The sequence below is a fragment of the Equus caballus genome, chromosome 22 (assembly GCF_041296265.1).
Source record: "Equus caballus isolate H_3958 breed thoroughbred chromosome 22, TB-T2T, whole genome shotgun sequence".
NCBI lineage: Eukaryota > Metazoa > Chordata > Mammalia > Perissodactyla > Equidae > Equus > Equus caballus.
The window spans coordinates 45362448-45432755 of NC_091705.1; the positions used below are offsets into that span (position 1 = coordinate 45362448).

Sequence of the window (70308 nt, forward strand, 5' to 3'; positions counted from 1 at the left end):
GTACACTTTCATGGACGAGTCTCATTCGTTCCTTGAGATGGATTCCTGGAAACAGAATTTGCTGCATTAAAGGGCACGTGCGTTTCTAGGAATTTTGGGCACGGTGCCAGCTACCTTCCAGGAAAGCAGTGCCAGGCCAGCGTCCACCAAGTGGACGCGTGGGCACATCTCCCACTTGTCACCAACACTGCGTGCGATCAATCTTTTCCATCTTTGCTGATTGAATGCATGAACCACGGTGCGTTATTTCAAAGAGTGTAACCCTACACCTGTCTTCTCAAGTAGAAACCAGGATCCTAGGAGGTAACTAAAAAGGGCTGGGTTCCGGGGGCGCTGGCCCTGCTGAGACCCCACACAGCCTGTTTCCCTGGAGTACTGAGCGGGGTCAGCACGCTGGTGCGAGAGCCCAGGGCTGAAACCGGCCCCCCGTCCTGGGGCATCCTCTGCGCTGTCCGAGTTTATTTGGAATGGGGACTTTTGGTTCCAGCGAGCGGTAATTCAGTTCACTGTCTTCTAATGATGCCAATATTTAGCGTTTACTGAGTGCGTTTAGGGGCCCAGCATTAAAACCATGATTTCCACGTGGATTGTCTCATGGAACACGTCCAAGAGCTTTAGGAAGGTCTGGTTGTCATTGTCCCCCTTTGATGGATGAGGAAGTGGAGAGCCAGAGCGTTGAACTCTCTCAAGGTTGCTCCATAGCGAGTGATGGGGCTGAATTTTTACTCCAACTCCCACATATTTGCCCCTAGATTTAACAAAGGTTAGCTTTTGGCCAAGTTTGCTATATCTAGGTGAGTGTGAGTGTGTGTGTGTGTGTGTGAACTATTTGAAGGTAAGTTGCAGGCATCCTGACAGTTCATTCCTAAACACTTCAGCTGCATTTCCTTAGAAAAAGGTCATTTTCCACTATGTTCACCCGTCATTGCTTCACCCAAGGAAATCGACAACAAACCCTTGACACCATCCGTGGTCCAGTCCGCCGCCTAATTGCCCCTATCATCCCCCAAATACCCTTTTAGTTGTTTTGCTTCTGAGCCAGGATCTGACAACATTCTCACACTCTGTTAGTTTTCACATTTCTTGAGTCTTGAAATCTAGAGCGTTCTCCCTCCACCTTTCTTCCCCGTGACATTGACTTTGCGAAGTGAACAAACCCAGCTGTCTTGTTGACCATCGCGCACGCTGGATTTTCCTTGTTCTTCTGTCTCCTTGGTTTCCCATAAGCACACGAGGTAGAGTTCTGCCGTTCCTCCTGGTGCTGAGTGTGGCCGCTTGGAGAGGACGGCGGCCACTAACTTTTCCCCAGTGGAAAGTCCTAGTCCCCCTTTGAAATTAGTCTGTAGGGGATAGTTGGGCCCCAGGCAAAGAATCTGTTCTCCCAGCGACCTCTCCCTAGTGGTTTTAGCCTCCATCCGCGATCCTGTCTGAACCCACGATCTTGTCGGGATCCACGTGGTGAACTGGCTGGTGCTCTGCCCTCCCGCACTGATGGGCTGGCATTCTGCTCCCCAGAAGAGCATTCCCGCATCCACTGGGACAAGCCAGTCCCTCCTGGAGGGCGGGGTCCATGGGACCAGGGTTTGAACACGAGTCCCTGGACCCCAGGGTCCAGAGTCAAAGCTCACCCTCAACCGCGTCCCTCTCGCTCCCCACAAAGCATTTCAAACTTTCTTCTCTTCGAGATTCTGAAAAATCTTCCCACACAGCCCTTGCGGCCATCCTGGACTAGCAGTGGCCACGTTAGAGGTCTTTGGGAGTTCCCCTCTGGCCCCCAGCACGGAAACTGTTAGAAATACTAACACTGGGTCAGCTCCAAAGAGGTGTGTGACTCGGTCCCTCTGGGGAACAGCTCGAGTCCGGCCAGCCTAGGGCCTCTGCTGGGGGTCGCTGGGTGGGAGGCTGAGCCACACAGCAGGCCGTGAGCGGGTGCTGGGGTCTGAGGGAGTGAAGGTTCCATCCCCCCTGGACTAGCTGTGCGGCTTTGGGTGAGGGAGGCAACCTCTCTGAGTCCCAGCTTCCCCGCCCTTGTAGGGGATCATAATGGTGATGTTCACCTCGGAGGTTGGGGCGATGATCCCGTGTGATAATGCATACGAAAGGGCCCGGCACATAGTAGGCCCACATCAAATGGTGGTTCTATTAATATGAGGAGCACCAGCTTTAGGAAGTGGATTCACAGCATCTACTTCTTTGGAATCTCGTGAGGACTGGGGAGTGTTTACCGGCTCAGCACAGTGCCCTGCGCAGAAGCAGTCAAATAAGGTCACTAAGGTGTTTGGTGTTGTTGACAATAACAATAGGAAGGAGGACGGGGGGTGGGGTTAGGGGGAAGGGGCTTGGAGGAGCTTGGCTGGGCCCCTCCCTCCTCCAGCTGCTCCAGGAATGTCACAGACCTGATGGGGTGTGTAGTTCAGGCGAGATCATGTGACCCCTGAGGGCTCCACCTCTTGTCCTGTGCCCTGGGAGTCCCACTGTGAAGAAAGAAAGCAAAGAATGCTTATTGAGCCCCTGTGTGTGCCAGACACTTTCTTATTTATTATCTGTTTTTATTTTTTCCTTCACAATGACCATACCAGATGGTTCTATGGTTCTTGGTAGTATCAGGACGTTTGGTTGCAAGCAAAAGAAAACCCATCGCAACTAGCTTAAGCATAAAGGGAATTTACTTCTGTAAAATGGCTCATGTAACTGGATTAAGCTTCAGGTGTGGCTGGATCAAGGGCCTCAAATGATGTGACTACAACTCGGCCTCTCTCAATCTGCCTCTGGGCACTGCTTTTCTCTATGTTGGCCTCAGCCACAGTCCACCTTTCCCCTCCTGACGACGAGATGGTGCCAGAAGCTTCAGGATTTCCTTTCACTCACCTAGTAGTTGAAGTGAAAAGAGAGTGCCTCTATCCTTCTGGTTGCGGCAGAAGCCCCAGAGAGGTCTCTCCCTGGCCTCTTGTGGGTGATGGGTGCATCCCTGAATCAGTCACTGTGGCTGAAGGAACCCAGTGTTCTGACTGGCCAGGTCTGGGTCTGGCGCCACCCTTAGACTCAGATGTGAGGTCATTTCTGTTTCCCAGAGGAAAATTGGGGTGCTATTCGAGAGGAGAGGGGGTGGATGCTAGACAGACAAAACAAGTGCCCACTGACTTTGGGGCTGTGCACGGGCTGGGCCATGACGATCGGGTCGGGGAGCCCCAATACCTGACCAGCAGGAAGCAGAAGAACAGAATCCCCCGTGATGCTCCGGGAGAAGACCACCGACTCCTGCTGAACTCTCAGCTCAAAACGTGATTTATATTTAGCACGAGGAAAGCTGTCAAGCTCTTAAATATGCATGGGGTTGGAAGAGCCGGGAGGGAGAGAAAGTGCAGATTCTGCATGTGCCAGCAAGGAATTAATTAGAAATAAACCCTCCATGAGAAGCTGTCTGAATTCTGTTCTGCTTTTGATCTGGCTGCCAACTGACGACTAGGGAATTCTCCACCAAACAGTGAGCACCTGGGCCTCTCAGGCAGCCGCTCCGGACCCCACAGATCTGCTCCCCGCCCGGTAGGTGGGGAGGGCTGGGGGCTACCTTCCTCTGCCTCGCCCTGTTGTCGCCTCTCAGCTTGGGGGTGACTCCCTCCTGTGGGGGCGTGGGAATTAGGATGCCACAATTGTGCCTGTCCCTGGGGAGCGGGGCTTATTTATGGAGCCGGGCAGGGGGCGCAGAGAGGGTCTGGGTGCCCTGTGCACACCACCTGCTGCCCTTGTTAGTGCTGCCCCCGGGCGGCCGAGGGCGCCCACCCTCTGCCGGGGACTGTGGTGAGGCCCACGACTCTCATTCTCATCTTCGCACTGACCGTCACTGGTGTCCAATGTCACCAGTCAGATGCCATGTGGGACAGGGCCAGGCCTCTTCTGGGTCTGACAACAACTAGTCCTGGGCTGGACACACAGTAGGGGCTTTATAAATGCCAGCATTGAAGACTCTGAGCTGGAAGGGATGTGGAACCAGAATGATCTTTTGAAAGCTTAAAAACTCATCATGTCACATCCCTGCCCCAAACACTTTGGGACTCCTCACGTCCCCCAGGAGAAAGCCCCACAACCTGCCTGTGCCCTTCCCACTGCCTGACCCTCAGATGGGCAGTGTCCTCTTTCTGGAACTCTCCAGCCCCAGAGCTTCACTGGTTGGGCCCTTCTGGGATTTAGATCTCATGTCATTTGTCACCTCCTCCAGGAGGCCCTCCGTGTTGTCAGCCTTCGAAGAATCCCTGTACTTTATGTTTTAAAGCCTTTGTGTGACAGCATCCTGTGTAGTCACTCCTCTGCCTGTCTGTGCTCTGCTCCCCATTGGATTTAAGTGACGGGAGAGTGGCCCACCCCCGGCCACTCACCGTGGTCCTGCACAGCACCTGACACAGAGAGTGCTTGCTGTGGGCTGAGTGTTCATGTCCCCGCAGTTCCCGAGTTGAAGCCCCCCCACAACGTGACGGTGTCAGGAGGGAGAGACTTTGGGAGGTGACTGGGCGGATGGGGTCATGGGGGTGGAGCTCCCAGCATGGGGTCAGCATACTTATGAGAAGAGGAGGAGACTCAGGGCTCTCTCCCCGCCCTGTGAGGACACAGCAGGAAGGCGTCTGTCTGCGAGCCCGGGAGAGAGCCCTCGCTAGGCATGGGGTCTGCCGGCATCCCGCTCTCAGTCGGAGCCTCCAGAAGTAGGGGAAATAAATGTCTGCTGTTTACACCGCCCGTCTACGGACTCCTGTGACGGCAGCCCGCTCACGACCCCAGGGCTTAGTGTGCAGTTTTTGAATAAAAGAAGCTGAATAAGAGAATCTTTGGAATAAATTAGTGAATGCGTGGAAAGCATTCAAAGGTCATCAAGTCCGGAGGTCTTCATGCTACTTTTTAAACTTTTCTGTTTTTTACGGAGCTCATTGTAGAGTCAAACGCAGCTGTAGGAAACAACAGAGAGATCCTTCGTACGTTTTGCTTGGTTTCTGCCCAATGTTAGCATTTTGTAAAACGACGGTACAATCTCATGACCCAGAGGAATTGCCCGTGCGTTTCCGATTTCCGCGGCGCCCCTGCGCCTCTCGGGTTAATGCTGTCCTGTCACCTGTGCAGGTTCCTAGATCCGCCACCACAGCTAGACATCGGGCAGTTCAACACCACAGGAACCCTGAGTTGTCCTTTTACTCCCTCCCTCACACTCTTTCTTAAAGCCATACAACTTTTCCCAGTCAATTCTGCGCAAAACTCCAGGCGGGTGAGTAGCAGGTGGACACGCGGGGTGGCGGCTGCTGCGGCCACTGCACGCCTCCCTCTGCTCTTGGGTCGGACCCCACTGATGGGCATGGGATCAGGAGCTGGTGACACAAAGCAGCTGCAATCTGGGGAAACCACGGTGGAGGTGGCTGGACAGCTCCGAGAAACTGTCCAGTCCTGGAGGCCCCGGCTTGGTGCTCGCCTCTGAGAGTGAGCTGGCGGGTTTCCAGAACCCACTGCTCGAGGCAGGGTGTGAGCAGGGGTCTAGCCCAGCCCTGGCAACCTGCAGTGTGAGCAAGGGTCCCGGCCCAGCACTGGCAGCCTGTGGTGTGAGCGAGGGTCCCAGCCCAGCACTGGCAGTCACAGCGGGTCCACACCACACAGAGGGCCCCCCGAGGTTGGATCACAATTTGTCCCCCTCCCTTTTTAAGACCAAGTCTCCTCGCATCCAGGTGGTTCTGTGAGCTCCCAGGTGTCCCATCGACAGACTCCTTCTCTGCTGAGATCAGTGTCAGCGTCTGTTGCTGCCGCTCAGAGCCAGCTCCCCAACAGGCAGCCTCCAACTCTGCCTAGAACCCAGGGGGGCCCTGGCCTTGCGAGGAGGTGCCTGGGCTCAGGCTGGACACTGAGGGGCTATTCACAGGCACGACTCCATCCAGGCCTCCTTCCCCGGAAGCGTGGGGTGGGGGCAGCCCGTGCACGCCTGCCCTGGGACAGGGGTGGCTCAAAGGTTTTGCCCGTGAGCTTGAATCCCAGCTGAGGAAACTGAGGCACAGGGAAGTGAAGCGACCAGCTCGCAAGTGGCCGGCTGGGATGGAACCCGCAGCCGTCGGCTCCTGCTGCCTCACCTCTTTCCCTCCCAACTCGACTTCGGGGTGACAGAAGCCGGTGGGGGTCCTCACCTGAACCGTCTCCACCATCAGGTTTGCTTACGTCCTTCGCAGGGACCAGCTCACCCCCCACGTTCACCAGCGTGGGGTCTGATTTAATCCAGACCCAGTCCCGGGGGGCTGCTCTCGTTCAAGTTTCGAGAAACCTACTCAAGATTCTGACTTCATCCATTTTTAATTTTTTTTTCCTGTGAAGACTGGAATTCAGGGATATTTATCTTGCTGGGTGTGTGAAGGCTTAAATAAAATAAGCTTTATCTGTTGGAAGCTGTCAACTGATAAAAAAGAAAAGAATTAAGCATATTCCTCTTTAACGAACCTTCCAGACAGAGGCCGATTTCCGTCCTCCGGCTTAGCTGTTCTCTGCAGAGACAGCTCTGCGCCCAGCCTGAGTGCAGCCTGGGGACTCTGCTCTCTGACCCCCCCAAACCCGTCTAGACGCCCGAGACATCCTGTAAACAGGGACCTCACTGGGGTGGTAGCCGCGTCGAGGCGGGGCTTGTGTGCCCCTGGGAGCACGGCTGGTTGAAAATTAACGGCCACAGAGTGTTCTCCTCGGGACAAAGCACCCGTTTGCTGGGTCAGGGCCCCTGGCTCGCGCCCTCCGGGGAGGCTCCTCTTCTCTTTCCAGGATGGCCTCCTGTGGGCGCCGGGCGATGGGACTGATGGTGAGGGAGCTGCAGGCCCCCAAGATAGAGGCCCGCCCAGAAGATCCTCTCTCTGCAGTCAGGACATCAGTCAGCTCTACTCCCCAAACCCTCACGGATCATCCCACGCCAGCCCCCCTCCCCCGCCGTCACCCCCGGCCGGCCAGGCCTCCAGTCTCTGCCACAGGGACCGTGGGAAGGGCCCCCTCCCTGGTCTCCCCTCTTCGGTCCTCACCCCACATGCTCCAAACTGTAGGCCAGAGCATCTCGCACCTCTGTTCAAAACCCTGCAATGTTCTCATTTCACACACAATAAAACCCGGAGATCTCAAAATGCGCTCAGGGCCCTGCCCGATGCGTCCCCAGCACACCTGCCACCTCACCTTCTACACTCCCTCTTGCTCACTACATCCAGCCGCTTGTCTTTCTCGAAGTGCCTCCAACATGCCAGGCACATCATGCCTCAGGGCCTTTGCACTGGTTGTTCCTTCTGCCTGGAACACTCTTCCCCAGAAACTGGCATGGCTCACGTCACACCTGCTGCAAGTCTTTGCTCCGATGTCACCTTCTCAACCAGTTCTTCCCCAACCACTCTGCTCTGCAGCCTCTCCTCGCTCCGCAATACTCTTGAGCCCCATTATTTTGCTCTCCTTTTTCTTTTCTTTCCCTAGCACTGACGATCTTTTTCTTTTTTTTTTCAAATAGACTTTGTTTCTTAGAGCAGTTTTAGATTCACAGCAAAACTGAGAAGGAAAGCACAGAGATTTCCTCCATGCTCTCTGCCCCACAAATGCGCAGCCTCCCACCACTATCGACATCCTCACCAGATGGTACCTTGTGACAGCTGCCAGACTTTCACGGACACATCATATTGCCCAGAGCCCATTGTCTACACCCGGGCTGGCTCTCGTATTGGACATTCATGAGTTTGGACAAGTGCATAATGACAGGTGTCCATTACGTGTCACACAGGGCATTTTCACAGCCCTGAAGATCCTCTGGGCTCCGCCTGTTCACCCTTCCTCCTGCCCTAGCCTCTGATCCTTTTACTGTCTCCGAAGCTTTGCCTTTTCCAGAGCGTCACGTGGTTGGGATCGTATAGTGTGCGGCCTTTCAGACTGGCTTCCTCCGCTTAGCAATGCGCATTGAAGGTTCCGTCTTTTCATGGCTCGATGGCTCATTTGTTTTTAGCACTGACTAACAGCCCGTTGTCTGATGTCCCGGTTTGTCTCTCTATTCACCTACTGAAGGACGTCTTGGTTGTTTCTGAATTTTGGCAATTATGAATAAAACTGCTATAAACATCTATTTGTAGGTTTTTCTGTGGACACGAGTTTTCAACTCCTTTGGGTAAATACCGAAGAGCACGGTTGCTGGACCCTGTGGGAAGAGGGTATTTTGTTCTGTAAGAAACCGTCAAACTGTTTTCCAAAGTGGCTGCACCATTTCGCGTTCCCGTAGGTAGTGAATGAGCGCGCCCGCTGCTCCCCAGCCTCGGCAGCCCTGGGTGGTGTCAGTGTTCTGGATTGTGGCTGTTCTCATAGGTGGTAGTGGTATCTCGTGGTTGCCGTTTGAGTTTCCCTGATGACAGACGACGTGGCGCATCTTTTCACTTGCCACCTGTAGAGCCTCTTTGGAGAGGTGTCTGTAAAGGTTTTTGGCCCATTTTTTAAATTGGGTTGTTTGTCTTCTTGTTGTTGAGTTTTAAGAGCTCTTCGTATATTTTGGGTGACAGTCCTTTATCAGAGGTGCCTTTTCTCCCAGTCTGCGGCTTGACTTCTCATTCTCTTAACAGTGTCTTTCACAGAGCAGAAGTTTCTAATTTGAACAAAGTCCAGCTTCTTGATCATTTCTTTCACGGACCCCGTGTTTGGTGTTATACCTAATAACTTATTGCTAGATTTTCTCCTATGCTTCCTTCTCAAGCTATCATAGCTCTGCATTTTATGCTTAGGTCTATGATCCATTTTGAGTTAATTTTTGTGAAAGGTGTAAGGTCCGTGTTCAATGTATGTTTTGGCATACGATGAAGATGACGATGAGGAAGATACGACAATGACGATGGTGATGAAAATGACAGTGATGGTAGCGGCTGTGGTAGGTGCTGTCAGCGGCGCCTCCTGTCCTGATGGTCCACCCTGGAGGTTGGTGGCTGCTGGCGCCCTGTGCTTCCCTGCCTCACGGTTGCTCTGGCCGCGGGAGGGAGGATTCTGGGTCCGAGTTAGAGGTGGAGGGCACGAGTGCTCGGGCCTTAAGGCCTTCTCCTCTCCCCTCCCAGGAGCAGCTCTCAGCAGACGACAGACAGGACTTGGGGGGTAAAGACCCCTTGACCCTTGGTGGGACAATGCTGGGGCATGTCCTACACCATCTCTAAGTGGGTTCCTGACCACAGGGTGACCACCCTTTAACATGCCTTATGTTGATATACCTTCTCCACTGCCTCGCTTCCCCACACCCTCTCTTCCTGGATCACATCCCCCAAACCGCTTGTACCAAAATCCTTGCCTCAGGCTCTGTGTTTGGGGTACCCCAAACTAAGAAAAACAAACTGCGTGCCAGTGCCAGGTGCTGTGTCGGTGTTTTCCTCTGGAATATTTTACCGTCATATAGACCCATGAGGAAGTCATTCCTGTCCCCTCTTATAGCTGAGAAGACTGAGACTCAGGAAGGTGGACTGAGTCAGCCAGAGTCACACAGCTGGTAGGAGCTGGCCCCGGACCCAGCGCAGGCCGCCCGGCTCTGCAGTCTGGGCTTGTGCTGAATTATGAGTGCATGTGTGAGTGACAGAGAATGGCAGGTCGTCCAGCCCACGACAAACAGGGAGATGGGCCTGGGGCGGGAGGACAGACGCGGCCAATGTCACAGAGCAGATCAGAGCACAGCTCGGAGGAGAGAACTTTCTTCTCAGCAGACCCTCTGCTGCTGCTGGGACGGGGTCCAGGCGTGCGAAAGCAAGAATGTGCGATTGGTGCTAACCGAGGGTTTCATGCATCCTTCCCGTCATTTACTGGGTGCGTGAGCACATGTGAGCCTGTCTCTGTGTGTGCACGTGTATGTGTGTGAGTGTGTCCTTGTGCGAGTGTGTGCACGTGTACTTGAGTGTGTACGTTTGTCAGTGTGTATGTGCCCGCTCTCCCAGCAAGGCTGAGGGCACGCCATGGCCCTTGCCATCAAGGGGGTTTGTGCCATGGGAGATAGATGAGTGTCCAGGCAGGGACGACACAGGTGAGATGTGAAGGGGGAAGCTCAGGGTGTGGGGCTGGGACCAGGGTCCATGAGGCCTGGCTGGACTGTCAGGAAGGCCCGAAAAAGTGGGACCCTAGCAGCTCCTGCAAGGTGGGTGGCCCCAGGGAAGTGTTGGGGGAGGCCCCAGGCAGGCCTGGGCTGGCTTGTGCGGTAGAGAGAAGGCGATGCTGTGCTCTGACTTGCTTTATGACCTTGGCCACGTCCTTCCCCTCCCTTGGTCCCTAGTAGTAAAGTGTGGTGTGAGGAGGAGCAGAGGCACCTCTGACATCGGGTCCCTGGCAGGTTCCAGGCCCAGGACAGCCTTCTCTGCCCACCCTGGCCCGGGGTATGGACCCTCCTTCCAGAGGCGGGCCTTGGACATGCCGAGGTGACCCTAGGACCGGCTGAGGCTGAGCTGCGGGCAGAGGGGCTGGCGTCTGGCCTGGCCTCCTGGACCCTCTGTGGTGGGCCCACAGCTGGCGACAACCTTAGGGGAGACGCCCTGGTGCTTTGTCAGGTCACTGGCGGGCTCTTCATCGCCCTGACCCGGAAGGCGGTGATAAACACGCGTTCTCAGGGCGCCATCACAGGAGACACTGCTGTGTCTGAATTTGGGAATGAGGTCGTGAGGGCAACGTGGAGATGCAGCCTCTCTCTGCTCCTGGTCCCTGTGCAGACACAGCCTGCTGAGTTGACGATCACTCCTAGGACCTTGCAGCCTGCGCTGATGTCCGGAAGGGCGCAGGGCTGGCGCTGCAGGGGCCGGGGTTTGCCTGAAGCCGGTGAGGAAGTCGTCTGGAATCTGGGAAGTGACAAAAAGGAAACGTGCCACGTCTAAGCCCTTGATTTCTAATCCTGGCAGCAACTCCAACGGGGGAGAAAACGCTCACCTGCAGACGGCTGGCCGGCTGCCCACCCCAGTGTACCCTGTGGGTGGGGTCATTGCCCTGTGCCCCAGGGGTGGGGTCGGTGGCCTGGGGGAGGTGGGAGTAAGTCAGGGGCACGTGCAGGGGGAGAAACCTGACTGCCAGGTGTGCCAGCTCCACCCACCTCTTAACCAAAGCCTCAGCTCACCCCCGAAGGCCGCCCGCCACATTTGTTTATAGGAAGAAATCCCTGTTGTGGGGAAGGAGGGACGGCCCGTGTGTCCCATCGGCAGACCCCACCTGGAAGAAAAACTAGGAGGCCTGTGGAGCGCAGAGCACAGGGAAGTGCCTGCATTGTGCGAGCTCCTGCATCGGCCGGGGAAAGACTCTGACGCTCCCCTTTGACGTGGGCGGACCTGCCGTGAGTCCTAACCGGTTACGTGTTTCATGGTGTTTAAGCCTTCCGACCACAGGAGCTTTGCACGTCACAGAGTCAACCCCTCTCGCAGTCCCTCGTCCTTCTAGAGCGTAGTGGAATCGTACTTCTCCGTTTATGCATTTGGCGACGTGGTGAGCGTGTCCCTCGCCCGGGCTATGCCGCCTACCAGGGAGCCATCTCAGGCCACGCAGAGGCCCGCACACAGTAGGTGCTTAGTGACTATTTGTTGCAGGGTGGACAGGAGCACCAGTAAGGTGGGCTCTGTTACTATCTTTTTAAGACGGGAAACCGAGACCCACGGCTGATGTCACGCGCTCAGCTTGCAGCCTGGGAAGTGGCAGGGCCCATCCACACGCAGGACGTCGGGCGGGGCCTCTGCCCTCTGGGCCTGGGTCCTCTGACGCCAGAAGCGAAACTTAGCCTGAGGGCAACCTCGCCGGGATCTTGGGGGACGCGATGAGCTGCAGGGAGGTTGGACCATTCTCCCCGGAGCTCCAGGTGAAGGCGGGACTGGAGCCAGGACTCTCCGACTCCAGGATGACGGTTCCGCAGGTGGGCTGTCTCACTGCCCACCCCTTCTTGGGGCAGCGCCCCCCACCCGCCGCTCCCCCCGCCCCCCACTGTGGGCCACTGTGTGCCTGCTTCACTGTCACCCCCCACCTCCGGGTTCCTACCTTTCCTGGGCTGCGCCCTGCTGTCTCTTGCTGGACACAGCAGCTCTACGCGTCCCTCAGCTGTCAAGGCTTTAGGGAACCCAACGCCTTCTCGTTAGACTCCGAGAGATTTTCTCTCCACCCTCCATCCTGTCTAGATGCGAAGCTTCATTAAATTGCAAGGAGGCACCTTTGTCCTGAGAGAGGCTTGTTGGGAACCACGTTCTTGTCTTTGTTCAGCCTGATGCGTTTCACTTACAAAGTGAAATATCCAAGTCCTCATTCTAGAGAGTCATGAGGTGGGGAGCAAGTGGGCAATGAAACAGCTTTTTCAAAGGTGTCAGGAAACCCTGCAGGAGAAGGCCATGTGTTGTCGTGGGGACTCGAGAGCCAGACGGCCTGGGTGCACATCCTGATTCTGCTCCTTGTCAGCTGTGTGACTTTGGGCAAGTGGCTTAACCTCTCTGTGCTTTAGCCTCCTCATCCATGAAATGGAAATAATAAAAGTATCTGCCTTGTATGGCTGTTACGAAGACTAAACAAGTTAAGGCACATAAAGTGCTTAAGCACAGAAGAAACAGTTTGTGTTGGCTGTTATTTTTGGTAGCAGCAGCAGCAGCAGCAGAGCGTTATTAGAACTCATGACAGGCATGAGGAACATGTTCATTGCATGATCTGTCAGTCAGGAGCATTTGGTTGCTGGTAACAAACATCTGAAATAGCGGTGGCATAGGATCAAAATTTGTTTCTCTCCCTGGTTTGAAAGTACGCTGTGGCGGCAGCTCTCTGGTGTCAGCTAGGACCTAGATGTTTTCTGGGTTGTTTTTGTTCCTCCATTTTTAGCATGTGGCTTCCATTCTCAAGTTTGCCTCATGGTCTAATATGGCTGCTGGAACTCCAGACAACACCTCTGTGTTCCAGGCAGGAAGAAGGGGACTGGGAGTATAACAGCTGCCGTTGACTCACTGTTCCTGTACATGCCAAGGGTGTCCCATGGCCAGTCCCTGTGATTCTGCCAGAAGGTTTGTTCTTGGCTCATGCAGGGCGAGCTGGCAGTGCCCTGGGAGCAGCCCCCAGTGATGGATGAGAGTCGGTGGGTGAATACCCTCGCTGCCTCACTCCTGGGCAGGGTACTCTGCACCATGTGCCCAGGCTGCCGTTACCCACAGCTGTAACCTGCCCGCCCAGACGCTCTGTACTGTCTTGACTCACCCCCCACTGCACTTCCTTGAAACAGTCCATTCGCACTTGAGTCCTTGACTTAGAGTCAGCCTGTGGGGGAACTCAGTCAAAGACAGGGGACAAGGCACAAAGGGGTGCCCCCAGCCATCCGTCCACCTCTTAGGGAGCCCCTCTGCCTGCAGCTCCTAACAGCAGCTCGTCTCCTCGTGCCCAGGCTGCAAGGGCAGCTGGGAAGTGCGGGCTGTTAGCCCAATCTCCCACTCAGGAAGGAGACAGACGAGGAGCATGGCCAGGGAAGGCAGCCAGCGCTCTCTGCCGCGGAGAAACAAGGGGTCATTGTGGAAAGTTCCGGCTTTCATCTGGGGCCGGATCCGACAAGGCACAGTCGAGTCCCTTTGACTCGTGCAGCTTCCTGGGAAATTTACTCACCGTTTCACTCCACGGGTGTACTGGGCCCTACTGAGTACTCAGCTCTGGGACGCCGTCGAGAACAAGACGCGGTCTTCAACCTCACGGTGCCCTCTGGGAACTGTAAGGAGGCAGCTTGGCTGGAGGCAGAGAACGGGGGCAGCGGCAGGAGATGAGGCTGGCAGGTCCCCCTCACCCGGGGTGCCCCATCCCCAAGCTTTCCCTGGGCTAGGCGAGGGGCCCCTGTCAGGGGCGGCTGGGTTATTCTGCAACAACGACAGAGAACCCCGTTCTTGGGGGCTCAAAGCTGCACGTGCATCCGGGTGGGGAGGGGGCTCTGCTCACTGGGGTGAGGTTGGCAGGGAGCTGCCATCTTGAATGTGGCTGGTCTCTTGGCAGAGCAAAAAAGCTGAGGGCTCACCCGCCCAGCATCGACTAATGCATAGCCTGGAAGTGGCTCTGGGATACTGCTGCTCATAACCCATTGGCCAGAAGTCGTCACACAGGCCCCCCGCCTTCAAGGTGGTCTGGAAGTGGAGTCGGTCAAAGACGTTTGGAGACGGCATGGCGGCCACCACGCACTGGGGTCAGTCTGGTGCATTTCCTTCGAGGCCTCTTTCTTCGGGTTTGCACACCTAGAAAATGCGTCCTGTATCATATTAAAGATCATCCTGCACCTCTCTCTGTTTTTCCCTGAACCAGCATTTGAGAAAGTTTCCTCTGTCAGGCTGTGCAACTCTGTTTCATTCTCTTAAAGGCTGCGGTGGATGTCGCCTTTTGGAAGTTCTGCGGTTTGTTTTGCCAGCCGCGTGTGGAGGAGCTTCTGAGTGCCAATTTTTACTGTTACGAACAGTCCCACAATGGACATTCTCACTCTGCCCTTCAGTGCACAGCCTCCAGAGAGACGGAGGGGCTGGGTGCTGGGGTGCACATTTAAAATTTCCACAGATACTGAGACATCGCCCTCCCAAGGGTCGGCATCAATGCGCATGCCTAGCGGAGGTCGATGGCAGTCCCCATACATTCTCCAAGTGACATGACACGGCTTCAGTGTATTTTTAATCTGATGGGAGATGCTGTAAAAAGTTGAAACACTGGAGAAGGATGTATGGAGCACAAATCAGAAGTCCCCTCTTCACTTTTCCCCAATCCTCACTTCACACTGCATTCTGGAGGAACCACTGACAAAAATTTGAAGTTGGTCCTTCCAGATTTTTCTTTGTGCATTTACATAATATGCATTCATAAATATATGCTAATTTTTAATGCATAAATGTCATCACTGCATTATATACTGTTCTGGAGGCTGCTTCGATGCCTGCCTCTCTCACTCTAGTTTCAGTGTCTCTTATTATTCTCATTTTTATGAAAGTAAGTTTACTGGCTGCTTGGGAATTTTTCCTCCTGTTTTTCTGTCTTCTCACACATCTATAGGTGGGAGGAGGGGAAAGGCAGGGGAGGTTGATTACGGGGCTGTCTGCTTTTTCTCTTCCCTTCCCGGAGTTCCGTGGGGTGGAATGACCAGTGTCCAGACGTGTCTGTGTCTCTGGGGAGGAGGCAGGAAGAGGAGAAGGCAGACTGGCTGCAGAGTCTCCGCTGAGGGGGAGGGAGGCAGGAGGCTGGCTGAGGCAGGGGATGCAGCACAGACAGGAATCATTCCAAACTCCGGGGAAGAGAAAAAGATCTCCTGTGGCAAAATTCAGCAAAATGCTATTAAGGATAAATTTTTTATTGTTCTGTCCTGCAGGCAGCTTGGGAAAATACCGTCGTCTCAGCATAAATGAGTTCCCCTGTCTTATTTTATTTTTAAATGACGCTTTCAGCACTAGTTCTGACTCTGGAAAAATGGAGCAGAGCCTGCAGCAGCCACAGCGATGGAGGGCAGGAGCTCCAGCGGCAGCCGCGGTGCAGGGGGCAGAGGTGGGGGACCGGCCCAGAAGCAGGGCAGGGGCCACGAGGGCTGGTGAGCTCTCCCCAACCTGGTCCCTCATCGGAGGGAAACAGAGCCGTCACCTGCCTAACTCTGGCCAGAGAAAAACGAAATACACTAAATGACAAGACACAAACCGGAAACCAGGCATGCCATTTTCATGAGAAATACCTAGATTTATTTACTTATTTGCGCACTCTCATGTCATGCTTCTTCCACACTGGGCACTGTTCTTAGCGCTTGAGAAATGTGGATTTATTTTCTACAGCAACTTGGTGCAGGAGACTTGACACCTGGCCTGTCATGGAGAGGGTGGGGTGGGGACCAGAGAACTGGTACATGGTGTAGGCACCCCTGCCCAGTTTATGTGCCCCGCCAGGTTCCGCATGGTCTCACCTGCTCCCTGGGCCTCAGCGGCTTTCCCCAGAGAAGGAGCACTCTATTCCCAAGGTCGGGAACCACAGCTCAGCTCTGTAGCTGTCACATCCCTAACCCCAGGCCCCGCAACCCCTGCCCCGCACCCTGCCCCCAGTGAGGGCCTGGCTTAGGTACAGCCCACATCTTGCCCTCAGTTTTGGGGCCACAGCTACTCCGGGGCCTAGGTTTACCTGGAGAGGACTCTCAGGTGCTCTAGTTTCTCCAGTGGCCACACCAAGGGGCTGAGAACACACCCCGAAAGTATGGGGGAGCAGTCAACACCCAGCAGGGCAGAACTCCGACCCACTCAGGAGAGGTGACGGAACTGGGAGATGAGTCACCCTCCTCCGGCAGACTGGTCCAGGATGCAGGGGTCTCTAGAGGCTTTCTGGGGACATCCTGCCTGACGGAGCAGCCAGCTGTGTCTCTGTGACCAGCTGTGGCCCGCTGGGTGCTGCCCCCGTGACTGCTCCCGCCTCGCCTCCCCTCCCCCTGCCTCCCTCTAGGCGTCAGTGTGGGTCTCTGCCTCCAGCTCTGTTTTCCACAAGCAGCCGCCATTCCTACGGCCATCTCCACGGCAGGCGCTTGCTAAGAGCTCCATGTGCATTGGCTCCTTCCCTCCTCACAGCAGCACATCCTTTGTGCAGATGAAGAAACTGTGGCACCAGACGTGCCCAAGGTCACCAGCCCAGATGTGGAGGAGCCAGGCTGTGAGGCCAGGCGGTTTGAACCCAGAATTTGTGCCCTCAAGTGTCGCGTTGGCTAGGGGTCGCAGGTGGGTGTGAGGGCTTGTGGTCACCACCGGCCGTACCTGAATCCAAAGTTTCATAGACGGTGTCTCAGTGAGTCCCTGCAGAATCCCCGGGAAGACGGGGGTGGTGATCCCCGTTTATAGACGAAGAGGATTTGGCTGGGAAAGGTTTGAATAATCTTCATTCATTCGCTCAACACCTGTTTGCTGGGCGCCTCTCCTGCCCTTGCACTGTTCTAGAAGCTGAGGACCCAACAGCAAGAGCTCATGGTCTCTTGGGTCGGGGGAGAGACAGTAAACAGTCACAAACAAATAGAAAATCATGACAAATTGGGATCCGCGCCAGCAAAGCGCCAAGGGAAGCGTGCCATCCTTGGTCTCCCCAGGGGGCGCTGGCTTAGCTGACATCTGAAGGCCGCTAGGAGCCGGCCTGCGAGAGCATTCCAGGCAGAGGGAGCAGCATGTGCAAAGACCTGGAAGTGGGAAAAGGAAGACGGCCACGGCGGCAGGAGAGTGGAGGGGACCAGAGGGAGGGTACAGGGGCGGGCAAGGCTGTCCACATGGGACTGGTTGGCCTTGGGGAGGGTGCTGGGATCGCCATGGCCCTTCTGCTGTTTGAGAAGATCTCGGAGTGGGGGTCTGCAGGGAATGGGCTGCGGGGGACAGGAGTGGAAGGGAGAGACCAGCGAGGAGGGTGGAGGCCTGGAGTGGGTGGTGGCCCTCCTCTCATGTGAGCTCTGCCCTCCACCCCTCACCTCAGAAGCCTTCAGAGCAGCCCGGGCCAGGGTTCCAGCTCAGTGCAGACCGGAACAACTGGAAGGACCAGGAGCCGGAGGGGCTGCGTTCCTGGTTATCTGAGGAGGGAACCAGGAGCAGGAGGGGGAAGGTTTGGGGGCAAAGTGTGGGAGAGCCTGGGTGCTATCTTGAAGCATTCCTCAGTGTCTTCGGGATAAAATCTAGAACATTCCAGACTTCTTAGCGTGCCATGTGCAGCCCCTATGTGCTCTTTCAATGCCTCCACCTTATCTCGTGCCTCTCTGCCCCAGCACAGGTCTGCATTTCAGCCATCTGGAAGAATGCACAGGCCTCCGGAGGTCCCCTTGCCCCCGGGCCTGAGCACGTGCTCCCGGAACCACTCCTCCTCCACAGCCTTCCCCTAGACATGCCTGCCCCACCCAAGGTAACTGCCCTCATCTCCCAAGTCTTATCTCAGGAGTGTTCCCTCTGGCAAGCCTGCAGATGAGGCTGGCCCCCGCCTTGGGGTCCCCACGTCTCGGGGGTGTCACTGCCTGCTTATTCTCATATTTGCCCCATCGTCTCCCAGGTCCCGGTGCAGATCCGTTTGTTCACAGCTGCATCGCCAGCACCTTGAGCACAGCCTGGCACATTGCAGGTGCTCCCTGAATGCCAGTCGAGTGACCGAACGATGAAGGAATGAGTGACTATCCCCAGGAAGAAGGAGAAGCCTTATTCTTTGTGCCTCCAAAAGGCAGAACCAGTTTCAGTGGCTGAAAAGGACAGTGATGCTGGTCTTTACTCTGTGTAAGAAAAGCCTCTTTAGTAACTGACCTCTCTGGGGCAATGGGGAGCGTCCATCCCACTGTGGAAGCTTTTAAGTGGGTGCTGGGATGACACGCTGGGGTTCAAGCGGCCCAGACGTCCCTTGTCCACCTCCTCTCTGCCCAGGGAGCCCCCGGAAGTCAGGCGAGGCCTCTCTCCCTTCCTGCACCCACAGCAGGCACGGTGGACGGCGGCTGCTCAGTAGACGCACACCGAATGCGTGGACCTGGGTGTGCTCCCGCCCCCAGAGCTTCTGGGCCTGTCCAAGGTGGCGACTCAGAATGCGGCCGGTCGGAACCGAGCTGTGCAGCGTGTGTAAAATACACGGCGGATTTCAGAGGCACGGTGTAAAAAAAAAAGTGAAGATAATAATTTGCTTTCATGTTGAAATGATAATATTTTGGATATGTTGAGTTAAATATATTATTAAAATTAATGTCATCATTTCTTTTTCTGTTTTAAATGGGGTTCCTAGAAAATTTAAAACGTGGCTTACATTACATTTTGATCACACAGGGCTGGCCTGGAGCAGCAGTTCCCGACTTTGCTGGGTTCGTCATATTCTCTCAAATACGTAAAACGAGGAGTTTTTCGCAGTGTGTTTGAAAGGATCGAAAGTCTCCAGGCAGGAATTCACTGTGACGGACTCAGCAGCGTCCTCAGAGCACTGCTGGGCTGGGGCAGCCGACCCCCTGCCCTCCCCTGGCCTCGTGGCGTGTGGTGGCTCCAAGGGACCCTTCACTGCACAGGCCTGGCTGTTTTCTGCGCAGTTATCACGCCACCTGTCTCTGCAAAGAAAGTCGCTTCCTGCTTCGGGGACACAATCCTCGGTGCATGCTCTGCCCCACAGCCCTCCACCCCTCAGCCCCGAGTCCTCCTGTGCACAGGTTGGGGAAGATTTTTGTATCCTTATTTGCAGAAAAAAATGTTACAGCAATTTGTATTAAAATATTATGGCAGTTTATATTAAAACCAGTTAACCCAGCAATAATCCCCTTTGTACAGATGGAACTTAGAGAAAGAAAAGCCCAGAAATTTAGCAATCCCAGTTCCTCCTCTCTGGACCAGCATCGTCTGATTGCCCACTCCCTCGGCCGCTCCGGGCGTGGAAGGCTGCCTCTGTCTGACAAGTGCCAAAAAATTTGTGTTGATTTCCATGAGTTCTGAAGACAGTGTCTGAGTCAATGGAGAGAGAAAGGCTTTAGTTTCTGTCTGTTGAGAAAAGAGGAGTCAGAGGTTGGCTCCCTCCCTCCTTCCACCCCTCACCTCCCTCTCTCCCTCCCTCCTTCTTTCCTCGCTTCCCACCTGGAAGCGGCTTTACTTAAGGAACACAGACCTGCCTCTTTGAAACAAGCAAGAGTGTGACATCGGAACATAAAAGCGATTCGGTGAACTTCACCCGCCCAGTCTGACCTGGCGTCGTACTGTCATGGGGCTGAGTCTGGCCCCAGCCCTTACTGCCTTGCTGGTCTTGAGCACGTCCTTTACCTCCTGTAGCCTTGGTTTCCTCATCTGGAAAATGAGGTGTTCATGTCAGCTCCCGAGGTGTGGACGCCACTTCCCGAGGTGTGGACGTGAGATTGCTGGTGAAAAGAACAGTGAGACCTCGAGACTGGCTGGCTCCCTCTCGGGTGCTCACCATCCAACAGTCGTAACGCACCTGCGGCCCCTCTGTGCCCGGTTCCTCCAGCCCTCCCCCCCTCTCTGCTCTCCCTCCTCCGTCTCCCCGAGCACGCTGAGTTCAGTCCTCGGACAAGTCCTTTTGAAAGGCCAGGGCCCTACTCAGACTCACGGCTACTTCAGGAGAAAATGCCCAGCTCGCCGCCTGCAGATCCTAGGACTTGTCAGCCTCCAAAAGTGTGAGTCCAGTCCATATAGTAAATCTCTTTCTATATATCCACGCACATCCTATTGGTTCTGTTTTTCTGGAGAACTCTAATACAGTGGGTGTTCAATAATTGCGTGTTAAAGGAAGAGGGCAGGTAACAGAGGCCCTGCCATCAAACCCCTCTGCCTCCCTGGCCCACAGCTGACCCCAGATGCACAAGCAATCAGCTGCGATCAGAAGAACAGATCAGAAGAAAGTCACTGACCGCAGCCTCACAGATTAAGTAACCGTCGAGTTTGGGGGTGGCTTGTGACACAGTAACAGCTGACTGCCACAGTGACTCCCCCAGGGCCACACTCCCACCCCCCGATTCCAGGCCGTCCCACCAGCTGCTCCCCCTTTTGGAGCGCTGTTCCTGCCTCTCTTGTGGTCCTCCTCCTTGGGCCTCAGCGTGAGCGTTTCCAGCTCCTCCAGAGCTCGGGGCCTCTTGCTGCACTCGCATCTGCGTTTATGCTAATTGTCTGGAGTGATTGACGGCTGGGAGTCATTGCCTGCAGAGGTTAGGTTAAAAAGTCGTAGCATCAGGTGAAAACCCCCTAGTCAGAATAACCTGGTTTCCTCCAGACTCAGGCAGGATTGCTCAGAGCCCCCGCTGAAGCCAGAGCTCCCGCTGAAGCCCGGCCTCAGCCCCTCGTGTGAAATATGACATCTTTAAGCTCTAGAATCATCCTCCGCCTGGGAGACGCCCAGCTCCAAGCGGGGTAACGGAGGAACCAGGCTCCTTCTAATGCTCCCTTCTCTCCACCCGTTTTCAGGGCTAAGTGCTCACAGTAATTTCCCCTTAAGTTCTCTGTGTGTGTGACGCAGCCGACTAGTTATTTCGGGTCCTTCTCCCCTGCTAGACTGTGTGTTCCTGCGAACGGCAGCTGGCTCCACGTTGCTCACCAGGGCTGGTGGGGGGACGTGCTAGACCCATGCCTGCTGACCGTCGGCCCCGTGGAGAGGAGCAGGGACCCCTGGCCCCAAGGCTGCACTGGTAACTCCCTGTGCGCTTGAGACCACGCAGCCTGCGAAGGGGCTCGCGGACACGGTGGGCGCTCCACTCCGCCCGACTTCAGACCTGCCAGCCGGCCAAGTGACCCCCTCCCCAGGCCTCGCTCTCCCGTTTTGACAGTCTTTCAGGATCTTCCCTGTCCTGGCTGTCTCAGAACCAGACTCCACTGTGGCCTCCTGTTCCAGGAGGCCGTGGGGGCTGCACCGCCTCTGCAGGGGCTTGGCTGACATGCGCTGTGAGAGCAGCAGCCGAGCTGGGAAGTGGGACCACAAGGACATCCATCCACGTTGTCACCGCTGGGCTCCCTGCACTATTCTCAGCGGTGCACGTGTGTGTGAGTGTATGTGTGTGCGTGTGCATGTTAGGAAGGGCCTGTGTGTGGGGGAAGTGGCGGGGCAGTTCCAGACCCAGGCAGTGCCACGTGGCAGGGTCAGTGCCTCTGCGGGGTAGTGTCCACCAGGTGGGCTCTAAGCTCACGAGCAGTGAGGCCACCATCGGCCAGGACCGTCTGGGAGCCCCTTCTGAGGACACAGGTGTTGTTGGAACCCCACAAGCATTTAACTGAACAGACATGATGGTTGGTGGGGGTGGGAGTCGGCCCGAGTCGGAAGGCGGGCTCTGCCTGGTCCCAGAGTGTGAGCCGGTGCCACTCATGTCCCCTTAGAGCCCCAGGACTGTCACCTGTAAAACGGGTACTCATTTCCTGGGGCTGCTATAGCAAAGTGCCGCAGATTCGGTGGCTTAGAACAGCAGAAATTTCTTCTTGCACGCTCCTGGGGGCCAGAAGTCCAAAGTCAAGGTGTCATCCGGGCCGTGCCCCATCTCGAGCCCTGGGGGTGTCTTCCTGGCCTCCTCCTAGCTTTGGGTGGTTTGCCAGCAATCCTTGGTGCCCTGGGCTTGCAGCCGTCACTCCAATCTCTGCCTCCATCATCACGTGCCACTCTCCGCGCGTCTGAGTCTCCATGTGGTCGTCTTCTTCGAAGGACGGCAGTTATGTCAGAATAGGGACCCATCCTATTCCAGTAGGACCCCGCCCCAACTTAGCTGATTACCTCCCCAGGGATCCCATTTCCAAAGAAGATCACATTCCGAGGACCTGGGAGAATTTGGGGGTTAAGGCTTGAGCACAGTTTTGGGACACAATTCAACCCATAACGGACGGGGCCCAAGGTGCCTCAGAAGGCTGTGGGGAAGCTCAGTGTGTGCACACAGTGGGTGCTCAATCCAAGATGAGCCGGTGTGGTTGAATTACACCCAAGTTGAAGAAGGAGTGGGGTGTGGTGGATGGAACACAGGTCTTGGTGCCTGGCAACTATGGGTTTGAATGCGAGCTGTGTGACCCTAGGCAGCTTACTCAAGCTTTCTGAGCCCTTTTCTCTCCTGTGAATCCAATCCATAAGCTTGTGGCAAGGGCTAGGTTTGTGCTGGGTTAAAGCATGTCCTAAGCGCTGGATTCTTAAACCATCCGGCCCTCAGTTTCCACTCCTGTCAGAGAGGGATGGTCATTTTTGGTGCACCCCCAGGATTGCCACAGGGAGCCTGTGAGAAGACCAATGGCAAGGAGCTCTGGACAGCGGGAGCTCAGCTTTGGGGCCGCCAGACTATGCTGAGCTTCCCAGGAGGGGCGGTGGCCGTCTGTGGGGAGCCGGCTCTCTGGGTCTGGGTCTCCCTCGGGGTCATCCGACAGCCCCTCGCGGGCACTTCAGTGGAGGGAGCCAGGCAGCAGCCCCTGGAACTTCCGCCATCAATATAAAGGGCTTTTCTGGGCAGACTGGCAGGACAGTGAGAGCCCAGAGCACCCCCTGGCCCTGGGGACCCCCAGAGAAGGCCAGCACTGGGGGGGGTCGGAGGCCCACTCCGCCCAGGAACTAACCTCCTGTGAGGAGTGGGAGATGCGAGGGGCTTGGAGACGGTGATACTGGACCCCAGCCTGACGCTCGGCCTGCAGACGAAGTGTCAGCACAGGGACCGTTTCTGGCCATCCCTCCCATCCCTGGTTGGTCTGCCCATGCAGGTTGGACTCAATTTTGCTTAATGACCAGATGGGTTCAGACAAGCTGATTTTCAGTCCAAACTATGTCAAAGAGCCATTCAGACTACTCTCACTCTTCAATCATTCATTTAGTTGTAGTGAATGTTCCCGAGCAATGAAAATGCACCAGACAGCGTTCTAGGCAGCACCAAGAGAGCAGCCAATGAGACAGATCCAGGCCCAGTTCTCACACAACCCACATTCCATGTAATTTAGTAATTGAACTATGTGCTAAAGCACCTACTCGGTGCAGGTAGTTTTCCAGGCATTAGAGACAGAGCTGGAAACAAAGTAGACCCATTTCTAGTCCTGACAGAGTGTATGGTCTATGCAATTGTTTGACCAATGGGATTTTGATAAAGAGCCTACTATGTGCCAGGCTGCCTTCTAGGCTCTGGGAGACAGCTGGGAACAATACAGACCCAGCTCCATCCTCTCATGGAGCTCACAATCTAGTCAACCATTTGTGTGAATAAACTTTGATAAAACACCTACTATGTACAGTGGTGACAGCAAAGGGAGTGTGGGCTCAGCCCTGTGCTCTAGCTGCTCACCGCCTCAGGTGGGAGACAGGGAAAGGGCCATGTGGGCGGGAAGGAGGCTGGAGGGGGACCCACCAGGAGACTCCGCATGTCCCACCCACTTGCTTTGTGATTCAAGGCAAGCGCCCAGCCTCTCTGGCCTCGGTTTCCGCACCTGTGAAACCAAGGGGCTGGTGAGTGGGTGCTTTTTGGGGATAAATGGAGATACCGTTTCGACTCATTGTTAGCATTTGTTGTGATGTGGACTAGGAAAGAATACATCACCAGCGCTTCAGCCCCTGTCATTTCCTTTAAAGAGGTGTATTTAAGTTAAGGAAATGAGGGAGAATTTAAATAAAAACACTCGGTAAATACTAGCACAGAGGGCTGGCAGCATGCCAGGTGGAGGACGAAGCTGGGGTGGTGGTCCCCGGCCCTGGAGGGTCAGGCAAGGTCGACCTGCTGCTCAGGTGCTTCTGGCTGCAGTGTCCCCAGTGCCGCTCCTGTGACCCCTTGCTGGTGGCAAGGGCTGGGACATCCTGTTCAGAGCTGTCTCTGGGGAAAAAGCATGCATGGCCCTCAGGGCACCCGGGGGCGCAGCTGGGGGCCGCCCTGACCAGCCGGCTCCTCTGCGGGCGGACCGATGGCTGGGCACCCCTGGGTCTTCCGCGGAGGCCTGCTCAGGTCTCTGCCCAGTCTGGCCCCTCCTCTCCTGTGTCACTCTACTCCTTGTTGTGGCCCGTAGGCACCCCTGCAGGTGCAAGCCCCAGGCCTCCACTTCAGGGCTGGACCCTCTAGGAGGGTGCTCGGCCCCAGCGTGGAAGGAGGACCCAGCAAGGCCCCCTCCCCCAGCTCTGCCTGCAGAGAAGACAGCTGGCAGGAAGGGCGCCGCCCTGGGTTAACGAGCTTTCCAAACTGCACACGTGCCGTTGTTGCTCCTCTTTGAGCTCTTGTGTGGCTCCTCGCAGCCTTCACGCCCAAGTCCCAACGTCTGGGCCCTGTCTGCCAGGGTTGTGTCCATCCGTCTGCTCTCCTTTCCTACTGCCCAGTCCCTTGGTGTCCCAGGCTATGGCAGCACAGGATCCTCCCAGTTCCTCATCTGGGCCCCAGCATCTCCTGCCACATGGTCCTTGCATGTGTTGCTGCTTCCCCAGCTGAGTGTGTTCTCTTGTCACCACCACTCCCAGCCCTGCTGCAGCTGGCTGACCTCCTCACTCCTTCAGTGCAGCGGTCACCGCATGCAGGAAGCCTCTCCTTAGCCCCAAAGTCCAGACTCAGCTCCCCATCACAGCACTGAGTTCCGGAGGGCAGGCCCCGGGTTGTCCCTTTCACTCCTGGCTGGCAGGTCCTAGAACGGGCAGAAAGCAGGTGCTCCAGGAATGTCTGTTGAAGAGGAGGCAGGACAGAGGTCCCTTGGACTTAGGGTTAGACATCGTGCCCCTGAAGGACAGAACAGTGTCTGTCACCACACGGCATCTTCCCTCTGTGGATTTCTCCTCTGTGTATTATGGCTTGAGTGTGTCCCCCCAAAATTCATGTGTTGAAACCCTGACCCCCAACATGATGGTATTGGCAAAGGGGCCTTGGGAGGTATGAGATTTAAATGAGGCCATGAGGGCGGGGCCCCCACGACGGGATTAGTGCCCTGATCAGAAGGCACAGAGAGCTTGCTGGCTGGCTCTCCATTTCCCCGTCATGTGGGGATGCAGCGAGAAGGTGTCTGTCTAGAAGCCAGGAAGAGGTTCCCACCAGAACTCCACCCTGCTGGCACCCAGATCTCAGACTTCCAGCCTCCAGAACCGTGAAAAGTGAATGCGTGTGGTCTTTGGTTACCGCAGCCCAAGCTGACGGATATGCTGTCTCCGTTTCTCTTCTTCTAAGGACACCAGCCATGTTGGGTCGGGGCTGGTCCTACTCCAGCACGACCTCATCCTAGCTTGATACCTCTGAAAGGACACTGGTTCCAAACAAGACTGCACACTGAGCTTCCAGGTGGACGTGAGTTCTGGGGCACACTATCAACCAGGAGCAGCGGCTCTCTTGTTCATTGCTCCATCCAGCCCCAGAGTGACCCGGTGAGGTCAGAAGTATCATGCTCATTTCTCAGACGAGGAAACTGAGGCTCGAGGCCTGAGGCCAAACAGCTGCCCAGTGACAAGGGCAGGACTTGTTCCCAGACCCTTGGAAGCCGGGACATGATGGAGAAGGCAGGGAGCACCTGAATCCCGAAATTTACACCATCTCCCCAGCTCTGCAGCCGACAGAACTGGCCATAAAAAGGAAACTTAAGAAAAAAGAAGGAAAACGCAAATGGGCTCTGTATGTTTACAACCACAGGGTCTCTCCTGGGAGAGGAGTATGAAATTTTAATATTTTAGGCAGGCAGGCAATATTTCTTGTCTAGACACGGAGAAATGTTCAGACGCAGACTTATTTCCAGCTCTCCAGCCAATACAGCGCCGTTCCCGCGCGTCCCCCCACTCTAGGGGTGTCATTTGCTCTGCATTTGTGAACAGACATCACAGAGGCCCCCAGCGCTGGCGGGAGGCCTCGCGTTGCAGAGGGGCCTGAGAGATGCTGGCTGACGCGCAGTCTTTTCCCAGACAATTGAGCTGCTCACAGATCAATAAAAACAAGGTTGATTGGGACCAGGGCACTGGCATCTCGAGGCTCGTTCCGCTATGGCAACATCAGTGACTGTGCAAGTGGGAGCACTAAACCCATAGTCAGCTTCCAGAAACCTGGGGTGGGAGGGGAGAGGCAGGAAGGACAGGGTCGGGTGGGTGGTTCGTGTAGTTTTGCCTTATTTCTCTCTCCTTCGCCACTTGGGGTCCGCAGAGCAGGCTCCTCTTGGTCGCTCTGGTGGGCACGGAAGTGGGGCCCTGGAGCTCCAGGCCTGAGATCCTCTAAGCTGTGTGTCATTTCAGCTAGTCACTTCCCCTCTCTGTGCCTCAGATTCCTCATTTATAAGATGGGCTCGGGCCCCAGGGGGCTTGCTGAGTTGGTAGAACTGGTCTCTTGAACCCCAGTAATTCTACTGGAGAGGGGTGGGCGAGGCTGGGAGACAGCTGAGGATGAGGACAGCCTTCGGGGCTCTTTGCTCCTCCCGCAGCCATTGGTTCAGGAGTGGTCAGCGCCAAGTAATTCTCACGCCTGCAGATGGGGAAACTGAGGCGCAGAGCCAGGCAGTGGCAGAGCCCGGGCTAGGACTCTGATCTCCTTGCCTGCCAGGCCCTCCTGGCTGCATCGCTGTTCACTGAGCATTCCTCAGCACCCACACCCCGGGCGGTGTAGCCAGGCTGCGGCGGAGGACTGTGAAGCCAGTAGGACTTGGGGGCCCCAGCCCACCCCTCCCTAACCACCTCCACTCCCGGCGCATCTCGGTGTCATCGAGCTGCTGGGCGCTGATCAGGCGGCTGCTGCACGCTCGAGCTGCCATGTGCTCCATTTCCAGTTGGTGACAGTGGAGGAAGGGAGGGCTGGGTTAGTAGGGGGCCAAGGGCCAGCACCCCCGACGTGCTGGTTACGGAGCAGCCAAAACCCTGCGGGCGGCTGTGGCCTTCCTCCGTCCCTCCCGAGCCCTCGCGTGGGGTGGCGAGCGCCCTCCGCCTGGTCCGAGCAGCAGCGGCAGAAGAAGCTCCCGGAATGGGGATCCCTCGCCTTGAGGCCCGGGGGTGGGCGGCTGTTTCACTTTACGCTGTTTATTGCCCAAGCCACTGCTGTCTTTCTTCCAACACAGCTGCAGCCCCTCAGAAACGCTTGTCCGCCAAGTCCGCAGTTTGAGGCTGGTGGCGCCCCTTGTTAAGTGCTTATTGTATACGGGCTCTGTGCTGAGGACTCTGTGTGTGTTCTCTGTCCTTTCAGCCTCAGAACGAGCCTGAGGCAACAAGGGTGCTGTTCCATCCTACAGACGATGAGGATGAGGACTGGCCAGGCGAGTGTGGTCAGCCGAACGGTGGCCCCCCAAAGACGTCCACATCCCGACCCCCAGAACTCATGACTGTGTTGGTCACAGACAAACGGAGGTTAAGGCCGCAGGTGGAATTAAGGTTGCTGATCAGCTGCCTGAGATGGGGGGCCCTGCGTGATCAGGTGCGGGGGCGGTGGGGGGGGGGAGGGAGTCACAGGGCATTTACAAGTGAAAGAGGGATTCAGAGAGCAGCTTCAGAGTGACAGTGGGGTGAGAAGACTCGCTGGCCGCTGCTGGCTTTGAAGACGGAGGAAGGGACTACCAAGACGAGGAATGTGGGGGGCTCTAGAAGCGGGGAAAGGCAAGAAATCGGTTTCCCCTAGATCTTCCAAAAGGACCGCAACCTTACTAACACCTCGATTTTAGCCCAGGGAGACCTGTCCCTGACTCCTGACCTCCAGAACTATAAGAGAATAAATCTGTGTTGTTTTCAGCCGCTAAGAATGTGGTAATTTGTTACTGCAGGCAGAGGAAACTGAGACAGCTCAGTTACTCATCCAAGGTCACACACAGCGAACGGAGGGGCTGGATTTAAACCCAGACTTCAGTGACTGGTTCCAGGATGGACACGTGAACAAGGCTGGTGAATCCGAAGCAATCCTGGGGGAACAGACGGAAAAGGAAAGCTCTTTCCATTGGGGGCACAACAGGAGTTCGCCCGGAGATGAGGGGGGTTGATTAGCCACCTCGGGAAAATGTCTGTCTGAACGACAGAACTGGGGTGAAAGGAGAAATAAGACAGGGGTATCGCCTGAGCCCCTGGATACCACCATGCCTGAAGCCAACTCTTCTTTACATTCCAGGAACAATAAACATCCCTTTTTGCACAAGCTTGTTTGAGCTGGACTTTGGTCACTTACAACTTGACAGATTCCTGGCGATGTCAGGATCTGCACACGGCTTTTGAAAACCTGAGGGATCTGGACCAGGTCTGGCTTTCCCTGTACAAACTCTGCCTTTCAGGTTTTCTGAGAAAGAACAAGAAGTCTTAGAATCATGTCGTCTTACAAGGGCACAACCTCGAGAAGCCTTGGTCCTTTGTTTTATGCTTGTCATCCTGAGGCACAGACAGGGGAGGTGACTTGCCCAAGGCCACAAAGTTGCTAAGAGACAGTGGAGACTGAAATCTGGGTCTCCTCGTGCCTGCCCCTCCTCCCCTTCGCCCTCTGCAGTTCCACAAGAAAGGGCTTGGCGGCCATCACTTCCGGGAGGGCATCCTGCAGACAGGATTCAGGGAGGAGCTCAGCTTGGCAGGCTGTGACTTGGCCACACTCGTCATGAGGCTCACGTTCGCTGGTGGTCGAGTCTTCAGCAGTCGGCGTCTGGCAGAGCTCCTCGCTGGCCCAGGACTCGGCTGGAAGCCATTGGAGGGTCTGTCCTCGGGTTAGCTGCGGTGGCGTAGTTCACATTTCCCAGACTAGGCTTTCTTCCTGCTCCCAGACCCTGCCCCCTCAAAGCTCTGTGGAGAGAGGAACATGCCCCGCTGGGGGTCCCAGCCATCCTGGTTTCTCGGCTGCCACTTGTTGCGCTGGGAGCAGACAGGTGGCTCTACTTAATGTGCAGCCCTGCAGCCAGGAGGTCCGGACCCCAGGTCAGTGTCATCGGGTGCCAGGCATGTCGGGTCGAGCACCAGCTCCTGCCGCCGGCCCGGCTGGAAGCGTAGCCTCTGCTCCCCCTTCCTCTGGGCTCTCTCCGTTTGTCTTTCCAGCCCATCACCGTTTCCAAAAGCCTTTTTCATTCCCCTTGGTGTTCATCACGGAGGACCATGGCCCTCGGGCAGTGAGCTGGTCTGAGCAGGCTCTCAGTATCTGGCGATGAGCCCTGACGTTCACCGAACCTTCACAGGCGCCAGGAAGTTGCAGCCAGTATCAGTGCCGTGACAACCCTGCGAGGCGGGTACGATTACTATCCCATTTCAGATACTAGGGAATGCGCCCAGAGATGTGGAGTGACTATCTTAGGACAACACAGCTGGGAAGAATCAGAAGGGGGGGCAAAGGATGAACCCTATTTTGTCCATTTCACCGTTAAGGAAACAGAGGCCCAGAGTGGCAAAGTGACTTACTCAAAGGCACACAGCAAATGAGGGGCCGAGAGGGGATGGGCCTCCGTGTTTCTTGACTCCTGGTTTTCTCTCTCCCCCGGGGGCCCAGCTGGCTCTGTGGGCACCAGACCAGGAGGGGCAGGTGGATGACCTCACCTTGGGCCCCTACGAATCCCATCTGACTGGAAATTCTCCCTTGCCCCAGGAGCCTTGCCCTCCAGGAGCCAGTCCTATCCAGCCAATGGATTGCAGCGACACCCTCCACTGGGCACCCCCGCCCCATCCTGACCCCAGCACTGCAGTGGTCCTGGGGCAGGCAGTGGAGGAGCTCAGCCCAATGCTTTGCTTGAAGCTTTGAAAAAGATTCCGCTGAAGGGGGATTCTCTCCTCCCAAGAGGAGATTTGCTTTCTCAAGTCTTGCTTTGAACGTGAGCAGAGCATTCATTCACTGAAGAACCATTTACTGTGCATCTATTATGCGCCAGGCACAGGACGAGGTGATGGGGAGACTTGTCAGGACTGATCTGAGCCCTGCCCTCATGGAGCTCGCATTCTTGTAGGAGAGACAGATGGATGCTGTGGGCGATTTCCTGTGAGGCCCTGGTGAGAACCAGCAGGAAGCTGAGCTGGGGGTGGGGCAGGGAATCTCGAGATGAGGGGTCCAGGGAAGGCCTCTCTAGGGAGAGAACATTGTGATAAAACCTGAACAGTGGTCAGGAGTTGGCTGTGAAAACATCTCAAGAAAAGCTCTGAAGAGTTCCAGGCAGAGAACAGCAAGTGCAAAGGCCCTGAGGTGGAATGAGCTTGTCTCACTGGAGAAGCAAGACAGTCAGGGAAGAGGAGGTGAGTGGTAGGAGATGAGGCCAAAGAGACAGGCCCGAAATACAGAGAGACAATAACCTATCAACTGTGTATTCTGCAACCCCAAAATCCAATTGCCAGTGGCCAATGGGGAGTGGAGACGGGGACTTAGGTTTATGGCATGTCAACTGTGTGCCACATACAGCTGTTCACACCACCTTCACAACAACTAGTGAGGCAGGAACTGTCATTATCTCCGTTTAGCCGGGGAGGAGCCTGAGGCTCAAAGAGGTGGACTGGGCCCAGGGAATCCATCGCCCGCGAGGCTGGTCTGTGACAGGGCTCGCAGCTGAAGGAGGCCAGGTTCTCTGCTGAAAATGTGAGTCCAGAGGAGGGAGCCTGCCGGCCTCACAGCTTTCCTCCGTGCCACAACATGGCTCCGCTTTTCCTACTTCCAGCCAAACATTCTGGGAACTCTTGGCGGCATCAGCCCATACGGTCTGGGGACACAACGACTTCTCTGACTGCTCGTGCAAAGCCGGGAGGGAACCAACTTCTGCCAACCATCCTCGCTCTGGCTGGGATGCTCCCTCTCGCTCAGGCTGGGGTGCTCCCTCTCGCTCAGGCTGGGGTGCTCCCTCTCACTCAGGCTGGGGTGCTCCCTCTTGCTCAGGCTGGGGTGCTCCCTCTCGCTCAGGCTGGGGGGCTCCCTCTCACTCCGACTGGGGATCTGGAGACTCTCTGGGTGCAGGCCCTTCAGAGTGTCTGGAAAAGAGTGCTCAGCAGGAAGGAAGTGAAACGGGCGCTGTTCTGGCAGCGTCCGCAGTTCTGCTCCCACGGGGCTGGTGGGGGAAGGGCGTCCGCGGAGGCCCGCAAGCCCTGGCACCTGCCCGGGTGGCTCCCTGCGCGTCTGCTGCGGTGAGCTTTACCCGCGAACTTTCCTGGGAGCCGTGTCTGTGCTGCATCCAGGCTCTCCCGGGCGCTCCTCTGTGCTGGGCCTGGGGGCGCCGGGACCCAGCACCGCCCGTGCAGGAGCCTGTCCCATGGGGAGCCGGCGCAGGCTCGTGAAAGCTCTGCTCACTCATTGACGCATATGTCTCGATACTTGCTTTGTGCCCATCTCTTCCTGGCAGGAGGATGCGGCCATGGGCAGGACTAATGACGTCCTTTCTCACGAAGCTCATGTCCTTCTGGGAGAGCCACAGCCATACAAAGAACCAACCAAAAATATACTACCGAGGAGTTACAACTGACCGGAAGGGAGTCAGGGAAGACCACTTGGAGGAGGTGGCCTTTGTGGGGAGACCTGAGTGGAGAGACGAGATGCCTGGGGAAGGGGAGAACGACAGAGGGCCTCCCACAGTGAGTTGGTGCTATCTGCCACCTCTGCCCTCGAGGAAGCCCACCTCACAGATCAGGAAACTGAGGCACAGAGAACCTGAGCAACTTGTTAAGGTCGTAGATCTCAGAAGTAGCACAGGCAGGACTCGAACCCAAGCCCCCTGCCTCTAGGGTCTGACATGTAACCACTAGACCACACTGCCTTTGAAGAGGACCAGGAGCACAAAGTCCTACCCTGATACCCACCACAGCCCGTGGCTCCAAACTGAGGTCCTGCGTGCATTTTAGACAAAGGTAGTGGCACTGGGCATGAGCCCGACTGGAGAAAGGCTGTTCCACCCCCCCAGTGCTGGGTGTCCCCAGCATTTCTGGGTGCTTGCAGTGGGGCCTTGAGGAGGCTCACAGGAGCTCAGCCAGCTGCAGCTTCCCGCATGCCGTGCGGCAAAGGGTGCGTGTCTCATTTCCAATCTGCCAGCGTCCGGGAGGTGGTCCCACTGTGTGCAGCTCTGCAGCTCACAAGTGCAATATGGCCCAGCCCTCCAGGCTCTGATTGTGTGCTCGGACGTCGGGGAGGTGCCAAGTCTCCGCAAAGCTTTGCAAACACCACAATTCTGTGCTTCTCTCATCGTGGACGAGTAACAGAAAGGTTGCAAACCGTGAGACGCTGTAAGCTAGTGTTGTCACGTGGTATCTGTCTGCTGGCCCTCCAGCCTCTGGCTGCGCCAGCCCCCTCCACCTGCCTGAGGAGGCCCTGATGTCTCACCGACGTCATTATGGGGACCAGAGTGCCCAGGCTGACGCTCTGCCCCTAAATGCCTCCAAAGCCCCCGTCCTGTTCCCGGGAGTGCTTTGAGCTCTGGCCTCCTGGGAAAGGCAGGGACACAGGCCTTGCCGCTCGACTCTGCTGGCCTCTGCGAGACCCGCCACACAGGCACCGTTGCTGGGCCCGAGTGACCCGTCGCAAGCCATTCCACCGCCCGACCCTTCCTCCACCCCACGCCCCGTGTTGTCCTTCCTGCCAGCTCAGACTCACACCCCTGGGACCCACCCAAAGCTGCAGAGATGGCCTGAGCCCGTGCTGGCAGAAGAGGGGCTCAGACCGCCTGCCCCAGCCCAGCCAGCTCCAAACACCTCTTCCTTTGCGCTGAGGGCCAGCAGCAGCTCAGGACCGGAGGGCGTCCTCAGCCCGAGGCAGGTGAGGCTGAGAGCTCGTGGCAGCCCAGTGCAGCAGAGAAATGAGAAAATAAAGTGCATTTCTTTCAATGTCAGCCAGGAAAAGCACTGACTGGTTCCCTCCCCTCTTTTTTCTTTCCAAAGCCATCACTAAACCTCTTCCATTTCCAGTCCCAAAGCTAATGAGATCATGCATTGGTTCAGGTTTCCCGTGAGGTGGACCCAGTCATGCTTTGTTTTCTCGGGCAGCCACTCAGGGTGGGTCCCATCAGCCGGGCTGGGATGCACTCAGGGCTGGGGCCTCCTGGACCTCCTCCCTTGTCCAGCTTCCTCTCTGCCTCGGGAACAGTGAACAGAAACTCTTGAGCGTGAGCTCACGCCAGGCGAGGGTTGGGGCTGACTGGCTCTGGGTACCGATGCTGTGGCTGCTTCATTTCAACATGCTGACTGCTCTGAAGTCACTTTGAGCGATGGTGGGAAAAGTCGCAGAGGGCCGTTTCCAGGCTCCAGCACCACGAAGCACTTTATAATCACGTCCCTTCTGGAACATCTTCCAGAAATATGTTATACTCAGAGGCAAAGCTATTTGTTAAAGTCGCCAAACTCCAGCTGAAAAACGATTTTTTCCCACATGTTTTTTCCTCTCATCATCAAGAAGATTGAGGTATGAAATCCAGCAGACAATTACGCCGCGTGAAGCGGTGTCACGCCTGCGGGCTCCTCTGATGCTCGTGGGGGCCTCTAATGAGATTCAGGGCTCTGTATACGTGGGGGCCCCCGCTTAATGAGACTTGGAAGCTAATCATGCTTAATTAGGTTGTACTATTAGGGAACAACCAAGCAAAAGGAAGAATTGTGTCCCATGCTCGGGAAATGTACAAAAGCAATGCCACAGGCACACCGTTATTAGTGGCGAGACGGGTAAACGCCGTCTGCCTACGTCTGAATGACTGGATTTTCCTCCACCCTGGAGAGGAACTGAAGACCGTCCCTTCTCTAGGGTCCTGAGTTCTAATTGTGTCCTGGCCCCTTCTGGGCTCTGGGCTGCCTCCTCTCAGAGTGGAGGGACTTTATTCCAGACAGTTATCTGGAAAAATTTCTTGCACCTTGGTGCAATGTGTGGGAGCAGACACATTCCTGCCTCATTTTCTTGGGACAGGTGGTTCAAAGACAGCCTGAGTGGCTGACCCCTGGGGCAGAGAGAGCCTCTTGCTGTGCTGCCATCTCTGTGTGTTGTGGTTTGAGGCCCTGCAAGAAAGTAACCGAAGACACCTGCCTGGATGGAGACTGCGCAAGTCCAAGTTCAAAGTTAATTCACTTCCCAAAGGTTGGGAAAGCTGTGAGGCCCAGAGGGGCGACCTGTAGCATCTCCAGCTACCTGAATTTACATGGACTGGTTCAGCGATGCTGTTGCTGGCTCAGAAAACATCTTCAGAGAAGTGAAGGGTTTCTCGGTTACCCACACATTTTCTGAGAGCAAGGGCTCCAATTCAGCTGTCAGATCGATTTTTGACCCTGGGTCCTAAGAGAGTATACTCAACGCATCTCCTCTGTGTCTTTATTTCCCATCTCTAAAATGAGTGTATAAAAATGTAATTGATTAATGAACTCGTGGGTCATTCCTCAAATATTTATTGCCAGGCACTGGAGATTAAAAAAAAAAAAATAATAAGACATGTTCCTGCCCTCAAGAAGTGGTGATCCTTTAGAAAGCAGAGCCTGAGGCAAGGATTAAGTGGCTGCTGCCTTGTGCAAGCCCAGGGCAGGAAGGTGAGGGAAAAGGGAGGTGAGGTGGTGAGGGAAGACATGACATGCAGTGATGTAGGGGCAGTGGCTGCCATGCCCCCACATGCTGAGGAGGGACACAGCGGGCTGCCCAGTAGGTGTGTTCACTTGGCACAGACTTCAACAGAAAGTCAACCGGGGAAACCATGCCTCAGAGGAGTGCACGGGAGAGAGAGAGGAGAAGGAAGTCTTCCTGGCTCCCACTGGGAATGAACTCCTTCCAAGGTGCCTCATCCATCCCTCTGCAGCTGCTCGGGATGCCAGAGGCCATGCCCGCTGTGGGGTGTTTCACCCACGTGTGAAAGTGGAGATGTGGGGTGGTGCTGTCTGAGAGAGGGGAGGAAGGAGGCCCTGGGAAAATCTGGGAAGGTGCATGAGGTTGCGACTCAGCACAGTGAAGAGGCAGCTGCACGGGTCAGGGGGCAAACAGCACAGAGGGAGCGTGGGTGCACCTCAAAGTCTGTGGGCTGCAGGGATCGGCCTCCGGGAAGAAGCAGCATTTGTCCTGCTACTGGAAAGAGAGCAGGATTTGGCCAGAGGCAGGACGGCGTTGGAGACAGTGCTGCAGGCGGCTGGCCCAGGAGACAGAGCCTGCCGGCTGGAGAGGGCATGGGGGCTTGGAGAAAGCGGGCAGAGGGTGACGGCTCGGGTGAGCTGGGGAGTGGGGAGCGAGAGCTTCGGTGCGTAGCCCTCACCACCCTGGGGACGGGCATGGGATTTTACTCCCAGAAGTGGGGGCTCCCCTCCGAGTATCCTGGGCCCTGGCCCACGGCTCTCAGGGGCGGCTATCTGTCCTGTGTTCATCTTGCCTCGCTTTTTCTCTTCTTCCATCTGGGCCGAGAGCCCAGGGAAATTTAGAGCCGGCTGCTGTCTCCAGACACCAGGAGTGAGAAAGTCCTGTCTTTCCTGTGCTAGCCTCCTAACGAGTCACACTCACACCTCGCTGGCCGCGGGGCACATCAGCACGGCGCCAAGAGCTGGCAGCCTGGCTCCTCTGCTGGCACAGTATCAGCAAAAAGGAGGTCAGGGAGGCAGACGTGGACAGAGCTGGCGGGGCGGGCGGCTGGCTCCGCTGTCCTTGTGGGGCCCCATCTGGCTGGCTGGTTGGTTAAGGAAAGCCTGTGATGTGAGGCCGGGTCAGCCTCTGGGGGGGAACCTGGGGACGAGGCTCGTGTGGGTGCTGTCATCCTCTCCCAGGCCCCCTCTGGTGTTGACTGAGCATAGATCCACCTGATAGCTGTGGTTCAGGGCTGCCCACCAGAATTTCGCCTCCCCCTTCTCTGATAGCCACCGGGATTGGATCAGGGATGGGCATGTGACCCAAGCTGGACCAATCGGAAGTCCAAGATCGAGGCTCTGAGCCATTGAACAAATGAATGAATGAGGAAGTGGCAGCCTGCCAAGCAACTCGGTCTCTGGTGCTTTGGGCAGAATATGGCCCCCAGAGATGTCTCCAGAAGTAGTGAATATGTCACCTTACGCAGCAAAAGAGACTTGGTGGATGTGACTAAGTTAGGAATTGGAAGTTAGTTGAGATGGGAAAATTACTCTGGATTGTCTGGGTGGGCCCCAGGTGATCACAGGAGTCCTTCTAGGAGGGAGACAGAGGGCCAGAAAGCGAGAGGGGGGAGACGTGGGGCCAGAAGCAGAGGTCGGAGTGACGTAATTAATAACTTCGAAGATGGAGGAAGGGGCCACCAGCCAGGCAGAGGCCTCTTGAAGCTGGGACGGGCGAGGGAACGGATTGTCCCCTGGAGCCCCCAGGAGGAAGGCGACTCTGCGGACACCTCCACTTCAGCCCAGTGGGACCCGGTTCAGACTCCCGACCTCCAGGACTGTAAGAGATTAAACTTGTGTTGTTGTAAGCCACTAAGTTTTGATAATTTGTTACAGCAGCAAAAGGAAATTTACACACCAGGCACATCAGTTCCTGCTGTCAGGATCGCCTTCCTTTCAGAATAACATGGCATGCGGCTCGTCTGTCAGAGACCTGGGGCCTGACTCTGCTTGTAGGATTCTGGGGGTGATGCCTCCCGGAGTGTGAGCTCCCCTGCAGCCAGCTCTCTGCGCTGCCCGATTCTCCCGCCAGGTCAGCCTCCTGGACCCACACGGTCCTTGTGCCACATTCTTCTCCTCAGTGAAATAACCAATGGCTGCTGTCGGATCAGCCTTGGGTTTCCCCATCCACAGTGTTTGAAGGTTCCCCAGGTTTGGAACCAACCGTCATTCTGACTGTACTGTCTGTGGGACCTCTCTTTTCTGATGTGTGCTGTGACACGACAGGTGGCCTTCCTCCCTACTCCCTGCCCTCTGTCCTTCTCCCTGTGCACACACATAAAGTGCATCCTCATGAGTTTTTACATGTGCACACCTGTGTAATCACCAGCAGGTCAAACGCAGACCATGTCCAGCTCCCCAGCAGGTGCCTCGGGCCCCTTCTCAGTTGACCGTCAACCCCCCAAAGGCAGCCTCCATCCTGGCTTCCATCACCGCCGACCGTCTTGATCGTCACGTGCATTGAATTTCACTTTTTTGTGTCTGGCTTGTTTGGCTTGGATATCCATCCGTGTTGTCACATCAGTAGATCATTTATTATTGCCAAGTGGTACCCATTGCCTGGATGTGCTTCTCCATTCTCCTCTTGAAGCACATTTGGGTTGTTTCCAGTTTGGGGTTATTTCAAATAAAGCTGCTCCAGACGTTGTGTGCAGGTCCTTGTCTGGACATGCCCTCGTTTCTGTCAGGAGGCCCCGGGTGTGGCATCGCTGGGTCAGAGGGCAGCTGCGTGTTTGGGCTGAATTCATTCTTTGATTACTCTCTTACTGGTTGGATTCCACTGTCAAAACATTTACTTCAATTTTCTTCCAAAAAACTCTCCTCGGCGATTTTCTTCGCGGGCGTGGGCTCCCTGAGTCCCCTCATCTGCCCCTGGGAGCATCTTCCTGCTGTGCCGATTTGAGCAATGTCTCGCCTGCAGCCTGCACAGAACATTTTCGGGTCACATCCCCATCCCTGGGGACTGTGCGGAAGTTGTTTGTCATTTCCTGGCTCTACATGTTGCTGCGGAAAAGTCAGGTCCACTCCATAGTCCCTTGCTTCTCGATCGTTTTTCTGCCTCGATGTTTGAAGTCTTTCTCTATCCTTGAAATTCAGTCATTCAATTAGAATAGGTCTCAGTGTTGAGTATTTTTAATAACATTTCCTTGGAACATAGTGAGTTTTTTTCAGTATGAAGTTTTAGAGGTTTTTCTTTATTTCAGGGAAGTTTTCCTGCTTCACGCCTTTGAACACGTTGTCATCGTCCAGCTTCGTAAGTTGAGGCGTTCCCAACCCTCATATCGAGGCACCCGCAACAGGCCTCCCTGTCCGTCAGCTTCGCTCAGTTTTGGTTTCTTTGCCTTTTTCATGTCTATTCATTTTATCTCAAGCCTTTTCTCTGTGTTAATACTTTGATTTACAGCCGAATCTGTTGTGTTCTCTGTCATTTAACATTTTATTTCTTAGTTACGTAACGATGTTATTTTTGTTTTTAATCTATTTCCTTAGGTCAGTTTATATCTTACATAGGATTTTTTTTTTATCATTTTGTCTTTGAGTGCTTGTTTTCTTGAGTGCATAATTTTTATTTAGTTTTTCTGTAGAGTGAGGCAATGGGGAGAAATTCTCTTCTGCTTCTGGAGACACGTTTTCTTCTTGGTTGGGCTCTTTGGTTTATTAACACCTCTTCGTTCCTTCCCTTCTTTCTCCCTCCTCCCTCCTCCCCTTCCTCCACCTCCTTTCCTCCCCGCTCCTCCCTCCCTTTCTTCCTTCTTCCCCCTGCTTCCCTGTGGCTCCCTCCGTCCCCTCTCTTATTCTTGTAACTTTTCTTGCTCTGAAGTCTGCTCTGTCTGAGTTAAAATAGCTCCTCCTGCTTCCTTTTGATTATTGTTAGCTTGGTACATCTTTCCCCACCCCTTTATTTTTAATCTGTATGTGTCTTTTTTATTTAAAGCAAGTTTCTTACAGACAACATACGGTCAGGTCTTGTTTTCTCATCCGCTATCAGTCTCTGTCTTTTAATCGGTGTATTTAGACCATTAATATTTAAAGCAATTATTGATGTGGTTAGATTAATATCTACAATATTTGTTACTGTTTCTATTCATTGTACTTACTATTTTTTGACTTCTCTTTTTCTGTCTTCTCTAGTTTTAACTGAGCATTTTCTCTGTGATTTCATTTTCTCTCCTCTCTCAGTCCATCAACTATGCTTCTTTCAAAATTTTTTAGTGATTGCCTTAGAGTTTACAACATATATTTGGAACTAATCTAAGTCCGCTATCAACTAATGCTATCCCACTTCATGGGTAACAAAGGTATCTTATAACAGAGTATTCTCAATCCAGTTTCTCCCTCTGTCCCTTATAACAGTGCTGTCATTTATCTGACTTATCTGTAAGCTATAATAACCCAATGCATTTTTGTTATTATTATTTTGAACAGTTGTCTATTAGATCAATTATGAATAAGAAAAACAAAAGATTTTGTTTTACCTTAATTTATTCCTTCTCTAATGCTCTTTCTTTGAGCAGATCTGAATTTTGCTTCTCCCTGAAGAACTTGTTAAAATATTTCTTGTAAGGCAGGTCTACTGGTTGACAAATGCCCTCAACTTTTGTTTGTTTGAGAAAGTATTTTCCCTTCAAATTTGAAGGACGATCTCACTAAGTACAGAATTCCAGGTGTGGTTTTCTTCTTTCAACACTTTAAACATTTCACTCAAATCTCTTCCTGTGTGAACGGCTTCTGAAGAAAAGTCTGATGCAATCCTTCTCCTGTTCCTCTATAGGGAAGGCGTTTATTTTCCCCCTTTGTCCTCCTTCCAGATTTGTCTTTGGTTCTCTGCAGTTTGAATATGACAAACATAGATGTAGATTTTTTGGTACTTATCCTTCTTGGTGTTCTTTGAGTTTTCTGTTGTCTGTCATTAATTTTAGAAAACCTCAGCCATATTATTACTCATATATTTCTTCTGTTGTCATTCCCGTTATATGTATATTATACCTTTTGTAATTGTCCCACAGTTCTTGGATATTCTGTTCCATTCTTTTTTTTTTTTTCATTCTTTTTTCTCTTGCCTTTCAGTTTGGCATGTTTCTATCAGCCCGTCTTCAAGCTCGCTAGTTCTGTCCTCGGCACACCCAGTCTGCTGATGAGCTAGTCAAAGACCTTCTTTCAGTTGCAGTGTTTTTGATTTCCAGCATTTCCTTTTGGTTCTTTCTTAGAGTTTCCACTTCTTTGCTGACATTATCTGTTTACTCTCGCATGTTGTCCACCTTTTCCATTATAGCCCTTGGCATCGTAATTGTAGTTATTTTAAATCCCAGACTGATAATTCTGAAATCTCTGCCGTGTCCGAGTCTGGCTCTGAGGGCAGCTTTGTCTTCTCCGCCCGTGCTTTCTCCTGCCTTTCAGCGTGCTTGTGCCTCTGTGCTCAGAGCTGGACATGTTGGGTTGAGTGACAGGAGCTGAGGTGAACGGGCCTGCGTGTGAGGAGCCATGTCTGTCTGGCTCAGAGCTGGGCTGTGAGTGTTTGTTGTAGCCATAAGTACGAGGGGCTTCAAATTCCTCTCGTGTCTTTGGTCTTGTCTCCCTGTTGTCTGTGGGTTTCCCTGGAAATTCCTTCTTAAATTGCGTCTGTGTCTTGCAGTCCTCAGTTGATCTCTGCTCTTATTCTGGACCCTGTTGCCGTCACAGCGAGGTAATGGGAAAGGAAGCCTCCTGTAATCTTATAATTAATTTTTTTTGGTGGGCCAGAGCCCCTGGGCTGGGACTTTGAAGAGTTTCTTAGTCTTTTTTCCTCTCCCCTGAATGGGACGGAAAGCTAGAGGGGCTCCAGCTGTCCCCTGCCTTTGCCCGAGGTCAGATAAGCCTCTGGGAAAGCGCTTTCTCCTGAGCGCAGGCCTCTGCTAGGAGAACAGAGGTTTGGGGTGTGTTTCAAAATGGTTGCTTTCTCCTCCCGCTGCTGGAAGCACAGATGGGCTCCTGGAGCAAAACTCACAGAAGCGTGGGGCCCCCGTGAGACTGTGCACCCGGAGTTTTTAATCTCAAGCACGTTCAGACCCCGCAGTTAGTCAACTACTGTTGGAGTGTTCCTACCTGCCGCTGCCTCTGACAGCTGCCGGCCCCTGGGCCTGCCTGCCTGTCTCCCGAGTTTCCGGGGCGGCGGCTGACCTGTGATCTCACTTCTCTGGTGGATCTGAGAAGAGATGCTGCTTTTCAGTCTGTCCGGCTTTTTTCTTGTGAGGTTGAGAATGATGACTTCCAAGCTCTGCGTGTTGGAGCAGAAACTGGAAGTCTCCTGAACACATTATTAAATCTGCTTGTAGTGTATTTTATTGCCAGTTACTTAAAGCCTCTTGAAAAACTCAGATCAAAGGGATGAATTATTCCTTGCATAAGCTACCTGCATAATTCCCTCAATTACCCCACTGCCCTCTGCATGAGGAGGCGTGTGACCTCAGGTCAGCCTCAGAGCCAGGTCAGCACTCCCCTCACGGGGGTTGGCAGGCTGTGGGTGTCCGTGATGTCGGGTGCAGGGCTGCAGGGGAAGCACACCCCAGGGGCAGTCTGCAGAGTCATGAGCGGGACCTGGGCCGGGGCAGGTGAGCCACCCAAGGGGGAAAACTTTAGGGAGGTCCCCCTCAAGCACCAACCCTGTGCCCGCAAGACCCCCAGAGTGAGGCCTGGCTGCCTTGCTTGATCTCCCCAGTCCCGGCCCTGGTTACCAGCACAGGCTCTGAATCCAGATGGCCCCAGCTCACCCCATCTGCTACCTGTTGGTCCAATGACCTTGGGTGAGGTGATAACCTCTCTGTGACTCAGTTTCCTCATTTGTAAAGTGGAGATAAGGCCAGTGCCTACTAGTGGGGTAATTATGAGGACTGAATGAATTAACATGGGCACAGACACTTAGCTGGAGCCTGGCTGCTATGGCTGAATGTTGGCGTCCCCCTGCAAGGCCTTATGCAGAAGTCCTAACCCCCAGGGTGGTGGTATTCGGGGGTGGGGCCTCTGGGAGGGGCTCAGGCCCTAAGGGTGGAGCCACTTCCACCAAGTGGGGAGGACGCAGCGAGAAGATGGCAGTCTATGAACCGGGAAACCCTCACCAGACACCAGAACTATGGGCGCCCTGATCTTGGATTTCCAGCCTCCAGAACTGTGAGAAATAAATTCCTGCTGTTTATAAGGCACCCGGTCTGTGGTATTCCATTGTAGCAGCCCGAACGGCCTGAGACGCTGGCCATGTGAGCCCTCAAGAATGTGACCTGTTTCTGTTTCTACTCCTCTCTCTGACTCCTGGAGCAGAAGCTGCTGGCCCACGCGGTTCCCTCTGCCCTCCTGACTTAGCCTGTAGCCCGGCCAGCCCACCCCGCGGCCCTCCACCCTCCGCCCTCGGTCTCCCAACCCCATCTCGCTGCCCGCCGGCTCTTTTCTGAGTCCCGAGCTTGCCCAGCTGCGGGCAGGGGCGGCCGGCAGGGCCCTGGCAGCCTCAGCCCTGAGCAGGTGGGGACCCTGGCTGCCTGGACCTCAGCCCGACAATTCCGAGGTGCCTTGTGATTCCTCAGGGGGGAACCTGCTCATCACTGCAGCTCTATCATGCTTTCCCCATCCCTGGAGTCATGGCCCTAATTCCATCCTTGCACCCATGCCCTGTCTGAGGACCTGCTTTGGGGGAACCCAAATGAGCACTTTGTCGATGGTGCTTCCCGCCCCTGGAAAAGTTGCTCTGTTGTTCCCAGGACATCTGTCCGGCATGCCTGCGTGTGGGAGGAGCCATCCCGTGGGTCCGCGTGCCTTTCACTCAGTAACACCTAATGCACACCTACTGTGTGCTGAGGCACCAGCTGGGAATCGCTGGGCCAGGCTCTCAGCTGAGGCCTGGGGGTGCCGGCTGTGGGATGTGTCACGTCTGCTTTGTGGCCAACACTGATTAGAGAAGGAGGCTGGCCAGTGAGGAAGGGCCTGCCGGGGGCGGACCTCGGCTCCACCTCCTTCAGTCATGTGACTGATGGCCTCAGGCTGCTCGTCTGTGAAACAGGCAGTCGGCCTGGAGGTCTCAGAGGGCCTCAGTGAGCAGGGCACGAGAGGACACCCAGCAAGGTCGAGCCCGCCATGCCCAGTGCTCATTGGCTTGCTCTGTGTCTGGGTGGAAGAAAATCGGAGTTGAAGGGTTCTGAAGCAAAGACAGCCCATTTCTGGGGGCCTTGGGGGGAGCTTCTGTGCCAGATACGCCCTGCCGCTTGACTTGGGGGCTGTCGTCCGCCCGTGTTCACCTTGTGGAGCCTGCTCAGCCCGCACCTGCGATCGGCTTGCTCTGTGGTGGGTGTGTTCAGTAGGACGTCTGACTGGGCCGTTCCTCCCACGGCCTCCTGATTCACAGGCCAAGCTTACTTCGTCTATACAAGAACAAGATTGCCTCCATGCCCACCCAATCCCAGACTGCTCTGGCCTTAGGAGAGAGAGAAGAGATCACTGACTCGCAGAATCCCCGGGAGAGGCTGCCTCATTTCATATCGTGGCAACTCGCCGTCTTGTTGAAAGTTAATCAGAGTCGACACTTTTGCCTCAAAGAAAATAAACGTCTCCTTAATGATGCGACAGACAGACAGAGCCAGGAAATTTCATCCAAAAAAATCCAAAAGGGATTGAGGAATCTGACTTCCCCTGCATGTCAAGCATCTGTAATTTTGACAGCTCACTGAGGAAAGAAAAAATATGTGGAACAAAATGCATCCTCTTGGCGATGAAGAAGTCTGTCTGGTGAGGGAGGTTTCAGGGGAAGAAAGCGGAAAATTTTCTTCCCAACTTCTCCTTTCCCGGGCTGAGCCTGAGCCTGAGGTGGTTTCCCTTCGCGCCCTCTGCCCGCCTCCCTGTCTGTTCGCATCCCCCGCGCTCTCTGCGCCCCCGTGATTTCTGAGTCCTCAGCTGCATTCGCTCACCTTGAGTTCCACTTGCCACCTCCCACCCCCTCTTGTCTCCTGAGACACTCCAGTTTTCTCCCATCGACCAATCCTCTCTCAGCCTAAGCTTGCAGAGCTCTCTGTGGACTCCCTATCTGGGCTCGTACCCAAAAATGCCCCTGAGACCCATCACAGCCTGGGCAGGCTCAGCTGTCTGCACTCAGAGCATCTTCCTCTGGGCTCTGGGTGTCTCCTCCCCCTTCACCTCCCTCTCACTGGGAAGTTCCAGGTTTTTCTGACACTCATGTGGAAACTGTGAGCTGTTAATCCTGGCCACTGGCTTCCTTTCGTTCAGTTTCTGTTGAGCCCCAGAGAACTCCTGTAACTCAGGAATGAAGGCCATTCTCACCCTGCAGAAACCATATGCCCTCTGTCCAGCGGCCTGTGCTGATGGTCACGAAGACCCATGGGTGGGCGGATTCAAGCCCTGTTCTAACCATCGGGCTACCCGTGGATGTCCTAGAAAGATTTCAGGGCTCATAGGAGTGGGAGGCTCCCCACGGCCAACCTGTACTCCCCACAGTCAAGCTGCCCAGGGCCCCATTCCTATTATTCTTCTGGGTCATTGAACCAGGTTCAAATGTCATTGTTGGCCTAATAATAGCAAAGGATCAGTATCCCAAGGTATGTGCATTGATCGCAGGACTCTAAGTTTTAAGTGAAAAAGCCCAGCTCAAACTGGCTTAAGGAGAAAAGTTCAGAGGCAAGCTTCAGGCATGGCTGGATCCAGTGGATCAGACAATACCACGAGGAAGGTTTCTCTCTCCATCCTTTGGCTGTGCTTTTCTCCACGTAGGCTCCATTCTGAAGCAGAGGCATCTCATGCCATGGCTTCCAGGAACTCCCAGCTTATAGTCCTACAGCTTAACATCTACAGCAGAGAGAGTACATTGCTTTCTCAAATTCTCTTCACAACTTCTGAGGCTGCCTCTCATTGGCTGGGCTGGGGTCCCGTGCCCGTCCTGGAACCAATTACCGTAGTCAAGAAGATGAAAAGGATGGGAAGCCTTGGTCATCTAAGCCTGGGTCACACGTCTTCCCTGGGAATTAGGGGTGAGATCAGACTCTGCGGATGGAGAGGAGGGAAGAGAGCTCCCCGCAGGAGAGCTGGGTGCCCTTGGTAGACGGAGTGGGCGTGGATGCTGGGCAGCAGACACAGCACACACGACGTCCCCGACACATGGCACGTGGCATCCCAGCACGGGTAGATGAGTGCCAGTGCTGGGCGTAGCCGGGATTGTGCCCTGGCGTGAGAACCTAGCCCGCGTGGGTTTCCTCTATGTCTTCTGAAGACCAGAAGCCAACCTCGATTGGGAGCATGGACTTCTGGGTCAGACAGACTAAATTTACATCGCAATCTGGCCATTTCCCAGCAGTGTAGACGCCTGTACAAGCTCCCGACTTCTCTAGCCTTGGCGATGTCAGCCAGGGATGGCTTCACGGGCGAGCACCCGGGCAGACACTGAGGGCCCTGTGTTCCGAGGGGCCCCACGCTTGGTGTCCTCCTCTGCAGTGGCCATCTTGAAATTCTCCACAATTTTAAAACAAAGGGCCCCCCGCATTTTCGCTTTGCCCTGGGCCTCCTAAAGCTGCATCTGACCCTGACACACAGCTGATGGTCTGGGACACGGTGCGCAGTCCGTCCCACGCTCACAGCCAGGGCCTGCGGCTGTGGCGGACTCGCGGCAGCCGTCCCAGGCCGTCCCTCTGGTTTCCCCTTTTCTGCCCGTCCTCCCCTCCCTCTTCGCACGGCACGCCCTGCTCTTCTCATCGGTCTCCCCAGCCTGCCTCCTTCTCGGGCTGCTGGGACCTGAGTGCCCGCCTGACCGCTCCCTCCCCGCCGTCTCTGCTCCTCGTCCCCCAGCCCTGGGCCTGGCCACCCCTGGGCTCATGCACAGAAATTGGATGTGGTGACACCTGTGATGCCCCTCGACCCATGTCGGCACCCGGGGGGCACGGGGCCGGTAGATGCTGGCTCCCCTACTGTCCTCTGCCGGCAGTTCCAGGGCCCAGCTCCGTCGCCCTCAGAGGTGGCCAGGCCTCTGGGTGCCCCATCCTCCTCCTCCGTCCTGCCTCACTCCCCGCTGGCAGCCTGCTCCCCTGCCACTGCTCAGACGAGGGCCGGCGCACAGGCCTCCACTGTGCTCTCCTGGGGCAGCACTGGCCCCTCTCCATGGTCACTACGGCCCCTCTGAAGACAGCGCTTGGTGACCTCCATGGTCTGGCTGCACGCATGTGCTCGGCTCACACTGCCTCCCTGAGCCCTCTGTGCCCCTGAGATGGCGCCTCAGGCTCCATTCCACAGACAGGGACGTGGGCTTGGAGCAGCTCTGGGGTCCCAGGCACCACCCTGTGGGTGCAGGGCAGGACTGTGCCCGACCACAGAGCCCGCGCTCGCCTCGGCCCAGCTCCTGCTTCAGGCGGAGTGGGCGTGACCACGCGGCAGGAGCCACGTGGTGGAGTGAGGTTGGGCCCAGAGGATCCCCGATTAGCAGCCCCTCACCTGGGATATCCAGGGAGCCCATTGGACAGCCCCAGCCTCCCCGTGCGGCCCAGCATCTTGGGAGGATGAGGCCGTGAGGACCGTCCCCTGCAGCCCGTGGCCAGGACAGTCCCGGGGTTCCAGGCCCTCGCTGGGGGTCCATCAGCCTCCAGCCTCCTTGAAAGTCTGAGGCTGAAATGAGCCCACACCAAGCGACCTCTCAACCTGGGGGCCGGGAGCCCAGACGAGGACACAAGGCTCGGGGGGGAGGGCACTTGAAGGTCACCTGGGCAGCAAGAGTCAGAGTCAGAAGCCAGGCAGCAACCCTCCAGGGCTGTCCCCACTCGATGCAGACCCCCAGCTTCCGGGCCAGCAAAGCAAGGGGTGAGGAATGGAGGCCTTGGGCAAGGGGCCCGGCCACCTTCGAGCTGGGGACGCTGGCCAGAAACCACTCCTCCCTGGGGGCTGGGGTGAGAATAACGAGAAACTGAAGAGCAGGGGTGGGCTGGCGTGCCATGGGCTCGCGGTCCCCACAAATAACGACGGTGGCCACTGTTCTTCCTGCTTCGTGACCCACAAGGCTCTGGGTGCACAGGGCCTGCCTTTCCCAGGGTCCCCCACACTGCAGACGGGCCTGTGCCCCTTCCTCCCAGGCCAGGCTGGCAAACAGCCTCCCCCGGGCCCTGGGCTCCGGGGCCCCCTCGCTGATAAGGGAGGTGTCCTCTCCTGTCCCACAGAGCAGCCTCTTCCTGGGGCCCAAGAACCTGGATCCACGGCCTCAGCCAAAGCCAGCTCACAGACGTCTGGGCGGCCTGCTCCCGCCAATCCATAGTTCTTATCTAATTTCTTTGCTTCAGGGCAAGACACAGCCAAACAAGGGGCTGTGTCTGAGGAGGAGGGCAGGGGCCCGGTGGGCTGGGGGTCCATCCCCTGACAGAGGACAGGCAGTGTCGCCTGTCCTGGACGCTCTAATGGCAGGATGTTGGGACTTTCGTTCTCAAGGCCACACGCAGTGCCTGTGGTCCCTGTGGGGGCGGCTCTGTGAGAAGCAGCCCCTTGCGGTGTGTCCTGCACGCCCCACCTGCCCATCCCTCTCCACACCCCACCCCGTCTCCCCTCCGGGGTTCGGGCTGCAGTCTCAGGTGAGCCCTGTTCCCCGAGACAGGTCCCCTGACGCACACTGACATTTCCGTCCCTGTTTGTTTTGGTTTGGTTTGGGTTTGGGAAATTTACAGAATGACTGTGTGGGATCCAGCCGTGTTTGTGCCCCAAGTGAAACCCGAGCGACAGTGTTCCTCTTTCCCACAAATTCTTCTGAATATTTCCAAAGCGGGTTTCAGACCCCAGGGGCCTGTGGGCACAGAGCTGTGTGGTTACAGCCTCAAGGGAACTTATTTGACCTCAGGTGGACTCAGCTTACACAAGCTGTGAAATGGGGCTGGGGGCTGCCTTCTCCACGGGGCTGCCGGACAGCGTGATGGATTCATGCAAAGGGTGATGGATTCGTGCTCAGAGTGCCTGTTTGGACAAACCTGGCCGTGCAGAAAGGTGGAAATGGAGGGAGAAGTTCCATGTCTGCCTGAGTTGCATCCATATGAGGATGGCCCATGTGGAGACACCAACAGCTGGGGCTGTGCCCTCTGGAATCCAGCCAGCTCGGTGCCAGCTGACCCTGCTGAGGTCCAGCCTGGTGAGCAGGGTAAGTTCCCCTAGTCCAGGGCGACCAACTCGTCCTGGGTTTCACTTTTAGCACTGGGAGTCCCACATCCTGGGAGACACGTCAGTTCCAGGCATCGGGACAGCTGGTCACGGGGCCGGGGTGTCATCATCAGTAGAGTGGAATAACGATGGGATTGGGGCGAAGACTGAGATCACGCAGGTAAAACGCAGGAGCTGTCACAGTCAGTGATGATGCAGAAGGATGAACCAGTGAGCTGGGCGCTGGAAGACGGCTCCCCGAAGCCGTCACGCCTCCCCCACCTCCCTGGTGGCCCTGAAGGGATGGAAGGCTTCCTCCTCCCCAGGGCCACACTCACAGCTAACATTAAGTGTGCGCCTGCTGTATGCCAAGCATGGAGCCAAGCGCCCTCCCTGGAATGCTTTCTACCAGCACGTTATCCCCTTTTAGAGATGGGACACCAGAGGCCCACAGCAAGTCACCCAGAGTTACTCGCTGGGTCTGTCTGTCTTCAAAGCTGTCACCTTTCCCAAGCCTCTATGCTGTCCCCAGGAGAGAAAGAAACTTCCAGAACGAAGGTCAGGAATGAAACCCCGGAGGGCAGACACCCTCGTGGACCCTGGAACCACATGGGTCCTAATGGGTCCCCTGGTGAGTGGAGGCCACCCCTCTTTGGTTTCCTCCTCGCACCTGGGGGCTGGACGGCCGGCGTTCTGTGGCGCGTGGGCGTGGCTGGGGCCGAGCAAGCCTGACCATCTACCTACCCTCGGATTTCTGCCTGTTTGTGTCCATACTGGGCTCTATACCAGCCTTGTCTCTGAGTCGGAAACCTGACTCCTGGCACGAATTCAGCTGCCTTTGCCCTGCTCTGGTGTCTGCGGTCCTGGCTGGGCCTGGCTGGGCTCCCAGGGCTGTCACGTCTGAGGCTGTCTGTCCCTTCCTCCCAGCTCCAACACAGCCAGAGGGCTGGGGGCTGGCTGGGCCCAAAGGGGTAAAATGAGCTTTCTTAAGTTTCCCGTAAAGAGTCCTAAACTGCGTTTTATTCAACTCGTCAACTCATATCAAGTCATCTCGAGTTAGTCAACTCAGACGTCGATTTAAGTCAACTTGGATCAAACGAGATCAAGTCCACCCAATGCAGTTGAAGTCTAGGCCACCTGTCCCCACCCCTGTCCATCCCACTCAGGTATTTGTCGAGGGCGCCCATGCGGCAGGCCCAGGGAAGGCGCCGCGAGGGTTACCAGGCCGAGAAGATGGATCTGGAGTCAGAGGACAGCAGTGGTATGAAGGGTGTAAGCCGTAAGTGGGCAGTTTAGAGAAAAGAGGCCAGGAGTACAGCTGCTGGACTTAAGGAGTTAGTTTCCAAACTTGGCTTAGAAATTCACCAACCCCTAACTTGGAAAATGTTAAAGGTTATTAACCAGGCTGAGTCTTACTTCCTCCCCTTCCCTGCAAAATGGGACCCATGGCAGCATCTGCCCTTGAGAGTCCACGTAAGGAGGAGACGAGATCGTGCGTGTGAAGGAGTTGGAGCCTCGCCGGGCCCGTGGGCAGCTCTTGGACCTAGGAGCCATTGCTGTTCTTGTTACCGTCGTCCCGACTCTTCCTAACTCCTGAGGGCAGCCCTGTGCAGGTGAGACGGCTTGAGAGATGAGGAGAGACATCCTGTCTTCTTGAATATTAAACAGCCCCTCTGTCAGTCACGCCTGATGTCAGAGACCGTGAGGCGAGCTTGCTGCTGACCGTAGGAAGCTCTGTGAGCGCAGGAATCATCGCTCAGATCTTGCGGGCAGCAGACGTCCAAAGATGCCACAAGTCCCTCCACTCCGACAGGCTCAGAATAACTCCAGGGGAATAACCAGGACCCTCGGAAGGCAGCCTGAGCCCACTACAAGGAAGAAATACAAACAGAGCATCTTAAAGATGGAGCGGCTGCCTCGGAGTCCTAGAACTGCGAGGGGTCAAGCAGATCAAAGCGTAGAATCAGTGATGGCCTGGAACACTCTGTCCAGCCCTGCTCCATGGCAGGCCCTCCAGAACCCTCTGTCCAGCCCAGCTCCATGATGGGCCCTCCAGAACCCTCTGTCATACCCCATTCCATGGTGGGCCCTCCAGAGCCCTCTGTCCAGCCCAGCTCCATGGTGGGCCCTCCAGAACCCTCTGTCCAGCCCAGCTCCATGATGGGCCCTCCAGAACCCTCTGTCATACCCCGTTCCATGGTGGGCCCTCCAGAGCCCTCTGTCCAGCCCAGCTCCATGATGGGCCCTCCAGAACCCTCTGTCATACCCCGTTCCATGGTGGGCCCTCCAGAACCCTCTGTCCAACCCAACTCCATGGCGGGCCCTCCAGAACCCTCTGTCCAGCCCTGCTCCATGATGGGCCCTCCAGAACCCTCTGTCCTACCCCGTTCCATGGTGGGCCCTCCAGAACCCTCTGTCCAGCCCTGCTCCATGGCGGGCCCTCCAGAACCCTCTGTCCAGCCCTGCTCCATGGCGGGCCCTCCAGAACCCTCTGTCCAGCCCAGCTCCATGATGGGCCCTCCAGAACCCTCTGTCCAGCCCTGCTCCATGGCGGGCCCTCCAGAGCCCTCTGTCTAGCCCTGCTCCATGGCGGGCCCTCCAGAACCCCGGTTGACTGCCTGGGACTGACCCCATTCAGTGCCAGGAGGGCCTGTCTCTCCCCTCTGACCCTGAGACGCCCCCGGAGGTGCTCCTTTCCCCACAGGGATGCTGGGGAGAGAGCTGTGTTTGGAGTGAAGAAGATGGGGTCTGAGCCCTTGTTTGACCACCCACCATCTGTGCGGACAGCCGCTTAACCCCTCGAGCCTCCGCATCCTCATCTTTAACACCCGAGTACTTGCCTTACAGGGCTGGCGTATTAGCATCCTGAGCGGCCCTAACAAGTTATCACAAACCGAGTAGCTTAAAACAACCGAGGCTCATTTGCTCACAGTTCTGGAGGCCTGAAGTCCAAACCAAGTGTCGGCAGGCCTGCACTCCTTCCGAAGGCTCGAGGGGAGAACACGTCCTCGCCTCTTCCAGCTTCTGCTGGTTTTCGGCTCCCTTGGTTTCTGGCTTCATCACTCGAACTTCTGCTGCCATCTTCACTCGGCTGCTCCTCTTCTCTGTGTGTCTCTTACAAGGACTCTTGTCGTTGGATTTAGGGCCCACCCGGATAGCCCAGGATGATGTCATCTTGAGTTATCCTTAACTTAATTACATCTGCAAACACCTCTTCTCCAAATAAGGCCACATTTACGGGTTCCAGGAAATAGGGCATGGACTTATCTTTTGGGGGCCACCATTTGACCCCCTACATTTGGCCTGAGAATTAAATGAGACGGAGGACAGCCTCAGGAGTCGGGGCCCTGCATGCAAATAGCCTCATTGCTCTGCTGTGTGACTTCAGGAAGTCACTAAACCTCTCTGCCCTAATTTTTTCAGCTATAAAAGAGAGATTCTAATAGAATATATTTCAAGGGGTTGTTTTCATAATTAAATGAGTTCACACACGTCCAGGGCTTAGCACAGTCGTGGCCATAACATACAACAACCGCTAAATGGTGGCCAGCATCGTTATTTTTAAAATAAGGCTGACGAAGATACTCCCGAGCCTCGGGCGCTTACCTAATTCCCTTCTCTCCTCTTCCCAGTGGAGGCCCTTTTCTGTCTGAGATGCCATGGAGCCCTCTGCACACCTCCCCAGGGACGTCTGCCTGCCCACCACTTCCTGGGCCCTTTTCTACCCCAAACCTCTCAGTGGGGGAGCCTTGTATCAGTTAAAAACCTCATCCCCGCCACCATTCCCGACCGCCTTTGGGGCAGAACATTAAGCTGCAATTTCTGCAAAGCCGCTTTATAAAAGGAGAGCAGTTGAATGCTCTCGGGTGTAGGAGTGATTATAATTCCCAAGTTTCTCTGAACATTTTTCTAACTGGATCTTTTTGTGTCGTTGTCTCAGAATAGACACACTTGTGGGCTTTCCTGGGCTCAAAATAGTTGTGAGATAGGAGTTGAAATCGACATCTGAGTTTGAATTATAACAACTTGGGTACAACTTTCCATTGGATGAATTTCGCCAGCCAAATGCAGCTCCTTCTGCAAATACAGCTTCCTTTTATGGAAGAACAAAATTCCTGTGCAAGGCTGGGCCTCGAGCTGGGCCTTCGGCGGCACGGCGGCAGGCCCGGGCAGTGAGGGGAGCTCTGGAGGGCTGTGTGGACCACCTGTCTGCTCCGGTCAAGGCTCTGAGGGTGACATGCTCTGCTGCCAGGTTCAGGAGTCAGAGGCGCTGGTGGGTCCGTCTCTGCCCGTGTCGGGGCCTTGCTGGAATCTGGGCTCACACTTGGTCCATGTCAGCGTCACCCAGGGGCTGAGGGCCTTGGCTCTGAGGCCCGAGAGATGGGGCTGGAATGTTGCCTCTCCGCTTATGACCATCGTGACTTTTGGCAACTTACTCCACTTCCCACGTCTCTGTTTCCTATTCTGTCAAGCGGGGACAACCACGTGCGCGCCTCCCTGTGTTGTAAAGACTGAATGAGCTGCCGCACGTGAAGGTCTTAGGACAGTAACTGGCCAAGGGAAACTGTTGCTTATTTTGATTGCTTGGCACACAGTAGGAGCACAATAAGTGCCTGAGGATCCAAACCAAGTCAGAAGTCACTGGTCTTCCTTCTTCACAACTCGAGGTGCCTCAAAACACCCTTGAGGGTCTCTAATGGGGGAGGTTCCCGGGAAGACCTCGGTGGCTGCCACGAATAACTCAGGGAGGGCCGTGGGGGCGGAGGTGGCATTGGTGCCACACCAGTCGCAGATACTTGAGGGAAAGAGGAGAATCTCCATCCGGGACCCTGCGCCCCCTCTTCAGTGTGACAAAAATGTACTTAAAAAAAAGCAAAGCCACCCCCCGACACCCGCTCCCTGCCTGTCCCCTGCCCGGGTGCTGGGCATCCACAGCCCAAACTCATTCTACACTGGGGGGACCTTGCCGCCGCTTAACCACCCACGTGACACGCCTCTGCAAACCTGGGTCTCGGGCAGCGTCCGGGGTGAGCCCCAACCCTGTAGCGGAGAGGCAATGCGCTTAACTTCATTTTTCAACCAATATTTTATTGATGTAACTGGAAGTGTCTGGTCGGTGGATCCTCTCCCACACTCGCTGAGCCCGTGTGCAGAAAGGGACGGGGGAGGCCTATCTGATTTGATTGATTCTTTCAAAGAGGTGCCAGGGGCTCTTGGAGGGCGGGGTGGGGGACCTGGGGCGAGTCTACGGGGCCTGATCCGGGTGCCCGTCACCCGGTGGGTCCTCCCGGTGCACAGAGGCACTGAGGGCCCTGCACTTTCTGAATGTCTGCTGTGCTCCAACCAAAGGAGGAGTCACACTTCATGCCTGGAGCTCTTCCACCACGGAGGCTTTTTCTCTCAAAGGATGCAAGGAAAGGGGAGGGGCAAAGAAGGCCGGCCGCGTGGGTCGCCCTGCTGCAGGCGCTGGGCTGGCGGGAGGCAGCGGGGCGGTGCGTGGGCCCCCATCGCTGCCCCTCTCTCCCCAGCTGATGATGACTTTATCGAAAGAAGATAAGACCTTGTGCGTTTGATTATAGCCTCGCTCCGCGCCGTCTGACCCAGCCTGCAGCACTGGCGCATCTCGGCTGAGCAGCCCATTATTATTGCATCACGCGCCTCTGAGGGAAGGCGAAGCAGGAATAAATATGGAATTAAAAAAAAAGCGATAACAGTCCTTCCTTGCCGCTGGGGAAATTACTCTTTTAAAGTCACAGTGTTCTCCCTCTGCTGCCCTGTCGTTCTGCTTCGCGCTCACAACAGCGTCCAAGGGCAGGCCATCTTTTTGTCTGGCGTTTCTGAGCACTTAGCGAAATTTAATGAGAACTTAAACAGCAAACTGCAGGCAAGACGAGCCGCCGAAGGCAGGAGCCACTCTGACCCAGGCTGTCGTCGTTCGGAGCTGAATTCTGTGACACGGTGGTATTAATCAAGAGGACGCGCACTCCACATGGCTCTCTTTCCTCTACTGTGCACACTTTAAACCTACAGTTCGATGACTTTTGACAGATTTATCCACCTGCATGACCATCACCTAGTCAATGTGGAACACGCCCAACTCTCCAGAAAGTTCTAAGCATCGTTTTAACAGGAGAAGCCACTTTACAAATTACACACAAAAAACAAAGAAAATCTCTTGTTTATGGATTTAAGGCACTTTTTCAGCTTAAGGACTTCTGGTTTATCACAGCCCGAAGCAAGACTATTCTCTGCAAAAGCTGCAAGTTCCTCGTGACCTCCAGTCACTGCCCAGGGAGCGAGAGTCACTCTTTTCTCAGGGAAGGAAGGGGACATTTTCATGGTGTGGCTAAGTGGGACGATAGTTGGGACACCATCCTACTGGATCCATGTCCCGGGGAATGTCATGGTGTCTTCTCCTCAGAGGAGGACCTTCTGGCCCTGGTGGGCCCCAAGCCTCGTGAGGCAGATGTGGCTACAGCCTCCTGCGGCCAGAACACCTGCCGCCGCATCAGCTCCTTCCGTGAGTCCCCAGCCCTGTTCCTGAGCATCCTCTCTGGTTTTATTGGGCTGATTACACTTGGATTTCTCTGGCCCACAAGAAAAGGTGGCTCACTCCACAGTCGGCTTGGCCAAAGGGCATACAAAGGGCCTGGGGCACCCCGATATAGTCGAAAGATGACCCCCTTCCCCGTCCTCAACCCCCTAGATCCCAAATCTGCTTCCTCACAAGATGCCTCTCCCAGGCCAGCCACCAAGACGGGGGTGTGACGACCACAAGGAGAGGAGGGGGAGGATGCCATGAGGCACTGGGGGCAGCACTTGCAGTGGCAATGCTGTGTCAGGAAGGGTCAGACTCGGAGAAGTGGGGTATGGTTCAGGGAGGTGTAACACCTTAGAGCGTCCTCAGGGTTCTGCCGTGCCTTTGAGACTCTGTGCCTGTGGATCAGTCAGCCTGGAAAACTCCTACACATCCCTCAACAAGCCAGCCTGAATGTCACCTCCTCTGTGAAACCTTCTCCTGAGTCCCTCCTCTGTGCTTCTCCAAGGTTCCTTTGTTTTATGTGCTTACTTTTTTAAATGGCGTTTCTTTCATTTTACTTTTTGAAGCTCAAGGCACAGAGAGTTCAATAAAGCTGTCTTCTGGGTGCAAAACTCCCAAACTTCCTTGGTCCCTAGGAAGGTGCCACCTGGCTTCCCTTGTTCTCTTTCTTACTTTCTCCATCTCCATCCCCACTCTTCCTTGTCCCCGCTTGGCTCACATGCTGGGTTGGATCCGTATCCTCGTATGTGTCTTCCCCACGAGAGAAAAGTCCGAGAACGCAGTTACAGAGAGGTTGTCTCCTCTCCACTTCCTCCTCTCCCCGCCCCCGCCCCCTGTAAAGCCTTGTTTTTATTACCAAAATTCCTTCTGCCATCTTTGGGACCCCAGGGAGCGGGAAGCTTTGAGGCAAGAGGATTGAGTTGTGGCTCCAGATGTTTCTCATCTCCCACATCTGGGTCTTTCTCTTCACACATAACGATTGTAAGATTTTACTGTTATAAAGTTCCAACGAGACCAGCCAACCACCGCTGCCAGCACGATGTCGCTTCCATCACACAGAGTCAGCTAAGAAGTCTCCTGCTTGATTACCCCTGTGGCGAGCCAAGAAGAGAGACTAGAGGGTATTTTAATAATCAAGACACAGATTTCAAATCAAAGTGGTTATCCCAGCCAGGATCGACCAAGGTCTGTCACGGACACTTGGACAAAATGAGTTTTCACGAAGAAGTTCTGTCTTGAATTATTTTTATGGATTGTTTCAGTTTTAAGTGAATATTTAGATTGGAGTTCACAAAAACCTCCCTCTTTGGGGGGAAAAGAAAACTGGCTTTCATTTTCCAGTTTTTGTCTTTGTCAGCATTTCTAACGGCAAGAATGACAAACCCTGCTTGGGAAGCGCGGTGCCGACAGCTGTGTTTTATTATTGAATATTTCTGGTGGCGAGGTTGGCGGCCGCTCTGTTTATGTTGCTCGTAAGATTTCATGCAAGACTCTGCAAGGTCCTGGGCTTAAACCAAAGCGTCTGATTCGCGGGATAATTCATTCCATCTCCTTCATTCCTGGTCCCTTTCTTTTCATTTTTTGCAAGGGCAAATTGAGCACAGCCAGAAAATGGAATCTGACAGAGGGACGCGGCAGATTGCAGATTCCCAGCTCGGCTCCAGGCTGCCTCCTTGGTCCATGAGGGTGCCAGGTGACCCAAGAGTGCCACTTTTCCACTAAGCTGCTTGTCCCCAAGGGCAAGCAAGCGAGCTCTGGATTCTGTCCTGACACAGTCCTTTTAGCAAGCACCTCCTGCCCTCAGCCCATCAGATCCCGCTGCTGAGGTTTTGGGGGGCTCTCTGCTGAAAAACTTTCTGTTCTGCTTCAAGGTAGCCAGGCTATCTTGGAGCTTTAAATCTGGGTTTGGAGGTTTGCATGGGGTCTCAGCATCTTGGATAGTCTGTTTCCCTTTGTTCTTCATAAATATGAAAAAGACAACCTTCAGGAAAAGACACCTAGCAAAGGGGCCCCCAGGACATTGTTAATTCATTTAGTTTGTCCACAGACAGTTGCCACTGGCTTCTGGGTGGGTGCAGAACTGGAGTGCCAACACCAGCTGCAGCCTCCCTGCGTCCGAAGAAAAGGTTAACCCCAACCCCCTCACACACCCGGTTGGAGCCCAAAGCGCTCTGCTCGGTGTCTGCAAATTTGGGGAGGGGAGCCAGTTTGTCACAGCCATCTGCGGTCTCCATTCTTTACGCTGCTGATTCATATGAGGAAGTCGGCCTTCCCTGGATTTCCAGGAAAGCTGCCACTCACAAGACAGCCGCGTGCATGGAAGGTTTTCCTGGGCGCTGGAGATGTCGGGAGGATTCACAAGCCAAAGTTGAAAACAACATTCAATTTCCGTTAATTTTTCCTGAAAGTTTCTCGGCCACGTCTGCAGCATGGTTTGCCCACCCCCACGGCAAGGGCCTGGACTCTCACCCAGCTGTCACTCACTCTTTCATCTCTTCATTTAATGCGTCGTCAGCACCCACTGTGTGTCAGATGCCCTGTGGAGCACGGAGACCCAGCTGTCTCTCCCTCAGCACCTGCTGGGGTTGGGGAAGTATTCTGACGCCCTCAAGGTCCCCAGTAGGGAGCGAGTGGGCTCACCCTGCAGACTCGAGGGTGGGAGCCCTGGGGATAAGCTCACGGAGGGAGAGGGGAGGAGCAGCAAAGCTCAGTGCACCCCAAGTGCAGTGCTGGGCAGAATACACACGCGGCTCATGTTTAAAGACTTTGTTTGGAAATAATTTCAAATTTTACAGAAAAGTTGAAAGAACAGGATTCATCCAAAGAACGCCATATTCTGTTTCCCAGATTTACTGACCGTTAGTGTTTCATCCCTCTGCCGCTTCATTTGCATGTTCTCTCTCGCTCCCTCTTGTCTCTCCATCTTCCCCCCACAGCCCCCCTACACATGTACAGAATTTTCTGAGCCTTTTAAGGAGACTTTTACCCCTAAACACACAGCGTGTACTCCCTAAGGAGAGGGATATTCACGATATAACCTCAGTGCGGTTACCACCTTCAGGACAGTTAAGATGGGTGGAATTCTTTCATCTGATCCTCCATCCGTATTCCAATCTGGCCAATTGGCCCAACTCCGTCTCTTATAGCATCTTCTCCCACAGGACAGGAGCCAGTCTAGGACCAGTTTTTTATTCAGTTTTCATCTTCCTTTAGCATCCTATAAACTAGAACATTTCTTTGTCTTTTTTCTTTGTCTTTATAACATTGACATTAAAAAAAAATACAGACCCTCCTTCCCTGCTCTTCCTTTTAAAAAAATGGGATGTTCCTCATTTTGGATTGTTCTGATATGTTCCAGGCCGTCAGAGTCAGGTTAGGTGTTCCGCCGGCCCACCGCACAGTGGTGTGTGCTCTGAGACCCATTGGCGCTTCATCGGGATGTTAATTTTGATCACCTGTTCAGGATATTGTCTGGTTCCTTCACTGTATAATTACTGTTTTTCCTTAAGACCATGCAAATATCCAGCTTCTCAACAAATTCCTAAATCTCCCATAGGTGGCCCTGGCCCTGACCAGTCTTTGCTACTGTGGTTGCAAAATCGTGTTCCCGCCTCCAGCACCTTCTGCAGTTCCCGGCAGCACTTGGCATGCTGCTTTCAGCAAGAGTCCTTCCTCCCGCTCTGTCCACTCAGCCATTCGTTCGTCTGTTTATTGCTTGTACGGACTCACGGATTTCCATTTTTTCCCAATGGCTTATAATTCACTATTGTTCTTAATTATTTTGGTGCTTAAACTGTCCCAGATTTGGCCAGTGGGAGCCCCTTCAGGCTGGCTCCTGTATTCTTATGACATGTCTTCATCATTTTTTCTTAACACATCGTTACTTTTTGGGACAACATGATATTTGAGGCTCACCTGGTACCTTCCTCGCCCCAGCCCTGGAACTGGCCATTTCTCTGAGGAGCCTGTTCTTTTTCATGGGGAATGGTTTTAGAAACCAAAATCTAGGCAGGAGGGGTGCTCATTACCACTGGGGTGTCTCTGCTTCTAGGCCTTTTTAGTAGACACAGCTAAGAAATATCTGACATAGATAGATAGATAGATAGATAGACATACAGATATAGATACTATTGCATATATATGTGCTCACACACATACATCCATAGCCATGTTAACATACACATACATGCACACACATATATAAATTTATCTTGGGAACCATGCATTCCTCTGATATCTCTGTGCAGACACAGAAGTTTGCCTCTCAGACTCCCAGCTGTGCAGAGTGTAGTCTCCAGCTGTTAGCTTGACCAAGGTCCACCTCACCTTTCAAGCTGAAGTCTGGCTCCTCTTGAGAAGGCTTCTAGCCAATGACTGACAGTCAATGCTAGAAGGGCCCACCCATCGCCACCCAATGCAGGACCCCCTATGGGCAGTCCTTACTCTGGAACTCTCTGCTGGGCCGGCAGAGACTTGAGTCTGCATATAGTCTGACAGCCCCCACTGCCTGCTCCTGCCTCCTGCCCTTTCCTGCAGAGTCCAGGAGCGCTCCCAGCCTCGCCCCGGCTCACACCGCACCTCAGGCCCTCCCCACTCCCAGGCACACCTGTGCCTTCCCTGTCAGGTGATTGATGCCCCTCCTTTCCCAGTGAGAATCTGGCTCCCGAAGACAACATCACACTTGGTCATATGCTTGATTCTGTAATCCAGAACAACCTCACAACTGTGTTGCTCAGCACACCAGAAACACCCACTGAAAGGAGTCCAGTGCCATCTGCCGTTTTCCCCCAGCCCACGAGCCCAGCGCACCCAAGGCCACTCTCCTGAGCAGGTGGGATGGGTCTATTGACTTTATTTTCTTTTTCCTTTTCCTTTTGTGTGCTTACAGTGTGCATTGGAAAGATATTTGAGTTCATTTGATTGTTTCCTTTCACTTTTAGTTTTTCCCTGGCCCCATCCTTATTGATTTAATTTTATGTTTTTAAATGTATAAAACATTAGCATTCTCCCAAACGTCACCAATGGACTCAAAGTCACATCCAGAGAGGCACCTCCCTCCTCATCCCTCCAGGTTCCCACTCCACCCTCGGAGGGATCCACTGTGTCGTCTCCTGGCTCATCCTCTCCATGTAGGTACATTTCTCATTTCCCTTCTTTCTTACACAAAAGACCGTGTACATACCACAGGTGCTCTTCTGCACTTTGCTGTTTACTTTGCAACATCTGAACCTCACCCCCTATTCGTTCATAGACATCTTGTCTTCCTCGCTCCTTTTTGTAGCTGCATTGTGTAGAGGTGTCATAGCGTCTTTAGCCTTGCTCCTGGGTATGGGCGTCCAGGTTGTTTGCAGTCTTCTGCCCTTGCACACAGTGGTGCAACAGATAACCTCGTGCATTGCACACAATGGTGCAGTGGATAACTTCGTGCATTGCACATAATGATGCAATCAATAACCTCACACATTGCATACAATGGTGCAGTGGATAACCTCATGCATTGCACACAATGTGCAGTGGATAACCTCGTGCATTGCACACAATGGTGCAGTGGATAACTTCGTGCATTGCACATAATGATGCAATCAATAACCTCACGCATTGCATACAATGGTGCAGTGGATAACCTCATGCATTGCACACAATGTGCAGTGGATAACCTTGTGCATTGCACACAATGTGCAGTGGATAACCTCATGCATGTGCATCTTCATGTAACTGGAGGTGCTTCTTCAGGGTAAATGCCTAGCAGTGAGATCGCCCGTTTGAAGGGTAAGTCCATATACCGTTTTGTATGATATTGCCCAATTTTCCTCCATGGTGATGCTACCATGTGGCACTCCCACCAGCAACACAGGAGCGCGCCATTTCCCAGTCTGGCCAACCGTGGCTCGAGTCTAGGTCTGACCTTGGCCGCTCTGAACTGGCACCTCAGGGGAGCTCGCGTTTGCGTTTCCCTTGCCTGGCATGTGTTTAACGGCCGTTTCATATCTTTTTGTGAATTGCCTATTTACGTCTCTTGGTCTGTTTTCCTCAGTTTTTTAAACATTCTTTTATCTCGGATGTATGTTGCCAGTATTTTGTCCCAGTTTACCCTTTGTCTTCTGACTTTGCATGTTTCCACATTTATGTGACGCGTGTTGTCTTGTTTTCTGTCCTGGCTGGAAAGCCGTCCCCTTCGCCCTCCCTGGAAGGATTTGCCACATCTCCTCCCAGCCAGGGCACAGTTACATTTTTTCGTCCAGATCCTTGATCTGTGTGGAGTTATTCTCGTGTTTGGGATGAGGACTGGATTAATTTTATCTTCTTCCCCAATGGCTGTCTGGCTGTCCCAGCGTGTGCTACACTCGCATCACCCAGCTCCGGCTCAGCTCTAATTCATGGAGCCGCGGGGGCGGGGGCAGGGCAGCGCGGCTGGGCTCTGGGGACATTTTCAGGCAAAGAACCGACTGGCCCTTGTGGGCCGAGGGGCTTCATCCTTCCACCTCCCTGGACGGGCCCTCAGCTCCTGGAGGCTGGAGGATGCTGGAGGCCCTGCTCCGGGGGCCGTGGGCTGAAGTGGGTTTCTGGTCTATACCATCAGCAGTCCTGAGGACCAGGGTCCCTCTGACCTAAGAAGTGGGGCTACAACCTCCCTATTGCAAAGAAAGGGGCCAAGGAGACTTGGGGATGGCGGAGGAATGTCATGAGTTAGCCTTGGGTCATCTGTGGTCCCAGACCTGTGAAGACCCCACAGATGCCTGCTCTCGCCTGGTTCACGCCCGTCATTGCCCCCTAAAGTGACTGCAAGGCTTCCATCTGGTCTCCTGCCCCGCTCCAGCCCTCCCCCAGCAGTCAGAGGGATGCCTTTAAAATCAGCTTCGACATGTCAGTCCCCAGCTCAAGGCCCCTGAATGGTTCCCGTCAGGCTTAAAGACAAATCTAGAGCCTTCCTTGCGGCCTGGAAGGCCTCCCCAATCTGCTCTCTGCTCTCTCTGACCTCATCTTTGGCCACTCCCCAGGCTCACTGGCTCCAGCAGTCGCCCCTCAAACATGCCAGGCACACTCCTGCCTCAGGGCCTTTGCACATGCTGTTCCCTCTGCCAGAACACCTTCCCCACATGTTCACATGGGCCTCTTCCCTCACTTTACTCAGATCTCTGCTTAAATGTTGTCTCCACAGTGAGGCCCCCTGGATCTCCTCCTCACCTCCCATCACCTTCTTGCCCTTCATCCTGCTTTTGGGGCATTCTCTTTTGTGGCATTGATCAGCATCATAATTAAATAACTACATGGGCAGCCATGTAGGTGGCATCGCCCTCCTCCTGGACCACGAGCTCCATGAAGACAGAGCTGGGCTCCTTCATCTCAGCTTCCCTAGAGCCCAGCAGGGCATCAAGCCAGCATGGTGCTGTCAACATGGGCTTCAGAAGGTGGTGTGGGCTGCGCGAGCACGCACCTTCACAAGCGTGGGGAAAGTAGCAAGTCAAGGGCAAGTCTGAAAAGTGAGGCAGGATAGGGGCAATGGATGCTGAGAGACCAATTCTCCCCGACCCCAACTCAGAAAGACACCCAAGTCTCATGGCCACGTCGAGGGTGCAGGGACAAGGCAGCACCCTCCAAGCTGCCATGCCTTACTTCCACGGCTTCTTTGCAACTTCTCGACCCACGACGCCGTCCAGCACCCACTGGGTCTCCTTTTGCCACCTGCATATAAAACCCAGTGAGCCACAAAGAAAATAATTATGGATGAAAAAGCAAGAAGTCTGTTTCCCCACGCGGGCCCTGCACATGCCCAGATCATGCCTGGAGTCACGCTTTATGGCAAAGTTATAAACCTACAGAGACAGGCACCATAGTGAAAAAGCTGCCATAACCGCACCTTGTGGGGAAGGCCAGCCAGCTGACCACAGTGGTGGTCAGAGGACCGGGTCCCGGTCACCGCCCTGCTTGATGCCCCCCAGCACATGGACTTGCCCGCGGGTGCTCTGCCCCTCGGCTGCATGATAAATAGAGCAAATCACACCCGGTTCTGGCTCTCTCTCCCGAGTTTGAGCTCCTTCGAAAGCCGATGAGCAGTGGCTGTGGGTTCCTGCCACACCCAAGATGGGACACCTCTCGGACCCTGAGGTGCAGCAGCCCTGGGCCCAGCACAGCCACTTCCTCCTGGTGTCTCACCGCCCACCCACGGGTCATCCGTCTGCCCTGGAGCACAAGTTCCAGCAACAGTCTCCACTCACCCTCTGTCCTCTGGGGGATGATGGAAGGGCTGAGAGAGAAATGCTGTCCCGCAGAGAGGCTCTGAGGTCCACTAGCCGGGAGTGGAGGAGAATTCTCCCCCTGCTGCCCTCAGATGCCGTCTGTCACTGCAGTGGTGGAGGCCCCCGGGCTCATGGTGTTCATCAGCGAAACAGGCAATCTCAGCATCTGATGCCCGGGCTGTACATGCATGAGTGTTATGTGTGCCGCTTGTCCAAGCGCGAGTTCCTGTGTGTGCACACATGAGACTGGGCGGGTGTGACCCTGTTTGTATGCATGTGAGCACACATGCATGTGTGTGTCAGGCATTCACACGCATGGCTGAGGGTGTGCACGTGTGTGTGAGTGTGTGCTGGAGCACGTCTGCGTGGGGACGGGCTGCTCTCGCATGCAGGGTGTATGCTTCCGTGCCTTCCGAGGAGGAATTGGGCAGAAACAGTGTTTCACAGGCCTCAAATGATGTGGGCTTCTTGCTCAATTTCGTCTCGTCTCCAGTGAGGGCAGGCGGCTCAGACCAAAGTTGCCGCTTGGGCTGGGAGAAATATGCAGATTGAGTAATTAACAAAACAGCCCCCAAACCACAAGAAGCTGGACCACTCAGACACCTTTCGAGATGGATAGAGGATGGATTGGACATCTTTGCAGACCTGATCCATGTGGTCAGGGCAAGGTGACACTTGGGGACATGGAGACAGCTGAAAGGCAGCTGACGGGGGAGAGGTTGGGCTTCTACTCGCAGCCCACCCTCAGCCACAAGGGGTGGAGGTTTGGAAACCACCTGGAGGACTTGACGGAGCACGTGGAAGAGAGTGGAGCTGTCTTCTTCAAAGCTTGCAGGAGCCGTCACGCCCAATCGGAGATAGATTCTGTCTGAGGGTCCGAGGGTCAGTGGAACCCACACGATGCCGTAAAGATCATCCTTACAGAAGCCTGAGTCACCCTGGAATGGGATCTGGAACAACGCATGGGAGAAAGAGGAAGGAAGGAAGGGAGGGAGGGAGGGAGGGAGGGAGGGAGGGAGGGAGGGAGGGAGGGAGGGAGGGAGGGAGGGAGGGAGGGAGGGAGGGAGAAACTAACAGGCGCCAAAGATAAGGACTTGCCCGTGGGGTAGTGAGAAGCTGGTCACTGAAGGGATTCAACCAAGGGCTTTTGGAGAAGGCTTTCAGGTTAGACAAGAGGTTGGGCCAGGATCACTAAGAAGTCTGACTCTAACCATCCTCAAGCTTCTCCCTTAAGGCGAGATTTCATCGCTGCCACCATCACCAGTGGGTAAAATGTCCACATTCAGTCCATGCCAGGCTTGTGATCAGCTCTCCCCATGTGTTATTATTACCTCATGTCATAGGGGAGAAAATCGAGGCCCAGCCAGGTCAACGTGCTCGCCCCGGTCACTGGCCAGGAAGGTGCGGAGCTGGGATCAGGCTCACTGGAGACCCGAGTGGACCCTGTGACTGGCTGCCACTATTCTAAACCAGGAACAAGCCCACCCCTCACCTGGAACCTTCGAGGCGAGCGTGAGGACCACATTGCTGAGACCCCCTGGGGCCACGGGGACCGCACGTGGTTTACTGGGCGTCGTCGGAGGGCGAAGGCAGCTGTGAAATCTTTCTAGGACGTCCACGAGCTAGAGCAGCTGGTGGTTAGAATGGCGTTTCCCCCAGGGTCTGCAAGGTCAGGAAAGGCCCACAGACACATAAGAAAGCGAAGGATGCTTGATGCACCCACAACGGGTCTTCAAGAATATTCGCACGAGCTGCTGGATGGAGGAAGTGTGGTTTCCGTGGGTGGGGGTGGGCTCCAGCCCACCTGTCAGCTGTAAGCTTGCAGAGCTCTCGTGCACGCCCAATCTGGGCTGGTGCCTAAAAATGCCCCTGAGACCCGTCACAGCCCGGGAGGCTCAGCTCTCTGACCCAGAGCATCTTCCTTCTGGGCTCTGAGTGTTCCCCTCCCCCAACACCTCCTCCAGCCCCGAAGATTCCAGGTTTTTCCGCCACTCTGGTGTGAAACAGTGAACTGTCGGGCATTGGTTAGTCCTGGCTGCTGGCTTCCTTGGGTCAGCCGTGCGGACCCCACTGAGCCACTCCTGTAACAGTCAGGAATGAGCTCTGACGGCATGACTGGAGGTCATGGAGCCCGAGGCACCACGTGGAGTGGAGACACCTCCCCGGCCGTGGCCCGACATGCCGGGGTGACATCTGTCCCTCTCGGAGGCGGAGCCCAGGCCGTTGCCAGCTCCCCGAGGTCTGGAATCTCCCAGCAGAAAGCTGTGAGTCGGCTCGGCCAGAGCTGTCTGAACGTGTTTCCCTTTGATGAGCTCATGGGGTTGAGTGCTCCTCACCTGCTGGGACGCGAGTTCAGCAAAGGCCGCGTTTCGTGATGAAAGGGTTTGGAAAGTTCCCGGGGCCGCACGCCTCCGGTTCCACCAAGAGTGGCGGCCGGGGCTGGAAAGTTTTCTCTCTGCATCGCACTTTCTTGGTTGGAGGATGGGAGGACGGCTGGCTTTTTGAGTTAGAACTTGGTCAGGCTGGGCACAGGAGGGTCGCCGAGTTCACGGAGCTGAGGTTGGGCCTGGCTTCCTTAGCCAGCTCTGCTCTGACATGGTCACTGGTTCAGGATAGAAGTCTGTGGGCCAGAGGGGGCCTTCATGGCACAGGCTGGCCAGTGGGGCAGGCCCAGTGATCAGGACCACCTACTGCTGGGCACTGGGGGGGATCTCTGAGCCTCGCAGGCTCCCAGTTCAAGAGTGACCAGCCTGATGGGAGGGTCTGGGGAGACCACCGTCAACCAATGGACAGGTGTCAGTGGTCCATGCCCACCCTCTCTGCACTTCAGTGGTCAGCTCTGAGTGCGTCCCTCATGGCTCCCCGAGGCCCAGCCTGCTGAGCCACAGGCCCGCAGCAGAACTAGCTCGCTAACGACCCTCTTTACTGGCTTTTGCCCTTTCTCTTGCCTCTGTGTCCCCAGGCAGTCCTCTCTGCCTCCTGGGATCACCTTCATAAAACCCTCTTGCACCCAAAACTTGCCTCAAGCTCTGCTTTGAGGGGATGCAAACTAAGCCCTCTGCTTCCTCGGGATGGGGCAGTGGGTCTGTCTGGTGTGGGGCTGCCTGGACCCTGCAGGATCCCGGTCTCCACCCACCAGACACCAGTAGCAGCACCCCCACCACTTGTGATGACCGAGGACAGCCCCCCGGCGTCGTCAAATGCACCCTGAGGGCCAGACCCCTGTGCTTGAAAACCGCCACCTCAGAACAAAGTCTAGAAACCTCACTGCAGCCGCTCAAGGGAAGGGGAGAGGAGCCCAGAGCCCGGACTGCGGTGAACTGGGGGCGGCGCCCGGGACCACGGCCCAGCATCGCCAGGTCCCACTCACCCCGACTCTAGTTTCAAAAGAAGCTAGAAACTAGGGGTTAGTTTGATTTTTTTCTGATTTCAAAAACTGGGCTGGCCAAAGCAAATACCAGCTTTGGCCCCCCGGCCCCCAGTCAGAGGTCCTGCCCCCTCCCCCAGCCCCATCCTGAGACTGACCCCAGACTTTGGCTTCCTGCCTCGCTGTCTCTGGGAGCCGTGCCCACGGGGCCCTGGGAGAGGCAAGGCTCGCTCGTGTTCTTGTGTTCTTGGGGTGTTTCCAGTGATTTCCCAAAAGTTCTGAGACCCAGTGACCCCCCTGCACAAGGAGGGGGGAAACCAGGAAGACCATTTTCTGGGAAGCTCAGGCCGTGTCAGGGAGTGAGGCGCGCGGGCCGAGCCCAGGTCGCACGAGCACACAGCCCTGGCAGGCCCGGGGTCGGCTCACTCCATCGTCCTTCCCACCAAGACCTTTAGCGCCTTAAAGAGAAGCTGTTTTGTCCCACTGCGTCAGCCGAGACCCCAGTGAGCTAGAATTCAAAGGCCAGAGCCTAAAGGCTGGAGAGCAGGAAAAATGTGGACAATGCCCTTTCTCCAGCCCCCGGGGGACTGGGGGTCGGAAACCTTCCTACGGGCACCTGCTCGCACTGACTTCGGCGAGATGCTGACTCCTCCGTCATTTCTTCAGTGAGGAGGTCGTGGCAGCCATGCTTGAGCACCTGCTGTATACCCAGTGCTGTGTGTGAACGACCTCTTGTCATTGAACTTGCCGGAGTGTGGGCTCCGTGAAGGTTGGGAGCTTGGTTTCTGGGATGTCACAGTCTCTCCAGACGATCAAGGAGCATCCACTGGGGAGAGAAGGCCTAATCTCAGAGCAGCTCACAGGCAGGAATTGTCACTCTCTTCCACGTTACCGCAGAAGGGCTGAGCCTCAGAGAAGGTGAGTAGCTCTGTCGAGGTCACACAGCTAGTAGATGTAGGAGCCAGGACTTGACCAGAACTATGTAGCTTTCAGATCTGTCGTCTTGGCCCCTCTACTGCTCTTCCCGTCCACCTCCAGGTTTCCTGGAGGATCAGACGTTGAGCTGCCTGTTCACTGAGCAAACGAGCATCAGATGCCCAGGGGGTCCCAGGTTCTGGGAATGAGACAAAGGGAGATGCACCTCTGCTGGGGGAGACGAGGGGGCTCGCAGGGGAAGTCACACTGACGGAGGGGTGCTGGCCGCGTTTCCAGACTTGGCCAGTGTATGGGTTCCTAGTCGCTGCAGTAACAAATTACTGCGAACTCAACAGCTTAAAACAGCACAGGTGTATTCTCTTACAGTCCTGGGGGTCAGGAGTCAGAAACGGGTCCCACAGGGCTGAAGTCGAGGTGTCCCAGAGCTGCCTTCCTCCTGGGGGCTCCAAGGGACAGTCCACTCCCTCGCCTGTCCCGGCCTCTGGAGGCACTGCATCCCCTGGCTGGTGGCCCTGGCCTCCATCTTCAAAGCCAGCGATCGCAGCGCACTGACCTCTGTCCGTCGTCACCTCTCCCTCTCTGCCCCTGACACTCCTGCCTCCCTTTTCTCTTGTGAGGACCGTTGTGGTAACGTGGAGCCTGCCTGGACAATCCAGGGTCATCTCCCGTCTCAACATCCTTAGTTTGATCACACCCACCAAGGCCCTTTTTACCACGTAAGGTGCCGTCTTCACGGGTTCTGAGGCTTTGGGCATGGAGACCTTTGGGGGCCGTGATTCTGTCTGGCACAGCCATTCCGTGGAGCTAGATTTCCAGAACCGCAGGACATCTTAATGAGCTCGGGCTGCCCGAACAATACACCACAGCCTGGGGGGGCTTGAACGTCAGAAACTTATTTCCCACAGTTCTGGAGGCTGGAAGTGCAGGATCAGTCCGAGGGCCAGCGCGGTGGGGTTCTGGTGCCGACTCGCTTCCTGCCTTGCCGATGGAAGAGAGGGAACAGAGAGCTCTCTCTCTTCCTCTTCTTAGAAGGCTGCTGGTCCAATCAGATTCGGACCCCACTCTTACGGCCTCCTTTAACCTTAATTGCCTCCAAGTACTGTCACATCGGGGCTGGGACTTCGTAGGAAAGGAAGACATTTCCTCTACCCAATCTAGGTCCTTCTGGCTGGGCTACAAATTAAATTGACATGAGACAGACTAACAGGAGAAAATCAAATGAAGCTTCGTAACATGTATACACGTGAGAGACTCGGGGAAACTGAGCAACTCACCAAAATGGCGGAGGCTGTCATCTTAAATACCATCTTCAGCTAAAGGCAAAGGAGGATGTCGGGGGCATGGTTTGGGGTTTCGAAAGGGAGGAAGGCAACTCACAGGGAAACAGAAAAGCGAACATTTGGTAAATAGGACTTTGATACGAGTCAGCTTAGAAGGACCCTCCCAGTCTACTGAAACCCAGAGTTATCTACAGTGATGGCCGGTCCTGGGGATGGACCTTTATTTTAAATTTCTTTTAGGCAATTAGGGGGAAGGTCAAAGTTTCTTTCAGAGTCTTTTGCTCTTAAAAATAATCAAGGCAAGGCAAAGAGACAGTTTTGGGGTGGCCAATTCTGATCCCCCACAGCTTCCACATGGGAATTCGGGGGGACCCTCTTCAGTGCACAGCACAGGACGTCAGTAGCTGCTCCCACACCCACCTTCCCGCTTCCCCCAAGAACCACATTTCCCAGGCTGCCCTGCCCACTGGCTGCCATCTGCATGGGCCAATGGGAGCCCCAGAGGGAGATCGGCAGGAGAACAGAAGAAGACCCAGGGGTGGCTCCCCTCTTTCAGGTGGCATCTCAGGCCCCAGCTCCCCCTGGGCAGCCCCTGCCATGCTTCCCCCAGGATGGCCCCAACTTTGGGGGCTCAATGACACAGCCTCCTTCCCTTGTCCCTCCAGCTCGCGGTGGGGGTGGGGGTGATCTCCTGCCATCACTAACATCTGGGTCACCCTCATGCCCTTCCAGCACCTTTGTAAGGAGTTCCTGGCACTGTGTGCTTCTGCTGAGTTTTCTGGCTCCATTTTTCTGTCTGGACTTTGACCAGCAAATCTTCCTTCACCACCAGACCTCCAGCCCTTTGCAAAGTCCCTCCAATGGTGGTGGGCGGGGGGCTGGGGAGGTCAAGTGTCCTCCTCTTCTTTTCTTCCTTGCTTTCCCTGACCCCTTGGTGACATTCAGGGCCACAGAACAGAGCCCGTGTCTGCCCTCATGCCCATCGAGGGACGCCAGTGTCCATGCTGAGGATGCTCAGAGATTCAGCAGCCCAGTGACTTAGCTGATAGCCACCCTGGGGCCCTGTCTGCTCTCTTTGTGTTGTTCTGTATTTTCTAAGTGGTTTATGACTACAGTTGTTACTTTTGTTACTGAAAAGCACCAAAAACATCTAGAATTTAAAAAAATGCCAGGGCTTTTCTCAAGTCCAGTGCTGTCCTACAGGACTAGGAGGATGGAAATGTCCTTTACATTTGCGCTGTCTAGTACAGCAGCCTCTCCACATGTGACTGTTGAGTGCCCGAAATGCCACTAGTGGGACCAAGGGGCAGAATTTTAAATCGTATTCAAAATCGTAGTTTCGATTTCACTTCAGCAGGTTCATGTATTGGCTACCACGTGGGATGACACAGCCCCAGATGCCTGTAAGATTCCAGGGACCCGCGCGGCAGGACTAACCGTGGCCTTTCCTACTTCCGAGAATTTCTCTCCAGCATGTTCACACTTGGATCAAAATGTCGTCCGCAAAAAGCAAAAAATCGTCATTCAGCAAGTAACCATTGTGGCCAGCCCTGTGTGAAGGGACAGGCTGGGCTGGGGTGGAGGGTACAGAAGAAACGCCAGGTGGGCTCAGGGCAGTGGGGACGGCCGGGCAGGTGATCAATGTGGTGACTTCAGGGCGGGTAGACTCAGAGGACAGTCGGGAGCTCACATCCACTCCAAGGCTCCCTCCTGCCTCCCCTGCCCCCACCCCCACCCCCACGCCCACGCCCACCCCCACCCCCACCCCCACCCCCAAGCCTGTAACGCAGAATTTAATTCCAGGTCTTCTACAAATACCTGAGGGGCACAAGTGGGAAAATATATAGAGGGTAACACAGAGTTTTTAATTTTCCATCCAAATAAACCTGCCCGCTCAGCAGGCCCCCGGAGATGCTCAGAGCCGGCCCCTCGGGTGGCTGCATGCCCGCACTCCCCCTGCGGCCTTCTCCAAATCCTGCTCCCCAGGCAAGGCCGGAATGT

At 55.1% G+C, this 70308-nt stretch overlaps 1 long non-coding RNA gene across 1 annotated transcript; it reads right to left on the minus strand.

Moving 5' to 3' along the window:
- Nucleotides 1-18590: 18590 nt before the first annotated feature.
- Nucleotides 18591-20302, minus strand: LOC138920128 (uncharacterized). Its single transcript, XR_011430827.1, has 3 exons — nt 20008-20302; nt 19704-19798; nt 18591-19391 (listed from the first exon to the last, which is right to left on the minus strand). It is a non-coding gene; the product is annotated as an uncharacterized lncRNA (long non-coding RNA).
- Nucleotides 20303-70308: the final 50006 nt, after the last annotated feature.